The sequence below is a fragment of the Leptodactylus fuscus genome, chromosome 3 (assembly GCF_031893055.1).
Source record: "Leptodactylus fuscus isolate aLepFus1 chromosome 3, aLepFus1.hap2, whole genome shotgun sequence".
Lineage (NCBI taxonomy): Eukaryota > Metazoa > Chordata > Amphibia > Anura > Leptodactylidae > Leptodactylus > Leptodactylus fuscus.
In genome coordinates, this window is record NC_134267.1 from 220,274,123 (window position 1) to 220,346,211 (window position 72,089).

The following is a 72,089-nucleotide window of genomic DNA, read 5'->3' on the forward strand; positions in this document are numbered from 1 at the left end:
GCCTTTATGTGTCTCTAACACTGCTGGCTGCAGCAGGAGCCTCTCCCCCTTTATCCTGCCTTTATATGCCTCTAAACCTGCTGACTTCAGCAGGAGCCTCTCCCCTTTTGTCCTGCGTACAGTAGGACTAAAGGATAATTAAAGGGGATATCCATTTTTTTTCTTATTAATGACCTATCTTCAGGATAGGTCTTCAATAAGAGTCGGGGGGGGGGGGGGGTTCAACACCCAGGACCCCCTCTGATTAGCTGTTTCACAGGTACATGGTATTCACACCAGGCGGTGTAAATTCAGCCTCTTCCCATAGAAGTGCATGGGACAAAGCTTTAATTACATCACCTGTCCACTATGAGACAGGTAGCATGATATGTAAACAGTGAAGAGAGCGTGATGCTTGCATGAGCTGATCAGTAGGGGTTCCAGGTGGCAGACTCTCACTGATCTCTCACTAAATAAATTATATAGATAGATAGATAGATATAGATAGATAGATAGATAGATAGATAGATAGATAGATAGATTGGACTACCCCTTTAATTACCTTTGTGGGGGGAGTCTCCTGCTGCAAATAATAATATATATATATATATATATATATATATATATATATATATATATTAGAGGGAGGACCCGGCTTCGCACAGGTATATTACATTTTATGTTTGTGTAGTGGCCCCATAAGAAATGTCCAATTTTGCACTGGTGTATTTTGTAATGTGGTTTGTGTGTATGTCATAAGCGTCATGTGATTATGTGTATCTCATTTTGGATGTCAGTGAAAAACCTGTGATCAGTTGTTATGGATACCTGGAGTAAAGCTGTATTTAATCCTTCCCCGTGTAGTACTGTGTTTAGACGCAAGTATCTAATCCTTGTTGGTGTGGTACTGTGTGCAGATGCACATATCTAATCCTCCGGCGTGTGGTACTGTGTGCAGATGTGTGTATCTAATCCTCCCCCATGTGGCATTGTGTGAAGAGGCACGTATCTAATCCTCCGGTAAGTGAAACTGTGTGCAGACGTGCATATCTAATCTTACGGCATGTGGTACTATGTGCAGACGTGCGTATCTAATCCTCTGGCGTGTGGTACTGTGTGCAGACAGGTGTATCTAATCCTCTGGCATGTGGTACTGTGTGCAGATGCACGTATCTAATCCTCCCCGTGTGGTACTGTGTGCTGAGATGCGTATCTAATTATCTGGCATGTGGTACTGTGTGCAGAGGCATGTATCTAATCCTCCAAAGTGTGGTACTGTGTTCAGACGCACGTATCTAATCCTCCCCTGTGTGGTATTGTGTGAAGAGGCGCGTATCTAATCCTACGGCATGTGGAACTGTGTGTAGACGCACGTATCTAATCCTACAGCATGTGGTACTGTATGCAGACGTGTGTATCTAATCCTATGGCGTGTACAACTGTGTGAAGATGTGCGTATCTAATCGTCTGGCGTGTGGTACTGTGTGCAGACAGGTGTATCTAATCCTCTGGCATGTGGTACTGTGTGCAGATGCACGTATCTAATCCTCCCCGTGTGGTACTGTGTGCTGAGACGCGTATCTAATTATCTGGCATGTGGTACTGTGTGCAGAGGCATGTATCTAATCCTCCAAAGTGTGGTACTGTGTTCAGACGCACGTATCTAATCCTCCCCTGTGTGGTATTGTGTGAAGAGGCGCGTATCTAATCCTACGGCATGTGGAACTGTGTGAAGACGCACGTATCTAATCCTACAGCATGTGGTACTGTATGCAGACGTGTGTATCTAATCCTATGGCGTGTACAACTGTGTGAAGATGTGCGTATCTAATCGTCTGACATGTGGAACTGTAAGCAGACGCGCGTATCTAATCCTACGGCATGTGGTACTGTGTGCACACGTGCTTATCTAATCCTCTGGTGTGTGCAACTGTGTGCAGATGCGCGTAGCTAATCCTCCCCTGTGTGGTATTGTGTGATGAGGCATGTATCTAATCCTACGGCGAGTGGAACTGTGTGTAGACGCGCGTATCTAATCCTACGGCATGTGGTACTGTGTGCACACGTGCTTATCTAATCCTCTGGTGTATGGAACTGTGTGCAGATGCGCGTAGATAATCCTCCCCTGTGTGGTATTGTGTGAAGAGGCGCGTATCTAATCCTACGGCATGTGGAACTGTGTGTAGATGCACGTATCTAATCCTACGGCATGTGGTACTGTGTGCAGATGTGCATATCTTATGCTCTGGTGTGTGGAACTATGTGCAGATGCGTGTATCCAATCCTTTGGCATGTGGTACTGTGTGCAGATGCATGTATCCAATCCCCCGGCGTGTGGTACTTTGTGCAGACACGTGTATCTAATCCTTCGGCATGTGGAAATGTGTGCAGAAGCGCGTATTTAATCCTCTGGTTTGTGGGACTGTGTGCAGACGCGTGTATCTAATCCTCTGGTGTGTGATACTGTATGCTGATCTGTGTATCTAATCCTCTGATGCATGTATCTCAGTTTGGATATCAGTGTTGTATTGTGTATGTGGAGTGACCATGTGTATTGCAGTTGGAATATGAGTGAAAGACTTGCATGTTTGTATTGGCTAAGGGGGGGGGGGCATTGTGTTTGGAATGCTGTATCTCAGCAACGGTACGTCCGAGCGAGTTGGAGTCTCGTCTTAAACCTTCCCGGATACCTGAAGTATCTCTATACCAAATTTGGTGAAGATCGGTCCAGTCGTTTGGTTCGCATTAGAGCACAGACAGACAGACAGACAGACAGACGGACAGACAGACAGACAGAAATTCATTTTTATAATATAGGGAGATATATAAATTTTAATTGAAATATGAGACAAAATAGGAGCAAAGGAACAGAGAAGATAAAGGAAGGAAGTGCTGGGATATGTTCTAGAATTTTTTCTACATTTTCTGTTTTCTTTTAAGCTGGTCTATGTCTAAAATAAGCACCGAAGGGTCAAGTAACACAAAGAACTAAAAGCTAAACCCGCAGCACTAAAGTGGTTTTCAGTATTATAACAATTCTTTTCTTGCTTGATCTCGCAGGTCTTGACATCTCATCAATCAGAGCCTAACTCGGAGGTCTTACCAAGATACTGTATATAGGCTAATTTTATTATAGAAAGCATTTGCATTGGCTGATGACTGACTGAAATTACTTATTGTGCTAATTTAGGACCTCGTTATCTTGTTTTTATGGCTGCTGACAAGCCTGTGATGCATTTCAGAAATAGCAGCAGTGCAGAGACACATTTTGCATGCTGTCATTAGAACATGTCACTCCGAGTAAATTACAATAGGCTCGTATAAGAATATAGAATGGGACAAAGGAATAGAAGGCCAATGAATAGAAAACAAAACTGTGGCTGCAAATACTGGGAACAGGAGGGGGCATTAGTATAAGACAGGGGTACTCAACTACTTATAGCAAAGATACAATGACCAGGGACAGTCTGAGCTGAACAGTAGCTGAACACGTCCTCAGTCCCATTGTGTGAAATTACGTTCTTTGTTATGTATGTCTGTATCTGAACCCTATAAATTGTATAGTGCTGTGGAATATGTTGGCGCTATATAAATAAAATGTATTATTATTATATTATTATTATAATATTTGTTGTATTTTTCTGATGGTAACATGCACCCCAGGTTTAGACAAGGAGATTTAGGAAAAAATATTTAATTTGAATTTAACCTTCCCTGCTGGTCAAATGGAGTCAATGTCAACTAGTGATGGGGCACTAAGGAGCTTTATACTGTGTGGGGGCACTTATGTGGCATTATACTGTGTGTGTGTGTGTGTGTGTGTGGGGGGAATAAAGAGCTTTCTACTGTGTATGAGAGGAATTAAGGAATTTTATACAGTGGGTGGGGGTACTAATGTAACATTATACTTGGGGGGGTACTACTGTGACATTAAACTGTGTGGGGGTACTAATGTGACATTATACTGTATATGGGGTACTAATGTGCATTATACTGTGTGTGGGGGTACTAATGTGACATTATATTGTTTATAGGGTACTAATGTGCATTATACTTTATATTGGGTACTAATGTTACATACTGTATATGGGGTACTAATGTGACATTATACTGTGTGTGGGGTACTAATGTGCATTAGACTGTGTGTGGGGGTACTAATGTAACATTATACAGTGGGTAGGAGTACTAATGTGACATTATATTGTTTATAGGGTACTAATGTGCATTATACTTTATATTGGGTACTAATGTTACATACTGTATATTGGGTACTAATGTTACATACTGTATATGGGGTACTAATGTGACATTATACTGTGTGTGGGGTACTAATGTAACATTATACAGTGGGTGGGAGTACTAATGTGACATTATATTGTTTATATGGTACTAATGTGCATTATACTGTATATTGAGTACTAATGTTACATACTGTATATGGGGTACTAATGTGACATTATACTGTATATTGGCTACTACTGTGGCATTATACTGTATATTGGGTACTAATGTTACATACTGTATATGGGGTACTAATGTGACATTATACCGTATATGGGGTCAGGGCCGCCCATAGGCCAGTACTACTGCTACTGGCGTCAGGGGCCCGGCCAAATTTAAAAATGGGGGGGGGGGGCCCGGTTTTGGCCCGTCACCGTGTGCCAGCCCCCTGGCGCCGGCAGCAGTCATTGTATGTCCTGTTTCAACTCAGATCTGCGTCCAGAGGACGCAGATCTGAGTTGAACACATACGCGGCTGAAGCGAGGAGCTGACCTGTGTCAGCTCCTCGCTTCGCCGCTGCCGCCTCTCTCGCTGACACAGCCTCTCTCTCTGACACATATGTGGCTGAGCAGGAACCCGGCTCAGCCGCATATGTGTCAGCGAGAGAGGCGGCAGCGGCAAAGTGAGGAGCTGACACAGGTCAGCTCCTCGCTTCAGCCGCATATGTGTCAGCGTCAGCGGCGAAGCGAGGAGCTGACACAGGTGAGCTCCTCGCTTCACCGCTGCCGCCGGATACCCGGCAGTGTAGACGCGATGTGATGACGTCACATCGCGTCTACAACTGTGTGCCAGTAAGAGAGAGAGGCGTGCAGGGAGCAGCGGGGGAACGAAGGAGAAGGTAAGTGTAATGTGGAACGTGAAACTGGGGGCAGATGAAGGAGAGGACGGCATGACACTGGGGGCAGAGATGGAGGGGACTTTAATCTGGGGGTAGAGATGGAGGGACATGACATTGGGGGCAGAGATGGAGGGCACATGAATCTGTGGGCAGAAATGGAGGGGACATGGATCTGGGGGCAGAGATGGAGGGGACATGGATCTGGGGGCAGAGATGGAGGGGACATGAATCTGGGGGCAGAAATGGAGGGGACATGGATCTGGGGGCAGAGATGGAGGGGACATGAATCTGGGGGCAGAAATGGAGGGGACATGAATCTGGGGGCAGAGATGGGGGGACATGAATCTGGGGGCAGAGATGGGGGGACATGAATCTGGGGGCAGAGATGGAGGGACATGAATATGGGGGCAGAGATGGAGAGGACATGAATCTGGGGGTAGCGATGGAGGGGACATGAATCTGGGGGCAGAGATGGAGGGACATGAAGCTGGGGGCAGAGATGGAGGGGACATGAAGCTGGGGGCAGAGATGGAGGGGACATGAATCTGGGGGTAGCGATGGAGGGACATGAATCTGGGGGCAGAGATGTGGGGACATGAATCTGTGGGCAGAAATGGAGGGGGGACATGAATCTGGGGGCAGATGAAGGGTGTATATGAAGCTGGGGGAGAGACGGAGGGGGGACATATAATTTACGGGTGACTGTAGGAGGATTATACAGTGTGCGGGCAAATGGAAAATTAATGAGTGGGCGGAGTCAACATAACAGTGGGTGGGGCTAAATTTCCCACGGCGCGCAAAGCGCACATTTTGTCCCTCTTTTGGTTCTTGTTGGGGCATCGGGTGTGCAGCACTGCGGAGAGGGAACTGGGGCAATAATCTCCCTATCTTATAAAAATGAATTCTTGTCTGTCTGTCTGTCTGTCTGTCTGTCCGTCTGTCTGTCTGTACTCTAATACAAACCAAACGACTGGACCGATCTTCACCAAATTTGGTACAGAGATACCTCAGGTTTCACATGCACACGGTTTCACATGCCAAAGGATTAGATACAGGCGTCTACACACCGTTCCACACTCCAGAGGATTAGATACGTGCATCTGCACACATTTGTACACACCATAGGATTAGATACACGCGTCTGCACACAGTTCCACATTCCAGAGGATTAGATACGCGCATCTGCACACAGTTGTACATGCCATAGGATTAGATACACGCGTCTGCACACAGTACCACATGCAGTAGTATTAGATACGCGCGTCTACACATAGTTCCACACGCCAAAGGATTAGATATGCACGTCTGCACACTGTACCACACGGGGGAGGATTAGATATGCGCGTCTACACACAGTACCACATGCCATAGGATTAGATATGCGCATCTGCACACAGTACCACATGCCGGGGGATTGGATACGCGCGTCTACACACAGTTCCACACGCCGTAAGATTAGATACGTGCCTCTTCACACAATACCATACAAGGGAGGATTAGATACACGTGTCTTCACACAGTTGTGAACCAGAAAAAAAGGACCAATAGGATGGCACTGCTGGATCTGTAAAATATGATTCCTGGTGGGCTGGAGGTAAATCCAAAGGATATAACCTTGAATGTAGAGAGCCGTGGAGGTGCTACACAGCCAGAGACAAGGCAATGTGATAATGTAGAAAAAGTAGAAAAATTGGAAGGGCACTCACCCACATAACGGCTCATCTTCATAAAAAGACTTCTTTATTTAAGTATCACATCTTAAAAACAATTTTTGAAGGGAGGGAGAGACAGCATCAAAATGGCAAGAAGGCAACAGCCGTTTCACGCAACTATGTGCGCTTTCTCAAGCCTCAAATGTAACCCTTCAAAAATTGTTTTTAAGATGTGATACTTAAATAAAGAAGTCTTTTTATGAAGATGAGCCGTTATGTGGGTGAGTGCCCTTCACACAGTTGTACACGCCATAGGATTAGATACACGGGTCTGCACACAGTCCCACACACCAGAGGATTAAATACGCACTTCTGCACACAGTACCACATGCCATAGGATTAGATACGTGCGCCTGCACACGGTTCCACATGCCGAAGCATTAGATACAGGCGTCTACACACAGTTCCACACTCCAGAGGATTAGATACACAGATCAGCACACAGTATCACACGCCAGAAGATTAGATACACGGGTCTCCACACAGTCCCACACACCAGAGGATTAAATACGCATTTCTGCACACAGTTCCACACACTGAAGGATTTGATACATGCGTCTGCACACGGTTCCACATGCCGAAGGATTAGATACAGGCGTCTACACACAGTTCCACACTCCAGAGCATTAGATACGTGCGTCTGCACACATTTGTACACGCCATAGGATTAGATACACGCGTCTGCACAGAGTACCACATGCCGTAGGATTAGATACACGCGTCTACACACAGTTCCACATTCCAGAGGATTAGATACGCGCGTCTGCACACAGTTGTACACGCCATAGGATTAGATACACGCGTCTGCAGACAGTACCACATGCAGTAGGATTAGATACGCGCGTCTACACATAGTTCCACACGCCAAAGGATTAGATACGCGCCTCTTCACACAATACCACACTTTGGAGGATTAGATAGGTGTCTCTGCACACAGTACCACAAGCCAGAGAATTAGATACGCGTCTCAGCACACAGTATCACACAGGGGAGGATTAGATACGCGTGTTTACACACAGTACCACACGGGGTAGGATTAGATACGCGCGTCTACACACAGTACCACATGCCATAGGATTAGATATGCGCATCTGCACACAGTACCACATGCCGGGGGATTGGATACACGCCTCTACACACAGTTCCACACGCCGTAGGATTAGATACGCGCCTCTTCACACAATACCACACAGGGGAGGATTAGATACACGTGTCTTCACACAGTTGTACACGCCATAGGATTAGATACACGCGTCTACACACAGTACCACATGCCTTAGGATTAGATACACGCGTCTGCACACAGTACCACATGCCGTAGGATTAGATAAGCGCGTCTACACACAGTACCACATGCCGTAGGATTAGATACACGTGTCTACACACAGTTCCACATGCCTTAGGATTAGATACGTGCCTCTTCACACAATACCACACAGGGGAGGATTAAATACGTGCGTCTGCACACAGTACCACACGCCAGAGGATAAGATAAGCGCGTCTGCACACAGTACCAAATTCCGTAGGATTAGATACGCACGTCTGCACACAGTACCACATGCCGTAGGATTAGATACCCACGTCTACACACAGTTCCACATGCCATAGGATTAGATACGCGCCTCTTCACACAATACCACACAGGGGAGGATTAGATACGTGCATCTGCACACAGTACCACATGCCAGAATATTAGATACGCGCATCTGCACACAGTACCGCACGCCAGAGTCATTAGATATGCGCGTCTGCACACAGTTTCACTTACTGGAGGATTAGATACGCGCCTCTTCACACAATACCACACGGGGAGGATTAGATATGTGCATCTGCACACAGTACCACACCAACAAGGATTGGATGCCTGCATCTAAACACAGTACTACACGGGGAAGGATTAGATACAGCTTTACTCCAGGTATCCATAACAACTGATCACAGGTTTTTCACTGACATCCAAAATGAGATACACATAATCACATGTCGCTTATGGACATACACACAAACCACATACAAAATACACCAGTGCAAAATTGGACAATTCTTATGGGGCCAGTACACAAACATAAAATGTAATATACCCGTGCGAAGCCGGGTCCTCCCTCTAGTATATAATATATAAGTTTTTAGCTGGAGAACTACAAAGCGCACAATAGCTCCAAAGGTATGTGTGCTTTGTATTAATAATGATGTAGGCTGCTATACTACTAGCATAGCAGCCTGTTTGGGGGTGGGACTTTCACTTTAAAGGAGTGTTCACATTGCGTTTTTGGCCTCCCTTGCCGGGATACGTTGGTAACCAGTCACAATCAGCTCCCCACTTATCCCTGCACGGAGAACTGCAGGCCCCCCGTTTTTTTTTTTAATGGCTAGTTCTTCGTGCAGGGATAAGTTGACAGCTGATTCTGACTGGTTACCAACGTATCCCGGCAAGGGAGGCCAAGAACGCAATGTGAATAAGTCCTGAGAATTTATTAGGAGGGCTCTTATAGATGGTGTTGGCCCCCTATAGGCGCTGTCACACGTAGCAGATTTTACCTGCAAATAGAATCTGATTAAGCCTTGTAATGCTGCTAAATAAAGGGAAATGTAATACAGAATTGGTGTGTCGCAAAATAAGGTAGTTTTAAAATGGCGGGGGAGGGGGGGGCAGACACTTAGGCTGTATGGGGCCCCAAAATTCCTGATGGCAGCCCTGTATGGGGTATTAATGTGACATTATACTGTGTGGGGGGATACTAATGTGGCATTATACTGTATATGGGGTACTATTGTGGCATTATATTGCATATGGGGTAGTAATGTGACATTATACTGTGTGCGGGGTACTAATGTGGCATTATACTGGGGGGGTACTAATGTGACATTATACTGTATATGGAGTACTAATGTGGCATTATACTGTATATGGGGTACTAATGTGGTATTATACTGTGTATAGGGTACTAATGTGGCATTATACTGTATACGGGGTACTAATGTAACATTATACTGTATATGGGGAACTAATGTGGTATTATACTGTGTATAGGGGTACTAATGTGGTATTATACTGTATACGGGGTACTAATGTGGTATTATACTGTGTATAGGGGTACTAATGTGGCATTATACTGTATACGGGGTACTAATGTGGTATTATACTGTGTATAGGGGTACTAATGTGGCATTATACTGTATACGGGGTACTAATGTGGTATTATACTGTGTATAGGGGTACTAATGTGGCATTATACTGTATACGGGGTACTAATGTGGTATTATACTGTGTATAGGGGTACTAATGTGGCATTATACTGTATACGGGGTACTAATGTGGTATTATACTGTGTATAGGGGTACTAATGTGGCATTATAGTGTTTATGGGGTACTAATGCGGCATTATAGTGTATATGGGGTACTAATGTGACATTATACTGTATACGGGGTACTATTCCAGCATTATACTGTGCGGGTCCACTAATTAAATTACATTTCCCATATGAGAGGACGTCAGATTCACTTTTCCATTTCCTTAAAATAGAACTTCTATTGATTATTACTTACTGGTGTGTAAAGTGAGTTTAAAAAAAAAAAAACTGTCAGTGTCACTCAGAATTCCCACTATAAATCTTATCCCGGTGATCCGGGCTCATCTCCGCAGTCACAGATACTATTCTGTCTCTGTATTCAGTTCCTGAGTTGCGATACTGCATGAGCTGCCAAATCCTCTATGGAACTTTCTGAAATGTTTCCTGTATTGTTCACCATCAAATGTCTATTTACTATGTCATGAGCGTTGGGATGTAAGAGGTTGTTCGGTATAATTTTTTTTTTAATAACTCACTTGTCCCCAAATACGCCGGTGCTTCCCAGTCCAGTTGTGCGGCTTCAATGTTTTCTTGGGGCAGAAGTCTCCGCCACATTGTGATGTCTCGGGTCCCTTTCCTTAGGTCACAAAAGTCCTGCATGTCGGATTTTTTGTTTGCAAAAAATAACAGATATGTGACGGATTTGGTGGGGAACGGACACTTAACGGACATTAATGAACGCTAATGGACACCGGATCAAATCCCATTGAAATGAATGAAAATATAAGTTGTGGTTGTGGATACAAGGCAGCCTAAGAGAATTTCAGCCATTTGCTTGGAGTTTTTGATAAAAATTAAGTCTAGATTTTTTTTTTTTTAATACAGGAACTTTAATGATCTTCCAGATTACGGCTGCAGGGCCCTGTCCTCGCCCCAGCCCTGACTGTCTTAAAGAAACAGTACATGCTAAGTGCACCTAACTGCAGCCAATAGTACATGCCCAAAGTTTTACAAGGGTCCTTCCTTCACCTCTCTAGGCCTGAGACACAAGATACATTTGTCTGCTTTGGTGTGTTTGCTTGGTTATCACCTGCCTTGTTTCCCTGACCTCAGTTTTCCTTAGTGAGTGACATTATCCCCATAACCTGGTCTAGAAGTCTCTCACCTCTGCCAAGTCAGTTTTCCCTACGCTGTGCTGAAGAGATCCAACCAGATGGAAACAGCACTGTCCACATCTGGGATACTGACTTGGCAAAATCCCGCATCATAGCAGTATAGGCTTGTTGGAAAGTCGGGCATGATGTTCAAGAGAGCTACCCCTAGAGCAGGGGTGCTCACACTTTTTCAGCATTTGAGCTACTTCCTAAACTGACCAAGGCAAAAGATCTAGTACCCACTTCTTGTGGGCGGGGGTGGGGCGTGTCTGTGGGTGGTGCCGGGGCGGTCCTGTGGGTGGGTGGGGCGTGTCTGTGGGCGGGGTCGGCACGGAGCGTGAGAGCAGGAGACAGCGGCGTTCTATGGCCACCCAGGGATCCCCGCTGTCTGCTTTTTCACAGCGCAGGCTGAGAGTTATCTCTGGACACTGGCAGGCCGGGGCCTTGCACTCGTTCGCAGTCAGGGCTGCGGCAGCCCCACCTACCAGTGTCTGGAGATGACTCTCAGCCTGTGCTGTGAAGAAGCAGCACCCCAGCTCCCTCCATCCCTAAGAGCGGGGAGCGCGTCATCCCCCGGAGCTGCTGCTGCCCGGCCTGCAAGTGTCCGGAGTGCTTGTTCACAGCACAGGCTGAGAGTCGACTCTCAGCCTGCACTGTGAACAAGCAGACACCGGGGATCCCTGGCTGCATCCTACAATCGACCCATACGTCCTTTGTGATTGACCAGTAGATTGCGATCGACGTATTGGACACCCCTGCCCTAGAGGCCAGCAAACAGAAGCACTGCTTCCCTATTTACATCTTGGGAACCAGATTTACATATTCTTCTTTGCTGACCTCTGCCGCAACCTTTGCTCCTTCTATCTTGGCCCCGCCATCTTGGATTTACTGCTTGCCTGTATATTGTATATTTTGATTATTAAGTTCTAGGATTCCCTTTAAATGCTACGATTTATTGCGTATGTGGACTAGAGTACATTACAAAAGTACAATATTGACTGCCAAACTGCGCGGAGCTTAAACTTTTAATAACCCCTTATGGTGGAGAGGATGGAGACGATGAATATTCACGAGTCCTGATTATCATTTGCTGCCTGACTTTGGAGATACACATATAGTATAACAGACATACAGTCCTGCCCCCCTCTAATTTAAATGCACGCCATTTGCATATAGCCAAGACCTTTTCTGCCGTAATGAAGAAGACAAGAAGACAAAAGAATGAAAATAGCCATTAGAAGACTCCACTTGTGCTTGACATTGCAGAAAACCCTCATTAATAGTTAAAGGATGTTATTATTAGCCGCGCCATCCATTTACTTATGTCCACTTCTCATCCTCTCCACTGTTTTTGATTACACAGTTGGACAACTTCACCTTTTTGTCCTTGTTCCGTCGGCAATCTTCATTCTTTAATTGCGTTCCTGTCTGTGTCACTGCTCAATATATTCAGCAATTAGGATTATTATTATTATTATTATTATTATTATTATTTTATTTTTATTTTTTTTTAGATTTCTATAAATGGCGAAATGTTACAATTTTACTCAACATTGAAATGCAAAGAGTAGAATTTTTATTTTATTTTATAAAGCTCCATATGTCATAACCCACCCGGCCCCTGTAATGGACAAAACTGCCTGTAAACTAGAAGGTTTTTTAACAAAGTACGCATTGACCTTTGAAAACCATTTCATATCTACAATAAATAGACTTTAGAAAATGTTTGAATTCTCTTAAAGGGGACGTGTCACCCAGTCTGAAAAGCGTGATGAAGGATAGGCATTGTTACCCTGAGCACTTTGGTGTATTGTTTATCCAAATCTGTTCAGCTATTCCAAAGTTATAAGCCCCTTTAGTGTTGATATTGATTAAGTGGTAACATTGCATAACTTACATCACAGAAAGACCACGTCCCCCAAGACTGCCCTCTTGGCTAATATACTCTATAACCCAAAAAGGGCCTATATCTTTAGAATAGCTGAACAGATTTGGATAAACAAGACACCACAATGCTCAAGGTGAAAGCAACTTTTCAGACCTGGTGGAAGGTCCTTTTTAAAGCAGAATACATACAAAACTATACTCTCATCTATTGGTACAAAAGAAGGAAAAATTCCAGCTCAGGGCGGGTTAACACCAGCGTACGATCTCCATGATGCAGATTTCCGTTTTCTGTCGCCAGAAAATGGAAATTGGCATTCACTGTTCGTCGGTGAGCGCTCGTGAGCATCTTTTGTTCTCCGCAGCAAAACCATTTTTTTTTAGCCGGACCCAAAGTCCTGCATGTCCGACTTTGTGTCCGGTTAAAAAAAAAACGGTTTCCCCACAGAGAGCAGAAGACGCACACGGGCGGACACTTTTCAAACCCATTCAAATGAATGGCTTTGAAAACTGCCTGCCGGTTTCTGTCTCCTGCCCAGTCTCTCGAGTAGGAAATGGAAACCTGCAAAATGGAGATCGGGTGTGAACCCGCCCTCACCGGTAAATGTGGCTTCTACTATTAAGAACAGGATTCATTCTGGCAAACCCAAAAAGAGCAAATAAGGATCATAAATAGACTTGAGAAAACGTTTGAACTCCCTTAGAGAAGACTTGTCACCCAGTATGAAAAGCCTAATGATCGATAGGCGCCGTCACCAAATCTGTTCTGCTATTCTAAAGTTATAAGCCCTTTTAGAGCTAGAGCTGGATCCATGGAGTTTTCTGCTTTCCACTCCATATTATTTATAGGATAGGTGCTGGAAACAGCTCCGCACAGGGCCCCCTCCCCTACTGATAATACTCGTCTATGGACAAGTACTCCTCCCCGCTCACACTGTACAGCGCTATTGGCACTGCTGTGCAGAAAGACGTTCCTGACTGACTTTCAAGAACGTCCTTCTGACTGTGAAGAGCTACGGTACCGGCACCGATAGCTCTTTACCCAGGGCACAGATCGGGAAAGCAGACAGTGCGCTGAATTCAGCGCACTGTCGGCTTTCAGAGCTATATAAAACTGCCTGTGCCCCAAACCCATGAAAATTAGTTAACACCTGAGATTCCTAAATAAATTCAGGCCCCTCAATTACTTTAGACCACAGACCATCCCTAAATTAATATAGACCCCAAACCAGAACCTGTTATTAATGCAAAACACAGATCAGACCCCCAAATTAATCCTGACACCAGATAAGACATACAAATTAATTTACACCCCTCCCCAAATTTCAGATCACAGATTTGAATCCCAAGAAAGGAGCAGCTAAGAATAAGAAGCAGCCATACAACATCTCTTCTTAGCTGCTCCACCATTTTCTGGCCATGGTCATTGCTTCAGCAATCTGAGGCGGCTGATACACAACCTGATGTGAGGCTCACACTAGTGTCTGGGTGACCATTCTTCAAGTCCTTTAGGGGAGTCAAAAAAACAGAAACCCTAGTAGTGGGCAAGATAGCTAGAGAGACAGGGAGAGAGTGAAGGAGAAGTGAGTGATGTGAGTTGGGTTAGTGTGGAAGTTACATAGCAGGAAGCCGAACCCCTGTAAACAAATGCAGGAGATACCAGGAGCTCTGAGAGACACCCAGAAATCACTCAAAACACTGCTAAAGGTATATGGATGCATTTATTAACAAATTAATAGCACTAACAGATATTTAAAAAAACAAACATTTTTGCCTGTAAGACCCCTTTAAGATCATATAAGTAATAACATAACACATAGAGATGAGCGAACACTAAAATGTCTGAGGTTCGGGGGCGGAGTCTGACCGCGCACGGTGTAGGATGCAAGCCTGCTGAGCTCCTCACACGCAGCCCTTTTTCGGACTCCCTGATAGCTGATACGGCTACTACCATGGGCAAAAATGGTAAAGAACGGGGCCCGGATCCCCCCGGGACCCCAAATCAGTCGAAACACTTGGGAGACTTGCACAAATCAGCGAGGAAGAAGGTCGGGTACTCACCTTCTAGGCCTTCCAAGATGGCGCCGGGCACACGCAGAGGATATGAGTCGGAAGAGGATTCGGAGGCAGAGAGTGTGGCGCTCACAGACCAGTCTCAGCAGCAAGAGACCGGACAAGCCACTGTGTCTATGGCGATGCTACAGAAAGCCTTGACTAAGGCTCTTCACCCGGTTATGTCGGAGCTGGCGGCAATCAGGTCAGATTTACAGCATATGGGGCAGCGGGTGTCTCAATTAGAAAACGGGGCCATGGCTCTTACTAACCATGCTACTTCTGTCGCTGCTAGGATGGCCGTGTATAAGGAATATATAGACAGATCATTGGTGCTTGTGGAAGACCAAGAAAACAGAGGGAGGAGGAAAAACTTGAGATTAAAGGGGATACCAGAACAAGATAATAATGAAAACCTAAATGACACGGCATTGGCTATTTTTGCTGAACTTTTAGGCCCTGACAGGGCTAAGGACATTAAGATTGAGAGGATTCATAGAGCACTCCGGCCTAAACCCCAACAGGGGGAGCCTCCACGTGATGTAATTTGCGGCCTACTGATGTATCCGGATGTGGCGGACATTTTAACTGCTGCAAGGAATAAGCCTGTTATAACTTATGCAGAGTCTGAAGTGTCTATTTTTCAGGACATTGCCCCTTCTATTCTGGCTAAACGTAGACTGCTTAAACCATTGCTGGACATCCTAAGAGCGAAAGATATAAAATACGCATGGCTGTACCCCTTCGGTCTGGCTGTTCATTACAAAGGGAGGAGGATTACGGTACACTCCCCATCAGACCTACCCTCTCTCTGGGCTCAACTCCGCATAGAGCCGTTGGACATTCCTTCCTGGCTACCAACACCCCCACTTCCAGATTGGCCGGACTTGCCAGATTGCGACCAGTGGTCTGAGGGGCGTTGCGCCAAGTCACCAAAAATTAAAAAGTTCCTGGCACGTTCGAGGCAAGGAGTCCCGTGAAAGGTTTCTTATTGTTTTTGCCCAAGATTGCACGGTTTATATGTGCCTCAGCGCTATACTAACTTGATTGTATTTCCTAGTTTATGGATGTACAATGCAGTGTATAGTTATTTACAGGTGTTATAGATTTATACACTTCTGTACTTTCTTTTTTTTTTTTTCTTTTTTTCAGCAGTTGTATGTTTTACTTAGTAGCCGTATCTTTTATGCTACTTTCTCCAGCGGTTTGTATCCAGGGAGACTGATAGGGCTGGAATTCCGATCAGACCTATCTCCAAATTGTTCCGTCCCTATCATCTTCTTGTTAGCAACATTATTCCTCTTATAATTGTGTTTATTTTACATTGGATAACACTCGGATGTAGGTGCACTTCGTTTGGGCATCTAGGTCCCTAGTGTTTTTCAGAGATTTTTTTTTTTCCATTGACCCACCTTCCTTCCCCCCCCCCCCCCTCTCCATTCTTAACCGTATATTTCATTTCCTATACCCTATCCCCCCCCCTCCCTCTTTACGGTACTAGAGACGGTGTTACGTTTTATTGAGTAGTGAAGTCCTTGCTTTGGTCTGCATCTGTAGTTATGGCGTCGCTCTCAATCACTTCTCTAAATGTGAACGGTTTTAACTCTCCACAGAAGAGACATGGGATTCTGCGGTTAGTCCAAAAATTGAAGGCGGAAGTGATAATGCTACAGGAGACTCATTTTAAAGCCACTAATTTGCCCAATTTTCCAAAAAAATATTTCGACCAATGGTTCTTTAGTTCACACCCTACGTCTGCGTCCAAAGGGGTGGCGATTGCGTTCCACCGCTCTGTCCCCTTCGCTTGTAAACAGTCACAGATGGACGCAGAGGGTAGATACTTATTTGTTAAGGGGACCTTGGCTACCAGACCCCTCACCTTCGCTTGCCTGTATGCGCCTAACCAAGGCCAGGTGAGCTGGATCAAACAGACGCTTATTGATCTCCAACAATTTGCAGAAGGAGAAATAGTGATGGGAGGAGACTTAAATGTCACCTTAAACCCACTATTAGACACTTCAACCGGGAAATCAGCAGTCTCACAAGTAGCTTTAGCTTCTCTTCTTAAAACCTTCCATGATTGTCATCTGATTGACACTTGGAGATCTTTGCACCCAAATGTCAAGGACTTCACGCATTTTTCTCCTAAATATAACTCGCATCAGCGTTTAGATTATGTGTTTTGCTCTAAATCGCTTCTTACCAATCTTACTGGTTCAGATATAGGCTATGCGACCCTTTCAGATCACGGTCCAGTCTCAATCTCCGTTGTGATACCTGAAATTACGCCAACTGAATGGAACTGGACGCTAAATGAGACGCTTTTGAGTGACGCAGTGTTTTTAGATGAGCTTAGACTTAGGCTTGGGGAGTTCTTCCGTATTAACCAATCTAATGAAGTATCCACGGGCTCTATCTGGGAGGCTCATAAGGCCTATGTCAGAGGTCTATTGATAGCGAGAGGCTCACTGCTTAAGAAGAAAAAGCAGCTTGAAATAGACTCCCTTTTAGCTCAGATCTCTAACTTAGAACGGGCTCATAAACGGACACAGTTAGCCTCTATACAAAAGGATCTAGTGGCGCTTAGGGAGAGATTGCAGCGCATTTTTCAGAAACAACAAGCTAAGAATCAACTTTATCACAAACTTCGTGTGTACTCACATGGAGATAAAGGGGGCAAAACTATGTCGACCCTAGTGAAGAAAGCGAAGGCAAAATCATTTATTTCTTCGATTAAAGATGCCTCAGGGATCACACATTGTAATACACCTGAAATTGCTAGAATCTTTAGAGATTATTACGAAAAACTTTATAATATTGAGAAGGCAGACGCACCCGAAGAGAGGGATAGACAGACACTCCTCTTTCTACAAAAATTGCAACTCCCGACTGTCCCCTCGGAGGATGTAGAGAAATTGCTTGCCCCTGTTACTGTCCCAGAATTGCAAAATGTTTTACAAAGTTTTCCATTAGGGAAAAGCCCGGGGCCGGACGGTCTGACGGCCATGTATTATAAGAAGTTGCAAGATGTTCTTCTTCCCCAGCTGGCTGCACTGTGCAATGCCCTGATATCTGGCAAAAAACTTCCTAAACAGTCTCAAGAGGCCTTTATAACCTTGATAGCTAAGGAAGGCAAAGATCATACGCAGTGCGGAAATTACCGCCCCATTTCCCTCCTGAATCAGGATATTAAGATTTGGGCTAAACTGCTCGCAAATAGATTGAAAGCCATTGTCCCCAAACTCATCCACGAAGAACAAGCAGGTTTTGTCAAAGGAAGGGAGGGCAAAGACAATGCACATAAGTTGTTGCATGCCATAGCGCTGGCTAAATCCTCAGGCAAGTCATTGGTCCTTCTCGGTGTTGACGCCGAGAAGGCCTTTGATAGAGTCAATTGGTCCTTCATGGCAGCCACCCTTAAATCTTTTGGCTTTCCGCCTGTCTTTGTCCAGATGGTCTTTTCGCTTTACACAGAACCACATGCCAGGCTACGGGTTAATGGGACTCTCTCTACTCCTTTCTATATACAAAACGGTACCCGCCAAGGGTGTCCGTTATCGCCCACGTTATTTATTCTTACCCTCGAAACGTTATTACAGGCTGTTAGACTACATCCCGAGATTGTAGGCTTTCGTGTGGGTTCCCGGGCATTGCACAGTGTAGCCTTTGCCGATGACGTTTTGTTTCTGGTCACGGATCCAGCCAAGGAGCTCCCCATACTTACTAAATTGATGGAACAGTATGGGAAGTTATCGAACTACAAACCGAATGTTTCTAAGTCTGAGGTGCTTGTGATCTCTCTTCCGAGCAAAACTAGAAGGGAATTAGAGGCTTCGTCCCCTTACGTCTGGAAAAGAGATCATATCACTTATCTAGGAGTGAAGTTAACCAGCAATCTTCTCAATTTATATAAGGAAAATTTTCTCCCTCTTTTACATGACTTAAAATCCTCTTTGCAAAAAATGGACATCCCTTACTTGTCATGGTTTGGCAGACGTAATTTGTTACAGATGTATATTTTGCCAAAGTTATTGTATAAACTCCAAATGTTGCCGATCGATCTCCCTAACACATACTTGGGCTCACTCAGGTCACTTTTTCTCCGGTTCCTCTGGAGAGGAAAGCCAGCGAGACTGGCTTATGACAAATTGATTTGTAGGAAAAGTGCAGGTGGTATCCAATTTCCTGATGTAACACTGTACTATGAGGCGAACTTATTGTCGAGATGGCTCTCTTTAGCTTCCCCAAGACAAAATTCTATAGTTAGAGAGATGGCAGACTTGCAGCATGGACAAAGTCTCATTTCTCACCTCTGGACCCCAGAGACTCGACATCTTAGAAACCCGACTTGGGATTGTATTTTGAAAGGCCCTTGTAGGATTTGGTTGAAGTGGAGAGATAAATTAGCCCCTCCTCCCTCTAGATTATGTCCCGCTCAGCTTGCACCAAAACTTTTAAAGAACCCCATAGATGGTTACGGTGGCTTCTGGTCGCAACTGAGGCATTTAACTTTGTCAGAACTGTACACTATGGATTTTGAACCCCTCCCATTAGAGCAACTTCAGGAAAGAATGACTCTCTCTAACATAACCCCTCTTCATTACGATCATTTTCGCTGGTGCCTGAAATCGATCCCCATACGAAGAGCCTTCTTTAGACCTCTTACTAAATTGGAACAAATACTTTCGCTACCCTCCAATAAAAGATGGAATCTGGCTCAGTGCAAACAAATTTTACTTGATGTTGCTCAGGTAGAGACCCCGAAGTTTGTTAGAGATTGGGAAAAAGATCTTGAGATTCAATTCACGGAGGAGGAGGTGTCTCATATTTTGAAGCACTCCCATGGGTTTTCCAAGTGCGTCAAGCTACAGGAACTACACTTCAAAGTTCTCTCTAGGTGGTACAGAACCCCAATATGGCTACATGATCGTGGGCTCTCTGACACGGATTTATGCTGGAGATGTAAAACTGAAAAAGGCTCCATGTTACACATCTGGTGGAGCTGTCCAATCATTAGGGATTATTGGGATCAGATCCAATCGGCTATTCAGAGGGTTACAGGCTCTCCTATTGATCTAACTCCAGCAATTGTTTTATTATCCTCCCCCTCAAACGATTTCAGGCACCACCGGAGGAATCTCCAGACACATCTGATCGAACTGGCCAAGTCTTTGATACCCTATTATTGGTTAAATCCATCTGCCCCTCCGATCTCACACTGGAATGAGAAGGTCTCACAAGTTGCTCGTTTCGAGGAACTTTTAAGTTGGTCCACAGGTACACATGAGAATTTCCTGAAAACCTGGAAACCGTGGTTCTTGGACCAAAATACGTCTATACACACAGATTGATATTTGTAACTTCCTAGTACTCGTTCTGTAGAGCCAGCCTATGAATATCTACACCTATGATTGTATTCTTCTACTGTCTGACTGGATGGGAATACCGTCTCCCTGCCTCTTCCCTTTCTTTCCGCCTTCCCTGATTTCCTCATCCTACCCACTCCAACGTACCTGTTCCCTCCCTCTCCCCCCCTCCCTATTTACCTTTTTTTTTTTGGTGGTTTAATCCCACTTACTCTTAAAATGTAATAATTTTATATGTCATTGGACAGTTTATTTCCTTTACTGCCATATTCGGCATAATGTGACACTGGGGCCGCCTGGACGATGGGCCCCTATTTACCTGTTGTCTTTGTCATCAAGATGTTATTTGTAGTTGCTCTTTTCAATTTTTCAATTGTTTGGATGTATGATTATAACGGATGCTCTTTTCACCTTTGTACTTTTAATGTTTCAAACTTTTCAATAAAATGAGAATTTAAAACAAATAAAATGTCTGAGGTTCGAAATCCGATTCGAACAGCCGCACACTGTTCAACTGTTCGAACGGATTTCGAACCCCATTATAGTCTATGGGGGGAAATGCTCGTTTCAGGGGTACGCAAAATTCGATAAAATTATACTTACCATGCGCATGCGCAGTCGGCTCTGCCCAGGCCCAATGACTAGCAGAGTGAATTCCAGCCAGAAGACGCCGCGGGGACGCTGCACGGAGAAGACTTCTAAAGGTAAGAGAAGAACCAGCGTTGATTGGCAGAATGTATAGCATTCTGCCAATCAACGCTGGTTCTGCATCGAACCTTAAACTTCGACCAGCTGTTCGATCGAGTACGAGTATTTTGAATACTGTAGTATTCGATCGAACACCTACTCGATCGAACACTACTCGCTCATCTCTAATAATACACCAATGATAACCATAATTCACCAATGATACAAGACTCCCCGTGAGGTTCAGACTGGTCACATGTAGAAATAATGATACATGGTTACATGGTGTATCATTTCGGAATGAGAAACATCACTGTGTACATAAAAAGAATGCACGGAAACCGCCGAGAGGGGGTGACTAGCGCAGACGTTTATGGGACACATGTTGATAAATTATAAGGCAATATTGGCTATAGTGAAATCATTTCCAGCTCCTGGTTATCCACTTATTTGTATTATCCATGTGTGTACATGGCGGCTGCGCAGGTCTCATATGGTGCTGCATTATCTGCACACTTGTTACATGCCCATATACACGGTACATAGTGTCTGGGGATACAATGATAAGTCTATCTATTTTTATTTTATGTCATTGACTCCGTGTTACCTGTATAGCGATAACCCCTGGGCAGCCAATTATATTGTGCACCTTCAGGGTCTGTTTTTTTTTTTTTTTTTTTTTTTATCCATTAATATTTTATGACCCCCATCCTTACATGTTAGTGCATTTTGCTTTATTGTACTTGCTGCTGCGCTATACAGTCATGTATAAGATAAGATGTAAGATATCACTGTAATGTAAATGTAAAGATATCAGTATACGTGCACAGTGACCACAGATGGATTTATTCATCAGGATATAGATTAATTCACCATTGGGGTATATTTTATTATAATAAATAAGTTTTACTCCCCTGGAAGGCTGGACCATGTAACCAATGAATGGGCTGCAGCTTTTTAAAGCTGATCAGTGGAGGTGCCTGTTGTTGGACCTTATATTGATGACCTATATATATTAATATTTAAGTCCTGGAAAACCCCTTTAAGGCATGTATGGAGCTGTAATATGGTCATGTAAGATAGTGAAATAGCCCTTGTGTTGTGAATGTGCCTGTTTCTGTAAATAAGTTTGTTTTTTCATAATTTGACATTTTGTTGTTTGACCACAAGAGGTCACTGTTGCAAGACCACAAAACAAAGGGAAAAGGCTGTATGCCCCTGGAGTAGTGGTGTGGAGACCCTGTTCAGGGGAGGTGGGCTCAGAAGGAGGAGAGTGTGTGTGTAGCAGCCATTTTGGGCAGTGTGTGCTTTGATCTGAAGTAGAAGGAAGGACGGCAGTGGCATCCTTGTGTGGAGAAGATCCTTGGAGGGCTTGAGTTACAGCAAGTGGAGCTAAAGTAGAGACTTCCAGAGTTTATCCAGACACCATCCTAGGGAGAAGATTGCTGTCAGAGACTTGGCTGAGAAGTGACACCGTCAGTGAGACCGCATGCTGTCCGAGGAGACCCTCTTCCAACTGTTGCAAACAAAGGCTAAAAAGTACCTAACAGAAGTAACCGTGCACGCACCACACTGCAAGTTTGGCGCCAAATTGCTTGGGACTGAGTAAGAGCCTGTAGTTAGATAGTTAGACATAACCAGTATCACAGGCTGCACTACTGGGGAAATATCTACTTGTCTGGTAGCAAGGACTAAGACTGAGAGTTATATCTCTCAGAAAGGGACTTCTAAGGAGGTCTGGGAGCAACAGCCAGTTTAACTTCACACTGTTTGGCTTGCAAGCTAATCAACTCTTATATTTGCTTGGTTGTACTTTGCATGGGGAGAATAGTAGTATTGCAATAAAATTGTAAGTAGAGATGAGCGAACAGTAAAATGTTCGATATTCGATATTTGTTTCGAATAGCCGCTCAATATTCAACTATTCGAATGAATATCAAACCCCATTATAGTCTATGGGGAAAAATGCTTCATTTCAGGGGATCGGACCACAATGGAAACTGCTGTGGGCGGATCTTAGACTCCGCCTCCTCCAGCAGAACCAGCGTTGATTGGCCGAATGCTGTACACTGGCCAATCAACGCTGGTCAATGCATTCCTATGGGAAAAAGTCAGCTCGCACATATTACAAGCTGACAGAGATCCCGACCAGATAGAGCCCCAAAGAGCTGGGTGAGTGACATTCCCCCCTAAATAAAGGTAATCCCTAGCTAACCCTGCCTGTAGATCTGTCCTTGTCTCACAGTCACATAGTTCACAGTCTCAAATTAATCAAATGTTAAACTCACCATTCATCTAAATTGGAGGTCACCTGATTTCAGCCACCTATTCCTTTTTCCGATTTTTTTTCGATGCCTCCGTTGTCGTAGTTCCTGTCCCACCTCCCCTGCGCAGTTATTGGTGCAAAAAATGCACCAGGAAAGGTGGGAGGGGATACGAACGGCCTGATATTTGATCGAATATGTATTCGATCGAACGGTGTTCACTCATCTCTAATTGCAAGCCTTGGTGTTACACCGCCGGTGCCTGTGTCACACTCACTGAATTGTTCCTGTGTATTAGGGTAATAAAAGGTAACAGGCGGCTGTATAGGTGCATTCTGCAGATAGGTAAAAGCTTGGAGTATATTGAAGGCCACATCAGTGGGCACCGCGCCATACAACACCAGGGTCTCAGCTTCCGGGCTGAGTGAATGTAATACCCAGGAGTGTTCTTTTGGGTAAAGGGGGTTACTAAACTAAGTAAAATCTTGCCTTTGCCAAATTGAGTTGGACTCACTTCCTTTGTTTGTGACTGCGCTGTATCCTGGGGAGCCCACCCCAGTACACGACTTACAGTCATGTCATGACTCCCGTGGTACCTTCAGTAGCCTCGAAATCCTTGACTTGACCCGGTCTAAGGATGAACACTCTGCTCTCGCTTCCTAATACATTATATGAAGTGAATCATTTAAAATTGCAAACTTCAGACTCTCGGATTCTCGTCTATTTGGTTGACATTTACGTGTCTTATATTTATCATTGCGTTGTTGCCATGTCCACTTCCAGTCGAGACAATTTATTGGTATGCTTGCAGTAGAGCGCGCTTCCACTCAGTGACACCCAAATAAACATGGCCTGAGCATAGGTTAAAAGCTTTACTCAATAAATAAGACATGAAAGTATTATCAACCAGAAACACTTTCTATAAAATCGACCAACAAGACCGATCATTTCAGGGATGGATTTGGACGACGGACGGAGCAGCCTCTAATACAAAGAAAATGTCTCTGGTCATTACCTAACAATATGAATGTCAATCCTGACGGTATTAACAAAAAAATACCTCTCGCCTGGAATTTTTATGAACCGAAAAGGTAAAAAAAAATAGCAACAATTTGCAGCCGGCTTTTATACAAGGTTCATTGGTGCCCATTACATGGAGATTCTGCTGACTGGGCAAAACATGAAATGTCAGACTGAATTTATAGGTTTTCAGGCAATATATACAATTAAATCTAAGAGGTGGGAATTCACATCGGCACAGCACTTAGCTTACTCACTGGAGCATCTTTTATTATTGGAAGAAATTCTTACAAAACTTTGAAGTTAGCTATTACTTAAGGGACACGGCTTGTTATTCTTAAAGGGACATTACACATTAATATACCCGCTTCTGAATAGGAGTTCAGTATGTACCGCCAGGACTATAGCGTTGACTTTAAGTGTTTGATTCACTCCTTGTCCCTGGTGGATTAAAGGCCAACCCCTTGCCATGTGTATATTAGTGGAGCTTCTTAAATTGTGGGTGGAACTAAAATCTAATAATAATATAATAATAGCGCCAACATATTCCGCAGCGCTGTACATTAGGAATTGGGATAGGCCTGTCTGAAAAGATGCGTCTTTAGTTTGCGCTTGAATCTGTAGAAATTGGGAGTGAATCTGATTGTCCGGGGTAGAGCATTCCAGAGAAGTGGTGCAGCTCAGGAGAAGTCTTGTATACGAGCGTGGGAGGCTCTGATAATAGAGGAGGTAAGTGTTAGGTCATTGAGTGAGTGGAGAGCACGGGTTGGGCGGTACACAGAAATGAGGTAGGATCTGTAATTATTGAAAAGTGGAAGCAATTGGGAACCACAGCAACTCAACCACAAAGTCCAGGCAGACCAGGTAAAGCTACAGAGTGTAGGTGCCGAGTACTGGGGCACATAGTGTATTAAAGTCAGCAACTCTCTGGTGCCAAATCTCCTCTGGCATTAACAACAGTCCATAAACTGAGCTTCATAGAATGGGATTCCTTGCCCAAGCAGCAACATGCAAGCCTTCAAATCATCAAGCATAATGCCAAGCATTTGATGGCATGGTTTAAAGCACAATGCACACTGGACTCTGGAGCAGCGGAAACGTTCTATGGCATGACCAATTGCATTTTTCTATCTGGCAGTCTTCAACTCTGTGGTTGCTTCAGCCATCTTCTCCGGAGTGGCCTGCTGGGGGAGCAGTATATCAACCAGGGACAGAAATAGACTTGACAGGCTGATCAGGAGGGCCAGCTCTGTCCTGGGGAGCCCCTTGGACCCAGTACAGGTGGTGGGTGACAGAAGGATACTGTCTGTGGTGACCTCCATGCGGGAGAACAAATCCCACCCCATGTATGGGACCCTGATGGGACTTAGCAGCGCTGTAAGTGACCGTCTGCTTCACCACAAGTGGGAGAAGGAGCGCTATCGCAGGTCCTTCCTTCCAACCGCGACCAGGCTGTATAATCTACATCAGACCAAGCGAAGACACTCCGCACAGAGAACTAATGATTATGATGTCTTCCTTCTTCCGTTCCTTAGCTGCTATGGACTCCTAGTATATCTTCTCTTCTCAGCATATGTGTGTCTACGTCTGTAATATATTACTGTGTATTATCCTGTATCTGTATTACTATGCTGCTGTAACATGCTGAAATTTACCCACTGTGGGACTATTAAAGGATTATCTTATCTTAATAGATGAGTCTGGGTTTGGTGAATGCCACGCCGGCAACCAGAGACGGTGGCCTCAGGCAGAGCCTCAGGGTGACTAGCACAATATTGAGCAACATTATGGAGCAGAGGATACAATTAGAGTTCATATAAGGACATGCTTTTTGGGACAGGGGGACAGTGCCCACATCCAGGACAGTTGCTGAGATGAGGCCCCCTGCTGCCATAGGGCCCACAGCACTGTTTGTCTTACAGTTGAAGTATCCCTGCTATGTGTCTTTGTTCCTTACATGTGCTTATACTCCTTAAGATACATCTATTACGGCTTCACACTGATACAATGAATCCTATCCTTACAGCGAGTCTTTCTTTCATGACTTTTTAGTACTTTTTTATTTCTGCTGAAGCTTTGTCACTTCGTTGGTAAAGTTTTGTGAAGCCGTTTCAGTACATTTACTAAAGCAGAACTGTAACTTTTTAACTGAACTGGCAGAATTACATTGATATTAAAAACAATGACAAAAAGCAAAGATTTGGCATTTATATGACCCTGGAGATTCTCACGCTGAGAGTAAAGAGCAAAAATGATTTAAGAGCTCGCACCTGCACTCTTCCATGTACGGTACAATACTATACACCTAACATGTCTCTTTACTCGAGGAGAAGCGCTTTAATTAACCGCTCTTAGGAAGATGGAGGCATTTGCCCAGGAAGGAGAAATTAGTTTTGCAAATTAGCTCATTAAACGAGTCCATAAGTGCTCTTTTGTAACACCTGGCACCTTTCACTACTGGATGCAATCATAACATATAGAAAATGCAAATGTCAGCTCTCTAGGCGTATTCACAGAGCTGGCTGGATAATTAAGAGCACCGAGTGTAAAATGATGAGGTCGGGGTATAAGCCGGCGACAAGGGTCTTCGTTACATTATCAGGCTGAGCCGATCACTCAAAAACTCGAAAAACTTCAGTTTATTTTGATTGTCTAGGAAGGTAAGTACAGTGGATTACTGCAATCTACAGGTGATCCACATGATTCCGTTTTAAAGAGGGCTTTGCATGTCTTCATGGAAGTGTGGTTTTACATACAGCTAGAGTTCAATGCAGTTTGCTTTCCTGGTATGTGCCCCATTGGAAGAGATATTGGTGCTGTTAGTTTTGGCACCGATCTCTCCCCACTGTCAGAAGGGCGTTCCTCAAAACTCAATGGCATTGCAGAGTGGTATATCGAAAGCCCCCTCTTACAGTACAGGGCTATGGACGAGTACTGTTGGGAAGGGGGGCTTCACTGGTCACATGCGGAGACAACAATGGACCAGCAGGACTGGACGGTGATGAGAGACACCATAGGACTGAGGAAAGGTGAGTAGGATTTTTCTTTTTTCACTTCCCTCGGCTATTTAAAATATTAAATATTATATAGTTTACCTGGACAACCTCTTCAAGGGGCTCCTAAGATCAAAGCTGCCCAAACCCAATGATTACAGTGGAAATGGCTAACTATAACATGTTTTGAGAGTGTCCTGACGCTCCTCTGACAGATGATGCCAAGGGAAAGACGGCTTGAGTATGTTGAATTTCAATATGACTAGTCCTTTGTATATAGGAAGAATATGCAAATCTGACTTCCATGATGTAATTAGGATGCCAGTGCCTCAAGTATGCACACCAATAGAGGGCGCTGACTGAGAATGTGCAGGACGTAATTAGGAAGACAGAGTCTCAGTCAAGCAAAACCTATAGAGGGCGCTCCCTTTAACATCATGCTGACCTTCCCAGAGGCCTTTGTTTGCAATGATGTTGGGATTTTACCAGATACAGTCTGTCTGCCATGGACAGCCGTTTCGATGTATTTGCATCTCATCAGCATGGCGCAGAGAGGACTGATCTGGCAGAGGTGAGAGGCTTATACAGGGTTGAGGGGATATCATCACTCCATAGGGAGAGACCACCATATAGGTGTGTGGAGTCTTATTAGGCCATGAGCGCTCCACTGTTCAAAGGAACATGGGAAGAATATGAAAATCTGACTTCCATGATGTAATTAGGATGCCAGTGCCTCAAGTATGCACACCAATAGAGGGCACTGACTGAGAATGTGCAAGTCTATCTTCCATGATGTAATTAGGAAGACAGAGTCTCAGTCAAGACAACCAATAGAGGGCGCTCTCTTTAACATCATGCTGACCTTCTCAGAGGCCTTTGTTTGCAATGATGTTGGGATTTTACCAGATACAGTCTCTCAGCCAAGGGCAGCTGTTTCGATGTATTTGCATCTCATCAGCTTGGTGCAGAGAGGACTGATCTGGCAGAGGTGAGAGGCTTAGACAGGGTTGAGGGGATATCGTAACTCCATAGGGAGAGACCACCATTTAGGTGTGTGGAGTCTTATTAAACCATGAGCGCTCCACTGCAAATGAACATGGGGAGAATATGCAAATCTGTCTTCCATGATGTAATTGGGATGCCAGTGCCTCTAGTATGCACACCAATAGAGCCTTAGTCCTTTGTAGTTATGGAGAAAAGCCAAAGACACAAGTTTCGTGGAAATACATGCATGCTCAGTCAATTCGTGAAGAGTAACTGTTGGCTAAATGAGTATTTGACAAGGTAGATGGATGACTTTAGACTTGGCTACAAAATTGTCAGTGCATTTATTACTACAAAGGCAAACCACTGGTTGACCACAGATAGACAAGTACAGTACGAACAACTCCCAACAGAGTATCACAAACTTGTAGTTTTTTTACAAAGTTAGTCTTCTCGTGCCATTACTTATGAGATATTTCGAGCCAAGAGTAAAAGTAAGGAAGGTCACATCTGTATGTTTTATCCCCCGTGCGTGATATTGATTGAACATGTAATACAAATCAAAGATCACAGCTATAATTCCAGTGACATTGCCGACCAATTTCAAAGAGAGTGTCCTCAATGTTATATGCGCACAGAGTTTAATTAGAAAATAATAATGTATGAGCCAAACCAATTGACTGTGATAATACCTTAAAATGACAGAATTTTCGAAACCTCGCATTTCTTTTTGTTTTCTAACTTTGCGTTCATTGAAAGTTAAATAAACATCAAGCGGAAAAATTCTGAAAATGAAAATTATACAATAGAAATGAAACAGAGAACCTTTTCATAATGATTTTTTCGGTATTTGGAAGTGGTAGGTGAATGTTTGAACAATTTTCACGCGTACAAGGTCCACACCGCAAACGTTACGAAGCATGTTTAGCTTTTGCTTATTGATCTTGAAGTGCCATATTCCAATACCGGTCAAGCGATTATTAAAGGGGTTGTCCAGGCAAAAATGGACAACCTGTCTCGGTCCAGTGATGATGTGGCGGAAGCACCAGCGACAAGAGACCGCTAAGACCAGTCAGCAGCCTCGGCGAAGGGATTGCGTTGTCCCTACCTGTGACATCACGGGTCTCTTCCTGAGGCTTACTAAGGCCGCTAATTGGCGATATGAGTCTTGCAGGAATGAATAGAGAAATTGACTTTCTGTCTATACAAGGCACTAAGTCAGTTGGAGAGTCTTATTGTTGGTCACATGACACAGCTGAGGAGCAGAAGAGATTGTGTAAGTCACCAATAAAGTCACCATTGAAGGGGATGTCCAGGATAAATTGATATTTTTGATCTAAGCTAAACACTCCCCACCTACCTTCTAAATTACATCACATACAAAAAATCTATATTTACCTAGGTCGCCCGATTGGTTATGTGACACCCCTGGCACATTTTCCATTGATGTTACGGGGAACTTGTAGTTCTCTTTCCATAAACGGAGTGCCACCTAAATCCTACACCCTACACACCCCATCATACTTACCAGACATCCGGTCCAGACCTTCTGAGCACGGTAAGTCACTTCATCTAGCCAGACAGAACCTCCTCTTCTTAATGTCTGACAGCTGCCCACACCTGCACAATAGGGCTGAAATGCCGGCATGTGCACTCTGACTCTATTGCGCAGGCTTGGGAAGAAGTAGATTTAGTGTACAGACAGTCAGGACTGGAAGACAGGTAAGTATGATGTGGTGGTGGGGGGTTGAGTTAGTTAGGAAAGGCTAGCTAGGAAAACAGGGAGGGGGTGGGAGTTAGAAAGGCAGGGGGAGTGAGTGAGAGAGGGAGGTGGAGTGAGTCAGTTCTGAGTGAAGCCCAAGGCATCATGGTAGCTGTATGAAAATACAGAACAGGAAGATCCTGATGTAAACAAATGCAGAAGATGCCAGGAGCTCACAAAGAAATCCAGAAATCATTCAAATACTGCTAAAGGTATATGGGTACACTTAATAACCTATTACTAGCACTAACAGACCATTTTTGATCTACAGGGTGGGCCAGAAGTTTGGATACCCTCATGTGGGCCATAAGTATGGATATACCTGGATAAATGGAAGTGGATGCTGATATCACCTTAACATTTATGTCATATTAGTACATGGGACTGGGAAAACATTTGAGGCCAGGTAACACCCATGGCGGCCATCTGTAAAGCCACCATTTTGGATGCAAATTTACTTTGTCCAATGGAAAGGGGGTCATGTGCCACATCAAACACATGGAGAATTGCACAAGAAAAACAGATGGTTGCCATGGGCATCACTCGACCTTAAATGTTTCCCTGCCTCCCATGTACTAATATGCCACAAAAGGTAAGGCGATATCAGCAACCACTTCCATTTTATCTGGGGGTATCCATATTTATGGCCCACTCTATATATAAGCTAAGAACAGAAACCTGAGATGATGGCCAACTTTGAAAAAAAAAATTAGTGTTACTTTGTTAAGTCCCGGATTTACATTGGGAGATGTTTTGCTGAGAAACTAGGCTTGAGTCAATCGTGAGATTTCAGGATCGTTTTTAAAATCTGATTTTCGATCATTTTCCAGCCGATCCCGATCGTGAAATTTGCTCGATTGCCAATTGGGATTCGATCTTTCCCGATCCCGATTGTTTAACTATATTTATGATATATACATGAATAGGGTTGAGCCGATTTTGAGATTTGAGGATCATTTTTAAAATCCGACTTTCGATCATTCTCCAGCCGATCCCAATCCCGATTGTGATCGTGAAATTTGCTTGATCGCAGATCGGGATCAGATCTTTCCAGATCCTGATCGCTCAACCCTACAAGAAACATGATTTTTGGACCCCTATATAGAGTAATGACCATTAACTGGTTTATCATTCAAACACTGGGCCATGAAAGGTAATAAGAATTCCCAAGACCACTCGGTGGACCCTTGTTAGAGGTCTATGTTCCACTTCCATAACTCCGATGACATCACCCATCTCACTATCTTTTTTTCTTTTTACGTTACTGCAATATTTTCTCATCCATTTTCTCTACCGCCGCCTGTAAGAGAAATAAGACTTTAAGAGCTTGTTTAGTAAAGTGTTCATTACCACTCATGGGAGTTCTTCAGTTAAAAAAAGTGAAGAATGAATAGATTACAAATAAATTACATGCTCTTAATATTCATTAAACCTCTTATCCCGCTACAGCAAGTGGCAGTCTTTCTATTACACACAATACCAAGGGATGAAATGTGCGTGCCATAAAGGTTGCCAAGTCAGTAGAGACAAATTTTAACATTGGTTAATTGTATGCTTTCCAACAGAGAAATGGCATATTTTCTCATTCCGCATTCTGTGTCTCTTAAGTAGCCAAGAGCCCCGGCAATCGATGAGATAATGGCACAAAAAAAAAAGTCATAAAGAAACATTTAAGTTTAAAAATAAGAATAGTTCAGTTTCGGCTGTCAAAGTTAATATTCTGTAAATGCTTTGTGAAAACCGTCGACGAATTCTCAGTTTAATGAGATATTTATGTGATGCTGAGAGACATACAACACCAGCGAACCTTCTGCAGAAAGACGCAATTCTTCGTACTTGGTAAAGTAGGCAATTAAGTTCAATTTATGCAAAGTAGGCAATAATACGAGACTAAAAAAATATGGAGTCTCTATTTTACAAAACAGGCACTTTACGTAAGTGGTTTGTATGGGGGGAAAAAAAAAGAAAGAATACAAAGAACATATTTTGCTCGGAATTTTAGAAATTTCGAAAATTCTCTACCCGCTTTGGTTGGAAATAATGTTTCCAGTTGTAGAAAAGGAATCGGGTTATGTAGAATAGTTTTGTGTGTGGGATGTTATTCGACAGGTCATTTCCAAAAATTTATGGGATCCAAACAAAAGTATATAAGAGGGTTCCCATCGAACGTGCTATGTGTTTATAATACTTTATACTTAAAGGAATGGGTTTTAAAGGGATTCAATCATTAAAAAGCAATTTTTTGTCCCTAACACGTAGGAATTGCCTTAAGAAAGGTTGTTCTTCTCCTACCTTTAGATGTCTTCTCCGCGCCATCATTCAGTAGAAATTCTGGTTTTCTTCTGTATGCAAATGAGTTCACTCGCAGCACGGGGGGCGGTCCCCAGCGCTCAAACAGCACTGGGGGCGTCCCCAATGCTGCGAGAGAACTCTCCAGTGCCGCTTCTTTCTTCGCCTGGAATGAACTCTCCCTGCATCTTCTTCCAGTGCTGGTGTCAAACTTCTGGGCATGCGCAGGCGACTGTGCATGCCTGCGGCCATTTTCTTGTGGCCGCTTGCTCCAGCTTACTGTGTAGGCGACCACAAGAAAATGGCTGCTTACACCAGTTTACTGTGTAAGCGGCCACAGGAAAAAGCGGCTCTGCATGAGGCCCAACGGCAGAGTTGACTACGTGTTATGTCAGGTTCACACCAGCGCCCGATCTCAGTTTTCAGGTTTCCATGTTCTTCTGACAGAAGAAGGAAACCTGGCAGACCGTGTCCGGCTGTGAACGCCTGTGAGGGTTTTGTGCTCTCCGCGGCGAAACCGTTTTTTTTTTCAACCGGACACAAAGTCCTGCATGTCGGACTTTGTGTCCGGTTAAAAAAAAAAACGGTTTCGCCACGGAGCGCAGACAACGCTCACAGGCGCTCATGGCCAGACACTTTGCAATCCCATTCAGTTGAATGGGTTTGAAAAGTGACTGCAGGTTTCTGTCTCCTGTCCAGTTTTTCGGGCAGGAAATGGAAACCTGCAAAACGGAGATTGGGCGCTGGTGTGAACCCACCCTTAGGGGAAAAAAAAATGATTTTTAATGATTGAATCCCTTTAAAGCTCACTGCCAGGAAGTCATCCCCAGTCCAGTTTCTCGGGGCTGAGGACGGAAACCTGACGGATAGGAACACCGGGAGTAACCACCCCTGAAATGTCCCACTATTCCAGTGTTGTACTGCAGTCCATCACAGGCCATGTAGGCACGAATGGCACACAACCACAGGTCGATGATAAATCTATGATCACTGATGGTCCAGAATTGTGATCCAAACAACCTTCTGTTCCATCCGTTCCTTCCGTTTTTAGTACCGATAGAGATAGCCATGTACAGAGCTCCATCAGTCCGATAGACACTGAATCCAGAGACAGCATGCATACATAATTGGAATGTATCTGACTGTCTCCTGAAATGGGGACATCCTAGAGATACATGGGTCCCCTAGTGATTTTACATCCATCACCCATGTTGTGGATAGGAGATGAAGGTTTCGATGTTTGTCAGTTTCGGCTTCTATATGATGCTGTGTTCGGGGAGAGTACGTGCGCTCATGAGACCTTACATCATTTTTATTAACAAAGCCTTCTAATATTAATAGGAGCGAGCTGTCTATTATTCTGCTGCATTATGTCTCTCGGTGACATCGGAGTATATTTTCTATTAGATTGTGCTTTATTAGACATGAGATTGGAGCTGTTAATGAAGATATCACGTCGGCATTGTGCGCTTAATGTCGTTCTTGAAAATGTCCAGAAATAATTAAAAGTAATGCTTCAGCAAAGACAAGCGATAATGAATCCATCTCATTGTGACACAAATAAACCGCACTTGCTTTGTCTGCAGTTCTGTACATTTACAGGAATACATAATGCATCTTCATGTTAATTCAATGTTTTATAAGCAGTGTATTGTTAGACACTATATAATATGGAGGAGTGGTCCCGACCCTTCTTACATTGAGAGATACATTCAGCGATGACAGACGGTTGTGAACAGTAGTGGTGTAACTACGAATGGCGGGGGCCTCATGGAGAAATTTTTACACGGCTTCCCCCTCGACTGACCCCCCTTCCCCTGGAAGACCCCAACCGACCCCCCCTCTCATTTCTGCCTGCACTTTTATGCCCCATAGCGGCCCCTGCACACAGTATTATGCCCCATAGTGGCCCCTGCACACAGTATTATGTCCCATAGTGGCCCCTGCACACAGTATTATGCCCCATAGTGGCCCCTGCACACAGTATTATGCCCCATAGTGGCCCCTGCACACAGTATTATGTCCCTTAGTGGCCCCTGCACACAGTATTATCCCCCATAGTGGCCCCTGCACACAGTATTATCCCCCATAGTGGCCCCTGCACACAGTATTATGTCCCATAGTGGCCCCTGCACACAGTATTATGTCCCATAGTGGCCCCTGCACACAGTATTATGTCCCATAGTGGCCCCTGCACACAGTATTATCCCCCATAGTGGCCCCTGCACACAGTATTATCCCCCATAGTGGCCCCTGCACACAGTATTATGTCCCATAGTGGCCCCTGTACACAGTATTATACCCCATAGTGGCCCCTGTACACAGTATTATACCCCATAGTGGCCCCTGCACACAGTATTATGCCCCATAGTGGCCCCTGCATACCGTATTATGTCCCATAGTGGCCCCTGCACACAGTATTATGTCCCATAGTGGACCACCCATGAACAATTATTATACTCTGGAGTCTATTCAGACCCAGGGGGATACAAACATAAAAAGCACTGTTACTTACCTCTCCCTGTCTCCAGCGCACTCCTTGCTGATGTCGGCCATCTTCAATGAGAGGTCACTTGAGCAGAGGCTTGCGTCGCGATGCATAAGAATGCATGCCCGGTTCACTTGATGTCTGTGACATCATCAAGTAGGCCTTAAGCCTGCCAGAGCCAGGAGAGGTAAGTAATAGTGTTTTTTATGTTCCCTCGCCTTCCCTGGGCTACGATCCTTATACTCTGGGGTCTGAAAAGACCTCCCGAGTATAATGATTGTGTTTGTGGGGAACTTGGGCTTGCGGTCTCCCTTACTGTTTCCAGTTCTTGCTGACAGCGGCCTCCGCAGATGGGGATACACCGGCGGCTGTGAGCAGGAACCAGGATTGTTAAGTAAGTAGGACCCATTACCTGCTGGAGTTACCTTAATATCCTGGGCCCTGTGGCAGCTGCTACTGCTGCCACCCCAGTAGTTATGCCGCTGGTGAATTACATTCTATGTACAGAGAAGCCATATAATCAGTATAAAACAGGAAATAACTCTCTGTTTGCTATGTTTAATCACCCTTTCTGGGCCTCCACTTATTATACTTTAGGTTCTGAAGAGACCCTATAGTATAAAAGTGCTGTGTGGGTGCCGAACCCCAAAAGTTGCCAGCTCTAGTCGAACCCAAAACTTTTGAAAAATTCAGATCAAATCTGGCTTGATCAGAATTGCCTCCTTCATCCCTACTATGCATCATTGTGTGGGATCAATCTATGCCAGAGGGAGCCTAGTCTTTGAGAGAGGGGGCATGGGGAGAAGTCTTTGCGACAGGACCACGACCCCGTTAGAGGGAACATAAGAAGGACACATAAGAATCGATATGTAACTGAGAAAGTCAGCCTGGTCCAGACAGGAGATTAAGTTACCACGCGTTTTGGATTTTTTTTTTTTTTTTGCATATATATACTTCTAAGATATTTTTTGCTTCTTGTTTTGTTCTTGAGCACTGTGCTACAGGACTGCTTATGCTCCATGTGAGAAAACAATTAGAGGCAGGATTGCGTGTGTGAGCGGAGAATAATTGTCTGATAGTTTATGATTAATTAAAGATTGTCATTATCAAGAATGGGAAAGAGAAATGCCTTTGTGAAGACGTCTATAGGATTCTTAAGTATCTCTTGGCTGCACAAATCAGGTGCTACTCTAATACATTGTGATATTTGAATGAGCAAATGGATTATCACAGTTCATTGGAATTAATTAATATCACATGCATATTTAGTTTGCTATTAAATGATAATTTACATAAATTATATTTTCTCATTAAGTTTAATATGCGTGCAGTTCAAGCTGGAACCCACTCCATAAATTAGTTATTTTATGCTAAAAAAAATTTGATAATTTAGGAAAACATATCATGGTTCACCATTAAAAGTTTTAATGTCTTTTTAAAAGGTATTAAACATTGCTAATAGGTTTTCCCAAAATTGCTAACGATACGAGATAGAACAGGGCTCGGATTTGAGTCTATTTTGAAAAATAATTTTTTCCTTGGGATTTCGGATGTTGTACTTGCAGATGTCTGGAAATAATAATAATTGCGGATGATGATGAAAATGATGAGCGATAGTAAAGCCAAGAGGATAGCGAGCTGTCATGTTGTACAGAGCTGGAGTATATAGTTTGAGGAAAAGGACAACTTGTATAACTTGTATTCATTTCAATTTCTCGTCATTCTGACCTTAGGAGTCCAGTGGGCGGTCCTAATCAGTGATCGGGATCAGGACCTTGGTGCAAAAGTTTAGTTTGGCTCCCCATCCTCCTTACAACTTCCTTTATGCCTCCTGTAACTTTCAGCTGCATTATTATATTTCTTAAGAGACCCATTGATACAGGAATAACAGCCGAGGGTTCCCTTTAAACTCATCCACAAGTTATTTGTGATTCCAAAAGTTAATAGAGACCTTTGTGGCCCCTGCAAGGTAACAGCTTCCCCAGCAAAGCAATAGTACCTAACTTGCACCCCTGCATGGTAGCAGTAGCCCCTTTGTGCCCATAATAGTTCTTCCCAATGGAGTAACTAGGAAAGGCAGGGCCCCAAGGCGAACATTTGATATGGGGCCCCCACTGACCCGCTATTTCTCCCGCACAAACAGCATTCCTGCACACAGTATTATGCCCCATAGTGGCCCCTGCACACACTATTATGCCCCATAGTGGCCTCTGCACACAGTATTATGCCCATTGTGGCCCCTGCACACAGTATTATGCCCTATAGTGGCCCCTGCACACAGTATTATGCCCCATAGTGGTCCCTACACACAGTATTATGCCCCATAGTGGCCCCTGCACACAGTATTATCCCCCATAGTGGCCCCTGCACACACTATTATGCCCCATAGTGGCCCCTGCACACAGTATTATCCCCCATAGTGGCCCTGCACACAGTATTATGCCCCATAGTGGCCCCTGCACACAGTATTATCCCCCATAGTGGCCCCTGCACACAGTATTATCCCCCATAGTGGCCCCTGCACACAGTATTATCCCCCATAGTGGCCCCTGCACACAGTATTATCCCCCATAGTGGCCCCTGCACACACTATTATGCCCCATAGTGGCCCCTGCACACAGTATTATGCCCTATAGTGGCCCCTGCACACAGTATTATGCCCCATAGTGGTCCCTACACACAGTATTATGCCCCATAGTGGCCCCTGCACACAGTATTATCCCCCATAGTGGCCCCTGCACACACTATTATGCCCCATAGTGGCCCCTGCACACAGTATTATCCCCCATAGTGGCCCTGCACACAGTATTATGTCGCTTAGTGGCCCCTGCACACAGTATTATGCCCTATAGTGGCCCCTGCACACAGTATTATGCCCCATAGTGGTCCCTACACACAGTATTATGCCCCATAGTGGCCCCTGCACACAGTATTATCCCCCATAGTGGCCCCTGCACACACTATTATGCCCCATAGTGGCCCCTGCACACAGTATTATCCCCCATAGTGGCCCTGCACACAGTATTATGCCCCATAGTGGCCCCTGCACACAGTATTATCCCCCATAGTGGCCCCTGCACACAGTATTATCCCCCATAGTGGCCCCTGCACACAGTATTATCCCCCATAGTGGCCCCTGCACACAGTATTATCCCCCATAGTGGCCCCTGCACACACTATTATGCCCCATAGTGGCCCCTGCACACAGTATTATCCCCCATAGTGGCCCCTGCACACAGTATTACCCCCCATAGTAGCCCCTGCACACAGTATTATGCCCCATAGTGGTCCCTACACACAGTATTATGCCCCATAGTGGCCCCTGCACACAGTATTATCCCCCATAGTGGCCCCTGCACACACTATTATGCCCCATAGTGGCCCCTGCACACAGTATTATCCCCCATAGTGGCCCTGCACACAGTATTATGCCCCATAGTGGCCCCTGCACACAGTATTATCCCCCATAGTGGCCCCTGCACACAGTATTATCCCCCATAGTGGCCCCTGCACACAGTATTATCCCCCATAGTGGCCCCTGCACACAGTATTATCCCCCATAGTGGCCCCTGCACACAGTATTACCCCCCATAGTAGCCCCTGCACACAGTATTATGCCCCATAGTGGCCCCTGCACACAGTATTATGCCCCATAGTGGCCCCTGCACACAGTATTATGCCCCATAGTGGCCTCTGCACACAGTATTATGCCCCATTGTGGCCCCAGCACACACTATTCTGCCCTATAGTGGCCCCTGCACACAGTAGTATGCCCCATTGTGGCCTCTGCACACAGTATTATGCCCCATAGTGGCCCCAACACACAGTATTATGCCCCATTGTGGCCTCTGCATACACTATTATTCCCCTTTGTGGACACCCATGAACAATTATTATAATAAAACGCTGTTAGTTACCTCTCTGTGGCTCCGCCGCATTCTCCACAGATCTCTTCACTGTTAGGTCAGACATCACCTGACCCAGGCCAGTGTTACAATGCATAATGAGGTTGGCCTGGGCCACATCACATCTGTGACATCACCACACAGGCCAGAAGCCTGCCAGAGCGCAGAAGAGTTAAGTGAGAGTGTTTTTGTGTTCCCTCACCTCCCCTGAGCTTCCGATCATTATACTTTAGGGTCTGAAAAGAGTATAATGATAGCAGTGTTTGTGGGGTTCACGGGCCCGCAGCCTCACTTAGAAGCAAGTGGCCGTGAGCAGGAGTGAGACACAATAAGTAAATCGGATACCTTCTGAGGTTACTTCAGCCAATAACAGCCTATTAAAAAAAAAAAAGAAAAACACATCAGGTTTTTCCCCTTAATGTCCTGGGCCCTGTGGCAGCAATTACCGCTGCTACCCCGGGAGTTACGCCCCTGCTTGTGCCCCTCTGACACTTGCCAATTCCATAGGAGTTTTCTTTACAGCACTTATCTTATTTACACCAAAGACAGAATTACAATAGAAGATAACACCTCTATAGATAACACCACTGACTCATGCTCATTATATTACTATTGACGATAGATGATGTAACAGATTATCTATCCCCCCTCCCTGCACAGAAAACTAAGTCTATAGACCTCAATGATCGGCTCTCGTTTGTTGCTACCTATGGCCATGAGCCTGCTGTAAAGAATATTACTAAATTCTGTTAATACGGCAGAGAATAAGCCCAGGCAAGATGGCTGCCCCCATAATAATGTAAAGCAAATACAATAAAAAATATACAATTGATATCTGAATGCACCCTTTAAGCTCCAAGGGTTTATTTACTGTCCATGAAAAACATAGATAGCACATATTTATAACTCATGGAAGTGTGAATAAGGCTTTAAAGGGGCTCTATCAGCAAAATCATGCAGATAGAGCCCTACATATGCGTGCATAGCCTTTAAAAAGGCTATTCAGGCACCGTAAAAGTTAAATTAAACTACCCCCCCCCCCCCCCCGTTTTAAAATAATAACTTAAAAAAGAATGTTCTCTACTTACGGAACGTGCACCCTGGGCGGGCATTCAGGGTGTGTCTTCATCTTCTTCCCCGCCTCTTCTTCCTCTGACGTCTTCGGGTCCCGTCCTCCTCCGGCGCTTGCTCGCGGACACTGATAAAAAAAAATAGCCCGGGCGCATGCGCAGTAGCATGCGGCTTCTACTACGGCTACTAGTGAGAGTCCTGGTTACTCCGCCCACACAGGATGATTGACAGCCGTCTACGTACCCACTGATACAGGGAGAGCTGTCAATCAATCCCCTAGGGCCACAGCATAAATCTAAGAGACAACTTCCCTATACTCTATACAAGAAGATCGATAAAAAAAATGGAACATTCAAATTCTCCCAAGAAGTATCTTTACTTTTTTTTATCTTAGGGTGGGATCACACCTGCGGCCGGTCTCCGCTTTCAGGTTTCCGTCTTCTGCCCAAGAAAGTGGACAGGAGATGGAAACCCGGCAGTCACTTTTCAAACCCATTCATTTTACTGGGTTTGCAAAGTGTCCGCCCGTGAGCGCCCGTGAGCGTTTTGTGGTCTCCGCGGCAAAACAGTTGGTTTTTTTTTTTTTTTTTTTTAACTGGATACAAAGTCGGACATGCAGGACTTTGTGTCCGATTAAAAAAAAACTGTTTTGAGGCAGAGACCACAAAACGCTCACAGGCACTCACAGGCGAACACTGTCTGTTGGGTTTCCATCTCCTGTCGGCAGAAGACGGAAACCTGAAAGCGGAGAACGGGGCGCAGATGTGATCCTGCCCTTTCATATATCGCCAACATATTCCACAGTGCTTAACAGACATTGTAAATCACTGTTCCATATAGGGTTCACAATCTTCTTTTTTTTTTTTTGCTTCTTTTTTTTAAAATTTTTATTAGTTTTTTATGGCTTTTATTATTATTATTATTATTATTATTATTATTTATTTATTTATTTATATAGCACCATTAATTCCATGGTGCTTTACATTATTATATTAATTTCATGGTGCTGTACATTATTATATTAATTCCATGGTGCTTTACATTTGGGGGTTACATACAATACACAGAATATACAGGTAGATATAATACTAACAATGACTGACTGGCACAGTGGGGTAGAGGGCCCTGCCCGCGAGGGCTTACAATCTATGAGGGAAGGGGGGAGAGACAGAAGGAGAGGGGGAGACAGTACAGATGGCAGTGCGGTGATAGTGTTATTGGAGGTTGTAGGCCATCCTGAATAGGGGAGTCTTCAGGGCCTTCTTGAAGCCTGTGATTGTGGGGGTCAGTCTTATGTGTCTTGGTAAGGAGTTCCAGAGTATGGGGGATGCACGGGAGAAATCTCGGAAACGGTTGTGTGAGGAGCGGATGAGGGCAGAGCGGAGTAGGAGGTCATTGGAGGATCTGAGGTTACGTGTGGTCAGGTAACTATTATTTAATAATAGTTGCAATAATTGCATTTTATTATTATTATTATTATTATTATTATTATTATTATTATTATTTTTACTGTTTTCCTGCTTAGGGAATGTTCATACAGAGTATTTGCAGGCTGATTTTAAGGTTTTCAGGCAGATTCTGCTTTGAAAAACTCATTGAAATCAATGGGAGTTGGAATAAAACATAACGCAGTTTTCATGTTTTTTCCTGTGGCTTTTGCAAAAAGTTTCAGGTCTATATAGTATGCAGGTCCAAAAACTGAGTTAGGGTTTTTGTATAGTAAAATTTCCAGATCCATACAGTGTGCTGGAGCAAAATAAAAACCTGCCAAAGGCTAAGGCCCCATGAAAAGTCCTTCAGCAAGAAAGCGCTGCGGGAAAAACCACGGCGGCAACGCAATGCAGTTTTTCCCACAGCGCTTTAGACAGAAAGTTTGCAGAGTTTTCCTTTGCGAACAGTTTGTTTCAATTCTACCAATGGGGAACCATCCGGCATTTCTGTAGGTATAATTGACATGCTGTGTATTGCAAAAACGCGTTGGCTTTGGGAATCACGGCATGTTGGCAACGTGGCCTTTACCATAAAGTGAACATGGGATTCGCTAGAATCCCATCCACTTTGCCCTTACTGTAAAATGCTGCCATTTTTGACTCGGCGTAAGCGAGTCAAATCCGATTTTCGATAATTTTTTAGCCGATCCCGATCATGAAATTTGCTCGATTGCCGATTGGGATCCGATCTTTTTCGAACCCGATCGCTCAACCCTACTGTTGACGTCCCATGAAGAGCCGACCTAAAACCGCAGTTTTCCACTGAAGATTTTTTGCCTCCATTATACCTATAGGGAAGCCACCACCATTTCCTTAGGTATAATGGACATGCTACGATTTCCAAAAGCGCAAAGTTTTTGGAATTTGCAGCATTTCCACTGCGGGTATTTTTCTGCAATGTGTGGATGGGATTCGCTAAAATGTAAACCGCTACGGTTTGTACTACGTAAAGCCCCGGTTTAAAGGGATTCTACCATTAAAAAACTATTTTTTCTAGGTAACACATCAGAATAGCCTTTAGAAAAGCTATTCGTCTCCTACCTTTGGAAGTGATCTCCGCCGCGCCGTTCGTTCGAAATACCGGTTTGTACCGGTATGCTAATTAGTTCTCTCGCAGCGATGGGGGCGTCCCCAAGTGCAGGAGATGCGATGGGGGCGTCCCCATTGCTGCTTGAAAGCCAACTCCAGCGCTGCTTCTATCTTCTTCTGCATCCTCCCCTTCTTTCTTCGGCTTGACGTCGGACGCCTGCGCAGTACGCTCTGTTCGGCAAACTTCGCCGAACGTACTGCGCATGCCCGAGGCCATAGTGCCGACACCGCAAGTTCCCCGAACAGAGCGTACTGCGCAGGCGTCCGACGTCAAGCCGAAGAAGGAAGGGGAGGAAGCAGAAGAAGACAAGAGGCGGCGCTGGAATCGGCTTTCGAGCAGCAATGGGGACGCCCCTATCGCATCTCCTGCACTGGGGGACGCCCCCATCGCTGCGAGAGAACTAATTAGCATACCAGTACAAACCGGTATTTCGAACGATCGACACGACGGAGATCACTTCCAAAGGTAGGAGACGAATAGCCTTTCTAAAGGCTATTCTCACGTGTTACCTAGAAAAAAAAAATTTTTAATGGTAGAATCCCTTTAAAGTATTTTCATTGACATCTCTATGTGTTCATAATATACTCCGAATATTGTCATGTCCCTGCCCCTTTAACATCTATAAGCCATAAACATCTGGGATAGCGGCCCATTCGCAGTTCTATTGAGTGCCGCGGTTATTAGTCATTATGTTTTCCCACAAAACTATGGCAGAAAAATCTCTAAATACCGCCATAAATCCATCCGGGCCGGCGACTCTGTTATTATTCAGTGGAGGGACTTTTTTTTAGTATGATACGTAGTATGCTAGAGGCTCCCCAAATGCCGGCACTTGGAGCTTTCTCCACCGGCAATCTTTACTTGAAAATGTTCTTTCTTCTCCTTCCATTTCAATTATTTCTTCTGATTGCTTTCTATCTGAATTCCATCACAAGTAGATTTCTCTCCGAATTGAAAATATCCCTTTACTCAGCTTGTACAATGTGAAATACCCATTTTCATTTCCCTTAACTATCTTTCCAGAAGTATTGCCGAATTAAACTTCCAAAATGTTTTATCATAGAAATATTTGTCTTTTAAATTCTGACCTTGGGTGACGGCGTCGATGGCGTCGGACCTGAGAAGTGGATTGCAAATGATTTCCCGAAGTCTTGTTCTATTACTATAAGCATATTGTTATAGACGGGATGGAAAGATAAGGAGGGGTAAATAACATGTATCTTAAAGTGAACCTGTTACCCCCTGTCTAAAGGTTTAGATATATGGGAGGAGCCCCAAAAAAGCATAAAGTGCGGTATCTGAGAGGAGGTTTAGAAGGGGGAATCTATCTATCTATCTATCTATCTATCTATCTATCTATGTCATATCTATCTATCTGTCTATCTATCTATCTATCTATCTATCTATCTATTATCAAATTCATATCTATCTATCTATCTATCTATCTAATATCTATCTATCTATCTATCTATCTATCTATCTCCTATCTATCTATCTATCTATCTATCTATCTATCTATCTATCTATCTCCTATCTATCTATCTATCTATCTATCTATCTCCTATCTATCTATCTATCTATCTATCTATCTATCTATCTATCTATCTATCTATCTATCTGTTTATGGTCTGATATAATATGGAGTTGAAGTTCGGATGTGACATGTCAGCATTACAGTCAATGTCGGTGAATGGGGGGGCTATACTCTCCTGCAGTGCTTTAAAGACATTGTCCCATATAGGGCTTCCAATCTACATCCCTTATCAACATTACCTAATAAGCTACAGAAACATTACTTTATAAATCGTCACTCAAAATTCTATTCTAAGTTTGTGATAAAGGTTAAACAAGGAGTTTGAGTTGGAAGAAGGGAGGGCTACTTGTATGTATGTATACTATATAGAATCCTGTGGGAGAAGGGCCACACGGTGGCTCAGTGGTTAGCACTGCAGCCTTGCAGCGCTGGAGTCCTGGTGTTCAAATCCCGCCAAGGGCATAAAACCATCTGCCAGGAGTTTGTATGTTCTCCCCGTGTTTGCATGGATTTCCATCCCATATTCCAAAAAAAAACATACTGATAGGAAAAAAATGTACATTGTGAGCTCTATGTGGGGCTCACAATCTACATTAAAAAAAAAAAAAAAAAAAAAAAAAAAAGAATCCTGTGGGAGAAATTCTCCATAGGTTCAGCTCTCCTTTAAAGCTCTTCCTGCACAGTGACAACATAATGACATCATAGAGTAAAACTACCGAAGATATCACACAGTAAGCTGTCAATGTTCCAGCAGCCTCCACCCTGGCATGAACCCATCATATATAGTACGTTACAATGACAGCAAAATGGAATATACCAGTATGGATCCTGTGCTTTCTTGTAATAATTCCCGGATCCTATGGACGTCTGGAGGTTGCTGATGTAGACAATGAAGATATTCCAAGTGCTGAGATGTCACACCCATCTTCTACCACCAAACATTTCTCTGAAGACTTCAACAACAAAGTCAAGACTGGTTCCTTCCATACCTCAACCGTAAAACTAACCCACCCCGATATGACCAGGCCGAGCAGTTCCACCGAGAAGACAACAAAGCCCATATCCAACCCCAAGTGCAATTCAACATTTTGTTCTTGCGAATGTGGTAACGTGCAATCCTTTAGCCTTCTCTACTTGTGGTTGGCTCAGCTGTCCGTTGTCTTTATTTCTGAGATACTTCACCTTATTGGACAACTTATGTATGTTACCTACATGAAGTCGATGAAGAAATCCGATCATAACAACATGAACCAACGACTGTTTGATCCAGGATTTTATCCTTGAGATGGGTCCAGCTTCTAAGACAACCTTGAGATGTTTTGCTACAATAAAGACGGCCTTGGAGAGCAAAACGAATCCAGATTTGATTGTTTTTATACATTAATTTATTCCTGATCCTTACGTTAATGTCGTAGATGGAAAAACAGCTCGAGCCCTTAGAATGCTGTATTACAGAATTTGTGTAAAAACCTGAAGTAAAATCTGCATTGTTCATCGTGTTTCTGACTTGTTGCAGGTCTTACCCTGTGGATTGCAAAGAGTAAAATCTGCAGGAAATATCTGCAACATAAATTGAAATTCTGAGGATTTAAGATCAATTTTGATTTGGCATCTTGTCCACTTTGTTGTGATTGTAGTAAACTTCAGATGTTCTACAATTTGGAATACTTTGGGTAGATCATGGGTTTCACACCGATTCACCCATGTTTAATTGGGACATATGTCACATATAGTAAGGGCGTTCACACGGAATCCGTCTCAAAATCCGCCTGAAAAAAATGCCTCCCATTCTTCTCAATGGGAGCCGCTAGCATTTTTTCTTTCCTCTAACGTTTATTTCAGCTAGCAGGAAAAAAGCAGCATAACCTATCTTCGGGGATGTTCACACTGAGTTTTTTGCAGGCAGATTTTGACACAGAATCCACCTCAAAATCTACCTGAAAAACTGCCTCCCATTTATTTCAATGGAATCTACTGTATATGGAATCTATGTGGAATAAATTGACAAATATGAAATAGATGATAGATAGATGATAGATAGATAGATAGATAGATAGATAGATAGATAGATAGATAGATAGATAGATAGATAGATAGATAGATATAGAGAGATAGATAGATAGATAGATAGATAGATAGATAGATAGATAGATATAGAGAGATAGATAGATAGATAGATAGATAGATAGATGATAGATAGATATGATAATAGATAGATAGATAGATAGATAGATAGATGATAGATAGATAGATAGATAGATAGATAGATAGATAGATAGATAGATATGATAATAGATAGATAGATAGATAGATTATGAGATAGATAGATAGATAGATAGATAGATAGATGATAGATAGATGATAGATAGATAGATAGATAGATAGATAGATAGATATGATAATAGATAGATAGATAGATAGATAGATAGATAGGAGATAGATAGATAGATAGATAGATAGATAGATGATAGATAGATAGATGATAGATAGATAGATAGATAGATAGATAGATATGATAATAGATAGATAGATAGATAGATAGATAGATAGATAGATAGATAGGAGATAGATAGATAGATGATAGATAGATAGATAGATAGATAGATAGATAGATAGATAGATAGATATGATAATAGATAGATAGATAGATAGATAGATAGGAGATAGATAGATAGATAGTGCTGTGTGCACTCACTCCGGAGTGGAACCCCTCTCTCAGCTATGGGTGTGGTCAGAGTCCTTTTTAATCCTGTTTTGGGCTGCTCTATAGCGCCCTCTAGGTTCACACCCTTACATATCCCCCCCTCCCCTCCCCTCCCCTCCCCTCCCCTCAGCTCAGCACTACTGGGGTGAGCGACAATGGGACAAGACATATCATGACGACGTCCCTCTTCATTCAAGTAATTTTGCCCAGTGTCTCTCCAGATGTCCCGATCTGGTGGTCTCGTTTTCCAAATTCCGGTCACTTGACATTTTCAGTTTCTCAGCACTTTCATTTTTTTTGTAAGTGAATTTAACTTCAGCAATGACGTCTAACCATCTTTTACGTCTGTATGCAAATGAGAACTGCTCAATCTCTGCATTGGAATCTCTATCACAGCTACTTCCGTCTGTTAGTGACATAGCAACATTGTATCTCAGCCTCTTCTTCTTGCTATTAGTATCAGGCTGAAACGCACTTTTTACCTCTTCTCTTTTTGAGTTGACAGCATTACTTCCTGGTTTCCAAATGTCTCCAGACACTTTATCTGTTGAGACACCATACCCATGGTTAATCTTCTTATGGACTCTTGTTCCACACTTTTGAAGACGCTTCATTTTATTTACTATTTCACAGCTCTTGTAGCACAGACTGCCTGTCTGTCTCTAACTGGTCCAAGGTCCACCTACGCCTGCAGGTCACAATCCGTACTCTCTCTTTGGAGTTGGGCTCCTTCTGGAATCCAGTCCTTCTTGGGACAGACCGCCTGTCTGTCTCCAACTGGTCCACAGTGTACCTGCTCCTGCATACCACTAACAGCACTGTCTTGCTGTGTGCACTCCCTCTGGAGTGGAGCCCCTCTCTCAGCTATGGGTGTGGTCAGAGTCCTTTTTAAGGGCTCATTCACACTACGTAATTGCCAGCTTATTCTGAACGTAAAACACGTTCAGAATAAGCGGCGTATAAAGCAGCTCCATTCATTTCTATGGGAGCCGGCATGCGAGCGCTCCCCATAGAAATGAATGGGCTGCTTCTTTCACTGCAAGCAGTCCCATTGAAGTGAATGGGAAGTGCCAGCGTGTACGGCAAGCTCTGCTCATGCCGAGCCGTACACAAGAGCACATCCCATTCACTTCAATGGGACTGCTCGGAGTGAAAGAAGCATCCCATTCATTTCTATGGGGAGCGCTCGTATGCCGGCTCCCATAGAAATGAATGGAACTGCTTTATACGCCGCTTATTCTGAACGTGTTTAACGTGGACCCTAATGCAAAATTTAGTAGTCTCATTATAATGGGAAGCTAATTGTTATGGGCCCCCTAAGGTTCCTGGGCATGGATGTGACAGAACCCTCTGTATCCCCCTCAAGTTACACCCGTGGAACCAGCTGGGTCTGAGTGATGAGACACTTTCCTTTGCAGAGGTGATAAGTTGCAATTCTGGGGCAACCTCTTTAAAAACATGGAGGAAGAGGGACATCTGTGCTCAATGTATTGATTTTATTGATGTTTTTAATCTTATTTTTTGCAGGATGGACGACATTTTGAAGAGACGGAAATGGTATCATGTGAGCCAGAAGAGGGTGTATATATACTGTATACACTTGTATCCATGGTTTTGAGGCCAAAACATTGGTTATTTTTGCCTGGTGAAAAGAAATAGCATTAGAGGACTTACATTGAGGTCATGGTGAATACGTCTCCAAGTTCCACAACCTGAAGATCTTACATCTTCCACAAGTAGCGCCTTCCAAAAAAACCAAAACACTACATAGTGACTGATCTATTTGGTCTCGAATCATGGAAATATTCTAGGATTTCGGTAACGCTTTAGAAGCCAATATCGACCGGTCGGGAGCTTGTGCGATGGTGCAGAGGTTGCACCTTTGAGATCCCATTGTATCATGATTCATTTGTCAAACGAATCACCAGATGTCACATCTAATAGAGCTGTTTTTGACACATACAATACTCAGGGCTAACAAAGGTAATCTTGATTGATGACTTTTCTATGGCGACAATGTCAGTCTATAGCCTTATCTTACGCTTATTATAAACCTGACTACATCAAAACAGTCAACAGACGAAAATGTGACTCCGAAAACCAGTGTCCTTACCTCTTTTGGTGTCATTGGCTAAGCCCCATTGGAAGGATCATAAAACATTTTCACTTTACTTTGGTCTGAACAACAGCGCCGTGTCAGTTCTCGAAGACTAATCTGCCAGGCATCAATACACACATAATTGAAACGGAAAGTCTGCATGCCTTGCGAGAGTTCAGAAAGATAAGAGAAATGGTCTCTGGAAGACCCGTGAAGAACAATCAATCTTTTTAGATGAACTGTTTAATAAGAAGTATACATTAAATTGTGATTAGAGGGATAGGGAAAGGAACCGGCTCATTGTTGGCAAGTGTGTAAAGATTCGGTAACAGATATGGAGCCCAAGATAATGGAGATAGGGCCGGATAAAGCATCGTATCAACGGAATATTCCGCTTTATCTCTACTGACATGCCGGGAGTTGCTTGCTTTTGTTGACTTTGTTCCAATAAAGAAGATAGGATGATAGACTGTGCGATACCAGGGTGAGAGCTGACATCCAGGAATGTCCACCGAAGATGGTTTTAACCCCTTTAGGACTGAGACAATTTTCGTTTTCGCGTTTCCATTTTTCCCTCCCCGCATCCCGAGAGCCATTATTTTTTACTTGCTTATTGTTGGTGAAACAAATTGTAATTTACTTTGGCTCTACTCATACAATGTACTGGGAAGCTGGAAAAAAAATTCAGAATGAGGTGGAATTGGAAAAAAAACACACTCGCGCTGAATTCTTTTGGGTTTAATTTTTACGGAATTCACTATGTGGTAAAAATGGCATGATACCGGTATTCTGTGGGTCAGTATGATCACAGCGATACCAAATGGATATACTATTTTTAGGCTGAGGCCTCACATTGCGGAACGCATCTTTTTTTGTTGCAGATTGTGTTGCGTTTTTTTGAGCAGATATATATGAAGTACTTCTACTTCTACCTTATGCTCAATCCACTCCTGGATTTGGTTCAAAAAAATGCAACAAAATCTACAGCAAAAAAAGCTGCGTTTACGCAACGTGGGGCCTTAACTTAAATTTTTTGATGCCTTTTATACATAGTGTCCTATCAGCTTTTCTACTGCTAATTGTCTCATTATGGATGCAGAGCATATAGCATTTCATCCAGAAACAGGGAGCATGTACAATAAGGAGAATCCTGCTCCCTCCCATATCCATTACTGCCAGGATTTTTTTTTACATGTGATTCTTTTACATGTGAAAAGCTCAAGAGACTATAAGATGAGAGATCCAGGTACACTGGACTGCAAATCCAGGCTATAATAATAATCCTGCTTACTGTCTGTGACTAATCTCCCATCAGCAATAACACAAGCAACCAGAAGTAGTAGTAGTAGAAGTACATAGATGACATTTTAGAGATATTTTAGAATAGTCTCTGTCGAGTGTGGAGAGATGTGTGAGGAAAACAGCCCCTCCTCACCACTCACTGTGAATCTGTCTCAGTCGGAAGTAATTTCCCTAGCAAATGAGAAAAAGGGAGTCACCTAGTGACAGAAACCCTAGACAGGTTTTCAGACAGAAAACAGCAATATTTTTGAATAAAATGCATTAAGTTTTGGTTCATAAGAGTATTCTACACTATGTTTTATAGATAGGTTCCTAGGAGCCCTAAGAGTATTCTACACTATGTTTTATAGATAGGTTCCTAGGAGCCCTGAGAGTATTCTACACTATGTTTTATAGATAGGTTCCTAGGAGCCCTGACAGTATTCTACACTATGTTTTATAGATAGGTTCCTAGGAGCCCTGACAGTGTTCTACACTATGTTTTATAGATAGGTTCCTAGGAGCCCTGACAGTATTCTACACTATGTTTTATAGATAGGTTCCTAGGAGCCCTGAGAGTATTCTACACTATGTTTTATAGATAGGTTCCTAGGAGCCCTAAGAGTATTCTACACTATGTTTTATAGATAGGTTACTAGGAGCCCTGAGAGTATTCTACACTATGTTTTATAGATAGGTTCCTAGGAGCCCTAAGAGTATTCTACACTATGTTTTATAGATAGGTTCCAAGGAGCCCTGACAGTATTCTACACTATGTTTTATAGATAGGTCCCTAGGAGCCCTAAGAGTGTTCTACACTATGTTTTATAGATAGGTTCCTAGGAGCCCTAACAGTATTCTACACTATGTTTTATAGATAGGTTCCTAGGAGCCCTGACAGTATTCTACACTATGTTTTATAGATAGGCCCCTAGGAGCCCTGACAGTGTTCTACACTATGTTTTATAGATAGGTTCCTAGGAGCACTGACAGTATATTACACTATGTTTTATAGATAGGTTCCTAGGAGCCCTGACAGTGTTCTACACTATGTTTTATAGATAGGTTCCTAGGAGTCCTGACAGTGTTCTACACTATGTTTTATAGATAGGTTCCTAGGAGTCCTAAGAGTATTCTACACTATGTTTTATAGATAGGTTCCTAGGAGCCCTGACAGTGTTATACACTATGTTTTATAGATAGGTTCCTAGGAGTCCTGACAGTGTTAAACACTATGTTTTATAGATAGGATCCTAGGAGCCCTGACAGTGTTCTACACTATGTTTTATAGATAGGTCCCTAGGAGCCCTAAGAGTGTTCTACAATATGTTTTATAGATAGGTCCCTAGGAGCCCTGACAGTGTTCTACACTATGTTTTATAGATAGGTTCCTAGGAGCCCTGACAGTGTTCTACACTATGTTTTATAGATAGGTTCCTAGGTGTCCTGACAGTATTCTACACTATGTTTTATAGATAGGTCCCTAGGAGCCCTAAGAGTGTTCTACAATATGTTTTATAGATAGGTCCCTAGGAGCCCTGACAGTGTTCTACACTATGTTTTATAGATAGGTTCCTAGGAGCCCTGACAGTGTTCTACACTATGTTTTATAGATAGGTTCCTAGGAGCCCTGACAGTGTTCTACACTATGTTTTATAGATAGGTTCCTAGGAGCCCTAAGAGTGTTCTACACTATGTTTTATAGATAGGTTCCTAGGAGCCCTGACAGTGTTCTACACTATGTTTTATAGATAGGTTCCTAGGAGCCCTGACAGTGTTCTACACTATGTTTTATAGATAGGTTCCTAGGAGCCCTAAGAGTGTTCTACACTATGTTTTATAGATAGGTCCCTAGGAGCCCTGACAGTGTTCTACACTATGTTTTATAGATAGGTTCCTAGGAGTCCTAAGAGTATTCTACACTATGTTTTATAGATAGGTCCCTAGGAGCCCTGACAGTATTCTACACTATGTTTTATAGATAGGCTCCTAGGAGCCCTGACAGTATTCTACACTATGTTTTATAGATAGGTTCCTGGGAGTCCTGACAGTGTTCTACACTATGTTTTATAGATAGGTTCCTAGGAGCCCTGACAGTATTCTACACTATGTTTTATAGATAGGTCCCTAGGAGCCCTATGAGTGTTCTACACTATGTTTTAAGCCAATTTAAAGTGTGGCTCCTACCAAACTTGTTCATCCCGAAACGAACAAAGAACCTGATCTGCCAAACCTGTGAAACAAAATGAATCTTCAGAGGTTTGCCCATCTCTAGTCATAACACTTGGTATGTCCATGTTGCTGCTGAAGCCAGGTACAAGGAGCTGTTCTGTGATAACATCCGTCTGAAGGAGAAAGATATGAATCACCAGATGAGGGGACCAGAAAAGATAATGGATGGTGAGTATAAATGGTTTTTATTTTTGTCACCTCCCTTGGGCTTCCAGCTTTGGAAGAAATCCCTTCCAAACAAATTCGAACCGAACCAAACTAAGGGATTGCTTTGTACGAACACAGGACGTGACAAATCTTCTTGGGTTCGCCCATCTTTAACAATAGTATAAGCCGATGAGAACTGTAACTATGTATCCCTATAGAAATACTGTATGTCTATGGTGAATATAAGTTAAAAAGTATCACATTGTTGTTAACAATAAATACAACACGTCCTCTTGTATGGCCGGCATAAAGAAAATAAACAATGGGCAATTTCTTATCTTGGACGACAAGCTGAGCCTGCTGGTGAATGTGCGGAGAGAGTCAGAACAACTGGAAAAAGAACTGTTACCGATGCTGAAACATGTGGCTGTCCGCCCTTCTCTGTGTTACTGCTATTCTTTAATAAACTAGTGGAATACAGGTTGGCCATTGAATACATTGCTGCATACTTACCTCTCCATGTTACTCGCGGTCTGAATAGTGACCATATAAAATTTGTGTATTATTTTTTCCCAATTTTCCTGATCTCTGCTCACTTCATTCATTGAGCTCTAGCTCATCGCTACATTTAATCTATTTATAGCAGCCAATTCCTCTTACTTTCCAAAACCAACATTGACATGATCACACACAGAAGCCTTGTACAGACATTGTACTATATGCATTATTTCTAGATTTACGTCAAGATTTTCCTTTATTATTTACCCAGTAATGTTACGTCTCTTTCTTTGTGTATGGTTGTAAGTAGACTTCTGTGTGTCATTAAACTAAGAACATATTTAGTAAAAGAAGGTTACTTAGAAGCAATAAAGCTTAGAGCATAACTAAATGAGAAGGATTTGGCAACCTGCCTTAAAGAAATGGCTCCTAGGTGTGTAATCTCTGAGATAAAAAAAAGTTTTCTTAAAGTTGAGGATCAAACAAATAGTGGATAGCCATTGAAACTAATAAGGAGAGATACACACACATTGTGGCCACATTGAGCTGTTGCCCTCTTTAGAGGTGGTTACATTTTGGCATTGGGGACTTCTTCCCCAGAAGACAGGCTGTCAATCACAGGGCAAGACCAAATTTAACTACTTCATGAACAGAGGCAGACAAGGGCAGAAGACGGGTGTGGTGCAAATTCAATTAAAGAACCAGAGCCGTGTTCACACAGTGCAACCAAAAACTCTAAGCAAGGAACTAAACTGCACACGCCTCCTGCACCGCCGCATGCGAGCAGAGGGTGGCGCAGTGACCTGAACAGACAGAGATGTTACAATAATATTTTCACTTCCAAAATTCCTTAATAGGGTTGAGCCGTTCTTGAGATTTCAAGATCAATTTTAAAATCCGAATTCCAACCATTTTCCTGCCGATCTCGATTGTGAAATTTGCTCGATCGCCGATCGGCATCTGATCTTTCCCGATCGCTCAACCTTAGTCAATGCTTCTCTATGGGAAAAGTCACTTTTAGGGTTGAGCCGATCTTGAGATTTCAAAATCCGATTTCTGATCATTTTTCAGCCTGATCCCGATCGTGATCGTGAAATTTGCTCGATCGCCGATCAGGATTCAATCTTTTCTGATTCCGATCGTTCAACCCTATTCCTTAAGTTTTAGGTTTTGGTGATGCCCAAAATTTTTGGTAAATTCAAGTTGAATTAATTTCCCAATGAAATCGTTGACTCATCTTTAGCCTTCATATCATCCTTTATGATTAGAGTTCCTTCTTAGTATCTCATCCTTGTATTTCAATGTCCTTAATTTTCTCGAGAGATGACATAAAGTTCCTTTTGCTTCCAAGACGTACAGCCGTTCTTATGTCTATCTGGTTACACACTTTCGCTCTCGGCTCGGGGAACGTCACAGTTCAGTAATTCACATTTCAGAAGAACATTTGCACGATACGGTTTTGTCCCATTTTTCGAAATGAACAAATAACATTTTTCCTAACGTAACCTAGATTTGGCACCTTTCTGTTTTCACAATTACCTCTCCTCTTTATGTAGTCACTTCACTGTAATTTTATAACCTCGTACACCACGGACGACGCATCTTTTTCCCTTCTAACAATTACCTTACTAACCATTATATGTAAAAGGCCACTTTTCTTCCTGTGTTTTTCCCATCTTGATCATAGGGCAACGCATTTTCTAAAAGTTCTCTACAATTATTGATGTTTTCTTTCTTTCCTCAATGGTATTTTTATACATTTTATCTTTTTTTTTTTTTTTTTTTTTCATTTTAACCAGTCGTATAGTTGTTTATTCAAAAACAGTCAGCTCTGATTGGTCAGTGTCTCACATCTACCATCCAAAATTAATATTCCAGAAATTTGATAAATTTACTGCATCCCTTAAAGAGGAACCCCAGCAAGTTCAAAGCCCACTGATTTTAGTGTAGTTGAAACTGTTTTCCTCTAGCCCCCACCCTTCCTGAGCAAACAGTTCCTGTTATTTTCAGTACAATAATATTCTCTGCTGTCAAGTGGGCAGTCCTTGGCTGGGGCAATAAGACAGGGACCACCTACTTGTAAGTATAGAGAATAATGTCCTGAAAATAATAGAAATGATTTCTCAGGAACAAAAGGAGCTAGAGAAAAAATTTCAACTGTGCCAGAATCAGTGAAGATTTGGAGGAGTTGGTGCAGATGGTGAAAGATCCTCTTTAAGTCACATTTCACCAGCATTATTTATGAGTACTATTAACCTATACATACAGTATACAATAGCACGAATTGACTTGTACTGACCTCCATTCAAGCCAAATATTCCAAATTGTAACAAAATTGAACAATTTGGAATTCATCCCAAATGAACTAAAACGGCCACCATCAGTAAATTATTACACCCTGGGGTCTCCTAGATGCCACCAAAGATACAGAGCACTAGACGTCAGCATGAGCATAACCTATATTTCGACGATCCAAGGCCATCACAATATTGGTCATGTGACTAGTCCCCATGTGAACATAGAGGAAGGCTATGATCACTCGATTGAAATTGACCAATTCATCCGAGGCAAGATGTTCATTTCTCCTGCTTACAACACATCAGCTTTAAGAAGTGACTGCTCATTTCCCATCCCTTGACTGGTGTAATTGCTTGGAGGAAATGAATGTTATTTATGTCAGCTACACCTCCCATTAAAGGTCCACGAATTAATCCAGGATATTTAGGGGACCTCAGTTATAAGGAGAGGTTAGACATTAAATGTGATGAACATATGGACAACCATACTAACTACGTAACCCTTTCTTGACATTCGCCACAATATCACGCCAGAAGTTGGAAATTTACACATAACGGCTGCCCAGGCAGGCCTGGAATAATAATAAAAAATATTTTAAAAAAATGTAAAATAAATAAATAATTAAACATAATACAAAAATGAACAACTTATGCATCCCCACATCCAAAAACACCCAGTCCACAAACATATCATCCTTATTTTGACTGGGTTATCTTCTCATACATGTAATGTCCCTACCTGATAACCTGTCCACAATAAGGAAATCGTGGCTAGGTATCTGACAAGTCCCAGACCCTAGAAAGTTCCTGCAAAGATGGCCACATTCGATTAAGACCACTAAAATGGTTAGGGGGCTTTCACATCTGCGCTTGTTGTCCACTTTATGCATTCCACCCTTCTGCCCGGGCGAAACTGAACAGGGAATGGAAACCCCGTGGTCACTTTTCAAACCCATTCACTTGAATGGGTTTGCAATGGTGACTGGCCATGTGCGTTTTCTGCCTGTCCGCAAGGAAACCTTTTTTTAGCCAGACACAAAGTCGGACATGCAGGACTTTGTTTCCGGCTAAAAAAAAAACGGTTTCCCCTGGAGTGATTCCCTGAACTCTTGCACATTGTAAATAGCCACCATGTTTCCTGCCCCTTTTATTGGGCACTGCTACTTTTGTGCCCTGGAGTCCCTCATGTCTTATGCTGGGCCCTTGAGAAGGACACTTATAAGCCGAGGTGCCTCAAGGAACTCTTATTAGATATCTTCACCCCTTTTTCCTTTTTGGTTCTGCTGCACCTGAGTTGGACACTCACGTACCCGTGCCTCAGGTCGCAGGTCTTCGCCCATGTTCCCCTATCCTGTTATATGTTTTAAATAGCAATGGTAACAGTTTATTAGCAATCACAAAGGGATATCTGTCATGCACTGTTTTTCTTGTCCGCTGTAGCACCTTTCTTAGTCTGGGCCAGGTTCGCTGTGGACGACTCAGGTTAAAATAGAGGGGTGTGCAGCATCCTGGAGTAGCTGCTATTTCTGTGTTTGTCTATTGTGCCTCCAGGTTATGTTCATATATCCCGTCTTATATGTTTTATGTTAAATGTCAATACTATGCAGCTTTCCTTGTTATTTTTCCCCCTTGCAGTTTAAAACCAGTGTCTTAGTTCAGCCCTGGCCAATCACAGGCAAGTGAGCGAGGTCGTTGAAGACTATAGTCTTTCCTGTGACTGTTACCGGCCAGTCTAGTGTGAGCAGCCACCCTGTACAGTTTATGCTGAGCAGTGCAGAGGGTAGACACAGCATGGGCTCTAACGGCCTCCAATACAGCCTCTAGGAGGACTTCTTCATGCCCCAGGCTCATCCAGAGACAGAAAATTCAATTGTGCATCTCTGAGAGACATTTGCCAGCCATGCCAGGAAGAGCAATGGAGTATCCTGACAGGAGTAATTCATTCAGGTCTAGTCTCCAGGTAACTAGATCTCCTTGCCCTGCCATAAGCCCCAATATCTTCCATTGGGCGTGGCACGAGAGGAGGAGGAGTGGAGGATTAATATTATAGAGCCTATACCACCCCTGGGCAGCCTCCTATGACCAAGGCAGAGGGATTGAACTGAAACTACTACCCCCATCTGCAAGCTGCTGGTTGTACCGATTGTTCTAGTTGATAAACGGTTATTTGGTTTTTCACTGCAACCAGGACTCCTGAGTCATGCCTGCAATACCATCAGGGCCCTTCTGAACACCATCACACCGGCTCAGCTGTTTCCTTCAACCAACCTCCTGAGTTGGTGCAGTGCTAAGAAGCCCTTAAGGATCCCTGATGTTGGTAATAGTAGATAAGGAACCTCACTCTCAGATGTGCAGTTATTAAAGTTTAATCAATTATTAATCAATTAATCAATAATTAATATAGGTGTATATAGGTATCATATTTCCAAAAGGCTGTATACACTCACTGGCCACTTTATTAGGTACACCTGTCCAACTGCTCGTTAACACTTAATTTCTAATCAGCCAATCACATGGCGGCAACTCAGTGCATTTAGGCATGTAGACATGGTCAAGACAATCTCCTGCAGTTCAAACCGAGCATCAGTATGGGGAAGAAAGGTGATTTGAGTGCCTTTGAACGTGGCATGGTTGTTGGTGTCAGAAGGGCTGGTCTGAGTATTTCAGAAACTGCTGATCTACTGGGATTTTCACGCACAACCATCTCTAGGGTTTACAGAGAATGGTCCGAAAAAGAAAAAACATCCAGTGAGCGGCAGTTCTGTGGGCGGAAATGCGTTGTTGATGCCAGAGGTCAGAGGAGAATGGCCAGACTGGTTCGAGCTGATAGAAAGGCAACAGTGACTCAAATAGCCACTCGTTACAACCAAGGTAGCCAGAAGAGCAACTCTGAACGCCGCACAGTACGTCGAACTTTGAGGCAGATGGGCTACAGCAGCAGAAGACCACACCGGGTGCCACTCCTTTCAGCTAAGAACAGGAAACTGAGGCTACAATTTGCACAAGCTCATCGAAATTGGACAATTGAAGATTGGAAAAACGTTGCCTGGTCTGATGAGTCTCGATTTCTGCTGCGACATTCGGATGGTAGGGTCAGAATTTGGGTCAACAACATGAAAGCATGGATCCATCCTGCCTTGTATCAACGGTTCAGGCTGGTGGTGGTGGTGTCATGGTGTGGGGAATATTTTCTTGGCACTCTTTGGGCCCCTTGGTACCAATTGAGCATCGTTGCAACACCAAAGCCTACCTGAGTATTGTTGCTGACCATGTCCATCCCTTTATGACCACAATGTACCCAACATCTGATGGCTACTTTCAGCAGGATAATGCAATGCCATGTCATAAAGCTGGAATCATCTCAGACTGGTTTCTTGAACATGACAATGAGTTCACTGTACTCCAATGGCCTCCACAGTCACCAGATCTCAATCCAATAGAGGAGCATCTTTGGGATGTGGTGGAACGGGAGATTCGCATCATGGATGTGCAGCCGACAAATCTGCGGCAACTGTGTGATGCCATCATGTCAATATGGACCAAAATCTCTGAGGAATGCTTCCAGCACCTTGTTGAATCTATGCCACGAAGAATTGAGGCAGTTCTGAAGGCAAAAGGGGGTCCAACCCGTTACTAGCATGGTGTACCTAATAAAGTGGCCGGTGAGTGTATATACATCAGCATAAATTTGAGCAAATATCTAAGTAATATATGTAGAGGTATAAATGTTTTTGATCAACACAACTTCATCAGACTCTGAAACTTTTGTAGCCAAGATAAGTACAAAGAAGTGGGGCGATAAGGTGGCCACAATTAGAAAGTGCTTACTTATCACTTTCCTATCATAGACCCCCGCCCTTTAATTGAACGCTATGGTAAAGAGGACAAGAAGAGAGTAGGGAAGGAAGCCGCTGTCCATTAAGACCTGCCCCTGCAGAGTCCTCCAGAATAATAGGAGAGAGCAGCAGGGATAACAGCCGTCCAGTAAGTGGATAAACAGCTGACACCCCTGGAGTTCAATTCCAACAGCCAAGTCCTGGTCCACCGAATGTCAGACCCTTGGAGCTTCGAGCAGTTCTCCTTTATACCCCTACCCTGAATATATATCCAATTAATATATGTAGTGGTGTAAACGTTTTTGGTCAACAGACCTTCATCAGACTCTGAAAATTTTGTAGCCAATAGATGTCAAGGTGGACGCAAGTAGGCTTTCCTATCATGGAGAATTCTAATTTCCACCACATTGGCTCCCCACTTCTTTTGACTTCTTTTGGCTGATGATGAAGTTGAGATCAGGGCTCTGTGGGGGCCGTATCATCACTTCCAGGACTCCTCCTCCAAAGGGCAACGTTCACACCAAATATTGATGGGATTTACATTTCACTTCCTTGACAACAATAAACCACTTTTATTTCTGAAAGCATTCTTGCTTTGTAGCGTTTTTGCACTTGGGTCTAAAACTTTTTCAAGGTACTGAAGGACAGTATAGATTCAAGACCATAGGATCTCTATTGTGCTTCTTTCCTGGACACAACCTCTTCAGTCTCCGTGCTCTCTTCTCTATACTACAATGGGATGGACTAGATGAGACGGTGGTAGGGTTGAGCCAATCTTGACTTTTCAGGATCGATTTTAAAATCCGATTTCTGATCATTTTTCATTCGAACCCGATCTCGATCCCAATTCCGATCCCAATGCAAGTCAATGGGATTTTTTTTATTAATCGGAGATTGGATTTTAAAAGCAATCCTATTCACTATACAGCATGGAATCTAACAATTGTTAGAATCTACGCTGTGTAGTGAATCACTAGAGTAGCCAGAGGATTTTTTTTTTAATCCTCTGGCTACTTATTCCCCCCTGGTTTCCACTTCCCTCCAGAGATGGCTGGTCCGGTGCCCGGTGCCTTCCTTCTTCTTTGCCTTGCTGCCGCTCCACGCTGCTCTTCTCGTCTCGCTGCCCCCCCCCCCGCCAGGTTAGGAGAGTGTGGGCGGGTTAGGAGAGTGTGGGCGGGTACTGGGAGGGGAGACGTCACGTCTCCCCACCCTGTACATGCCCACAATCTCCTAAGCCACAAGCCCCGCCTACCTAGCGCTTTAAACACTGGGACGTGGGAGGTGGGGCGGCGAGGCAAGAAGAAGGAGGGCACCGGAGCAGCCATCTCTAGAGGTAAGTAGCTGCTAGAGATGTTTAGTTTAGCCTCCCATTCGAATGAATGGAGGCAGCCGGCGCGCAGGGGGTTAAGGCTGTGTGCCGGCTTCTTCCATTCATTCCTATGGAACAGCAGTGGAGCCTTCACACTGAGTATACAGTATATACTCAGTGTGAAGGCTAAACAAAGCATTGTGGGAAAAGATCACCAATCTCGATCCCACATAAAAAGATCGTGTTCGGAATTCCAATGGCGATCGTGAAATTTTCTCGATCGCCGATCGGAATCTGATCTTTTCCGAACACGATCGCTCAACCCTAGACGGTGGTTTTGGTACTTTCTTTTACCATATAGATAATTCCGGGCACCGGTTTAATGGCTCTGTTTATTTTTCCAGAAGCCGCGTTAGATATTATATGGCGGCAATGAAGAGGGTTTTTAAGCAGATTATTAAATGTATTTAATGAGCTCTCTCGCTCGCTCTCAGTAGGTTAAATGTGCCTCTGCTTAATATGCATAGAAAGTAAGAATCTTGGCTAAATGGATCTGATTGTGCTGGCCACATCAGTATTTTAATCTAAAGTTCAATTGCCGCCTAATTTACATTTCTGAACAATCTGAAACTATTTTCTAACAAATGAGGGTCACTAACATTTTATTCACAGTTGGAAAAACTGTTCGGAAACACACAGACTGATTGCTTTCATTAAGTTTAATTAGATTCTATCACACTTGTGAAGGGAAATGCAGTGGGGTTTCGTCTCTCCAAGTTCTGGGCCCTGAACTGACATGCATTGGTAAACAGGAAAACAATACTGATGTAGATACTATATTGTCCCTCAATTTGTCACTAAATTTTATCTCTCAAAGTAACCGGCAAAAAAATAAACTCTGTGAAGTTGCGCTCGGCAATTACATTAGTCCCATTGCAGTGCTGCATTTTAATTGGTGAACTCGTTTCAAGAGAGTAGAGAAGAAGCCAACTTTAACTTGACTTACGTTATTGTTATCACGGCGCAGCAAGTTATCCGATTCAAGTTAACTACTTTTTTTTTTAAACTCGTTTTATTGAAGGAGATGCAACAAAATAAACAGGATAATGAAGAAAAACATGTACAGAACAGGAAAAAGGGTAAAACATAGAAACAGAACAACACAGAGAAACAATCAAGGAACTGCCACGTCACCATCCCACCCCCGCCCCGCCACCACGAGCAGAGAAAATTGCAAAAGCAAAAGGCATTACAGTGTCAGCAAGTATACAATTTTACCAACAAGCAAAGGATCCACCAGGCAGACATCACGCCTCAGGGTATATAAGCGCCTAACGCCGAGCGCATGGAGGGAGCAGAATATTGGGTGACGAGGGAGGCGCACCAAGCTCCCCAGACCTTAGTAAATTTCTGGGCTACCCCCTACCTTTGTATATAAGTTGGTTAAAGGGGAGGATCAAATTAACCAGTTTGCGCCATTGAGACACCGACGGAGACCGAGGGGCAATAGCCTTCCTGGCGTAGAATAGACTCGGATCTGGACGTGATGGTGCCAAGCCTCAGGACGCCCAAGTTAACTACTTTAGTTTCTTTTCTAACGTGAGTTTATAACAAATTGGAGTCCTTACAAATTTTACAAAAAATTATGTTCACCCAATCCTGAAATCTTTGGGACTTGCCAAAAAAGAATCACTTACAAAAATGTGTATTCTAGGGTCTCTTCAGAACCCAGAGTATAATAAGTGTAGATGCAAAGATGGTGCATCAGCTATGACACTCACCTTCCGTAATATCTCCTGGGCTGTCTCTTGGCACCTGACATTCCCTTGGGGAATCATCCTCCGGCCTCCTGATAGATGTCATAAACCCTGAAAGACCACTGAGGCCTCTGATCAAGCCTTGGTGGTTACATGGGGTTGGACAACTTCATTACGTCACCCAAGAGGCTGAAAGAGGACAAAAATGACCAAAGAGGACCAATGGTAGTGCCAAATGCCACAAGTCAGGCCAGATGTATAAGTGTTTAATATGTTACTGTACCTCTCAAGGGCCTACACCAGGGGTGTAGCAAAACTACAATTCCCAGCATGCATACTTGCTCTGCTTTTTTTGGAACACCCATGGAAGTGAATGGAGCATGATGGGAGTTGTAGTTTCACAGCAGCTGCAGAGCCGAAGGTTCTCTATCCCTGGCCTACACGTATTATATTCTGGGGCCTGATGAGTATAATTTTACTTCCGGTTTGGACCAAAGACGTTGAGCCTGAAACTAAATATGCAGATGAACTTCGTAAATATTCCTGAATTGAGTCTTGCAAGGTTTGTCCAATTCTATTCCCCATATTCCCTAAACCATAATCTTTTATTTTTCCATTCCCGTCATATGAGGGCTCATTTGTTGAACTTCATAAGGGCACCATTTTATATTCCCCACAATGTCCTGGGAAGCTGGAAAAAAATTTGAAGTGGAGAAAAAATGGAATTGCAACATTTTTATATAGGTTTTGTTTTTAAAGAATTCACTGTGCTGTAACCTATGTAACACATTACCAATGTTCACAGAGCCAGTGGCGTAACCAGGAATGGCAGGGCCCCGTGGCGAACTTTTGAGATGGGGCCCCCCTTTCTGACTGACACCATATACCTCGACCGACCGACCCCTCGCCAAATTCCTGCGCACTCTATTATGCCTCTTTGTGGCCCCTGCACACAGTATTATACCCCATAGTGGCCCCAGTACACAGTATTATGCCCCATAGTGGCCCCTGCACACAGTATTATGTCCCCATAGTGGCCCCTGCACACAGTATTATGCCCCATAGTGGCCCCTGTACACAGCATTATGTTCCATAGTAGCCCCTGTACACAGCATTATGTTCCATAGTAGCCCCTGCACATACTATTATTCCCCATTGTGGCCCCTGCACACGGTATTATGCCCCATAATGAACACCCATGAACAATTATTATACTCTGGGGTCTTTTCAGACCACAGAGTATAATAATCGGAGACCCGGGGGGATACAAACATAAAAAAAACACTGTTACTTACCTATCTCCGGCTCCGCAGCAGTCTTCGGCGGTGTCGGCCATCTTTAATGACGTACTGAAGTCACATGACCCAGGACGTAGGCCCCGGTCATGTGACATCAGGGACATCACACAACTAGGCCCGAAGCCTGCCAGGAGCGTGCAAAGGTAAGTAACATGTTTTTTATGTTCCTTTACCTATCTGGGGCCTCTGATCATTATACTTGGGGGTCTGAAAAAGAAAAGATAAAAAACGCAGGGGTAGCGGGCCCTGTGGCAGCAGCTACCCCTGTTACCCTGGTAGTTACGCCCCTGCACGGAGCAATCCCAAGTACTTAAGTGTATGTAGATTCGCCAAAGTCCACCATATGGCATTAATACTTTTCGATTTTTTTAGTGGGATTTTTGGATGCGGGGTAGGCTAATTTATTGATTTTGATGTTGGTGTTCACTTTGGTTTATTTATTATTATATGTACTCTAGGGAAAGAGGGTGATTTAAGAAATTTTTTTAAAAATGTTTGCACTTTTTTTTTAGAAAGTTTTAAAACAGCAGAGACCCGGCGCTAATGCCTGTGATCAGTGCCTGATCGCAGGCATTAACCCCTATTTTACTGGTGGCGTGCCAGTGCTGCCATTTTGCTGGGGATCGTCGGCAGCGGGAGCAAGCTCCAGGGTTGGCATTCCATCACTACGTATATCAGCCAGAAGCCTTGTGAAGACTCCCAGGCCTGTTTTTCATTACCGTGTTTCCCCGAAAATAAGACAGTGTCTTATATTAAATTGTCACTCTAAATATAGGACCTGTCTTATTTTCGGGGGGTGTCTTATTACAACTGGCAGTCAAGCCGGCACTTCCTTAGTGGAGCGTCAGCATGACTGCTGGTTGTAGGTAGTGTAGTGTAGGGGAGGGGGGAAGGTATCCTACTTACCTTTCCCTTCTTCCTAGCAGCGCTGGTGCTGCTGTTCGTCCCGGAAGTGGTGGGCGGGGTTTAGCGGAGCTTTCGTGGGCGGGGCTTAGCGAGCTCCACTTCACTGACACAGCAGCCGTACTCTGTGCTCCGTGTGCACAGGAAAGCCGGCTGCTGCCTCTTCTGTATGGCAGCTGCTGTCTCTGCCTCTGGGATGAGCTGGGAGAGCTCATCCTACAACAGCAGAGGCAGCAGCCGGCTTTGCTGTGCACACGGAGCACAGAGCATGGCTGCTGTGTCAGTGAAGTGGAGCTCGCTAAGCCCCGCCCACAAAGCTCCGCTAAGCCACGACCCCCGAAACCCCGCACACCACTGCCAGGCATGCCTTATTTTCGGGGGATGCCTTATATTAGGCAATTTAACAGAAACCCCTGCATGCCTTACTTTCAGGGGGTGTCCTAATTTCGGGGAAACACGGTAGCTTCTATTGCAGGCTACTCAATGTAGCCTACAATAGAAGAGCCGTTTTTTGTTTTTTTTTTGCAATGCATTGTAATGCATTGCAATAGTGATCAGACCCCCCTGGGGATCAAAACCCTTAGGGGGTCTAATAAATGAAAAATAAAGAATAAAAAATATTAAAAGTTCAAATCACCCCCTTTCCCTAGAACACATATAAAAGTACTTAAATACTGTGAAACACCTACACATTAGGTATCCCTGTGTCCGAAAACGTCTGCTCTACAAATCTATAAAAATATTTTATATAATTTACATCACATGAAGGAGAAAATGATACTTTAAAACTCTTTCTAAGGCTAAACGCCATGTTGCAAAAACAGTGTTCTTGCCGCTGTGGAAGTGCCGTAGTCTTGAGAGTGTGTTTTACAGTACCTGCAAAGTGAATGAGATTCTGGATAATCCCAGCCACACATTGCAAAAAAGAATCTGCAGTGGAAAAACTACGTTTTCAAAGATGCCGGAGTTTTTGAAAATCGCAACATGTCAATTATATCTGCTGAAATGTTGACGTTTTCCCTACAGATATAAAATGGGCAGAAAGTCTGCAGAGGAAAAGTCAGTGAAAATGTATTGAATAAAGGATGTGGGAAAAAAAACATGCATTTTCATTGCATTTTTTTGCTCTGTTCCCGTATGTGGTGCCTTAGCCTAAAACAGTTGAAGAAACAAGCATACCTGAAAAGTGAACGGGTTAACACCTTCAATAGATTGGCTTTGTCAACACTGTGGGGGAACGAAGGGTATTAGTGCATGAAATTTTGAAGGTATAAAATAACTCTACCAGCAATATCACAGATAGCAACTTATATACAGTCCAGTCACATTAATGTGACCACCTGTCAAAATCCAGAATAACCACCTTTGGCAGAGCGGACCGCTGCGAGACGTGCAGGAGGAGAGGGGATGTTGTGATGATGGTCACTGGGATGTTGAGCCATGCCGACTCCAGTACCGTGGCCAGCTGTGCTAGGTTACGTGGTTGAGCATCCATAGTGCCAACAACCCGATCTAGGTGGTCCCACAGATTCCCGATTGGGTTTAAGTCTGGGGAATTTGCTGGCCAAGGGACTACGGTAAACTCATCCTGGTGCTCCTCCAACTTTGCACGTACACTTCGAGTCTTATGACACGTCGCATTGTCCTGCTGGTAGATGCCATCATCCTGAGGAAAAACATTTCACATGTAGGGGTAAACATGGTCCGCAAGGATAGATGCATACTTGTGTTGATCCATTGTGCCTTCCACAATGATGAGTGCACCCAGATGGCTGATGACACGTGCCTTCTGCGATTGGTTATTTAACGTTGGTGTCAAAAGTAGGCGGTGGTCACATTAATATGGCTGGACTATGTATAAGGAACTGTAGAGATCAAGGAAATGTATACATTCCTTGTAACATCATTTGATTAGAAACTACGTCTATAATTTCACCAAAGTAATTTTTTTTCCTTATTTTTAAGCCAATTTTAAGTCCAACAAAGGAACAATTTTGTAACTAGCTGCTTGCAGACTTTGGATACGCCACGTGATATATTTCTAAACCTAATTACAGTACAATCTAAGAAAGCAATTGTGCATAATAAAATAAACATATTTCAATAGAAAAAAAAATAATTCAAAGGTTAAAATGCAAATCATAATATAAGTACATCCAAATCAAGAAACGGGAAAATACAATATTCATAGGAGTCTGCGGAGATCACATTATTACTCAAATTTGCATCAGGGAATGCGGCAATGTCCTCGGCATACCAATGGTTCTGGATTATTAATGCTTTGTTTATTCCTTTTGTTATGTGTGAATATAAAGTATTTAGCGCAGAAAACATCATTTTAATGTCTTTCGCAACTAAGCACCAATATAATCTTTAATGATCTGGAAATAAAAAAAAACAGCAGGGTGTTTATAGCACAACAAATTTTAAAATGAAAACATTAAAGTTTTATATCCGGTGATCCTCGATAATATTTCGAATATTTAGGTTTCCTTTCTTCTTACGGTGAAGAGACGAAAATTATAAATTTGGGGCCATATAAAGTTAAAGGTAATATCGAAGAAGAGCGATAAACAATAGTCTGAACAAAGAAACATGATATTTGTTCACATAGGCAGTGTCGGTCGGGTTAGAATTTTTGAAAAAAAAAATATTAATATTTCATGGAGCTGGAAAGTGTCCCAAACCACAGCGGTAAACAGTCTTGGAGTTCCCATGGGGGGAGACAAAAAGTCAAATAAAAACTAGTACAAAAAAATAATTGCCCATAATAGCCAAGTCACTTGGAAATTTACCGCTGGTTGGTTATTCATGACATCTGTATCATGTAGATGACCTTGACGTAGAGAGGAAGCCAGCTTCAACCTGAATCTGATAACTTGCTACACCGTGAAAACTCACAAGAAAAAGCGTTGAACTTAAGGAGGAAAAGTCGGATTAGTAACTGTTTGCTTAACGTGCAAAAAGTCATGTTAAACGTGGCTGTATGTGTAATAAGTAAGGTTGGGCGATCGTGTTCGGAAAAGATCGGATTCCGATCGGCGATCGAGAAAATTTCACAATCGCGATCGGAATTCCAAACACGATCTTTTCATGTGGGATCAAGATCGGTGATCTTTTCCCACAATACTTTGCTTAGCCTTCACATTGAGTATACGCTGTATACTCAGTGTGAAGGCTCCGCTGCAGTTCCATAGAAATGAATGGAAGCAGCCGGCACACAGCCTTAACCCCCTGCGTGCCAGCTGCCTCCATTCCTTCGAATGGGAGGCTAAACTAAACATCTCTAGCAGCTACTTACCTCTAGAGATGGCTGCTCCGGTGCCCTCCTTCTTCTTGCCTCGCTGCCCCGCCTCCCAGGTTAGTGTTTAAAGTGCTAGGTAGGCGGGGCTTGTGGCTTAGGAGAGTGTGGGTGGGTACAGGGCGGGGAGATGTGACGTCTCCCCTCCCAGTAGCCGCCCACACTCTCCTAATCTGGGAGGCAGGGGGCAGCGAGGCGAGAAGAGCAACATGGAGTGGCAGCGTGGCAAAGAATAAGGAAGGCACCGGGCACCGGATCAGCCATCTCTGGAGGTAAGTGGACACCAGGGGGGACTAAGTAGCCAGAGGATTAAAAAAAAAAAATCCGCTGACTACTTAGTGATTCACTACACAGCGTGGATTCTAACAATTGTTAGATTCCATGCTGTATAGTGAATAGGATTGCTTTTAAAATCCGATCTCCGATTAATAAAAAAAATCCCATTGACTTGCATTGGGATCGGAATTGGGATCGAGATCGGGTTCGAATGAAAAATGATCGGAAATCGGATTTTAAAATCGATCCTGAAAAGTCAAGATCGGCTCAACTCTAGTAATAAGGTGTCAATAGACTTCTACGAGACTTCTGGATATATCTCTGATTTCATACATAGGCTTATTCTCCTGTATGAATCACACATATATAAAAAATGTCACATTTTTTTTTAGCCCTGTGTTGGAATGAAGGCCGGGGCCCCACAAGACGAAAACATCGCAGGAAAAATCAAGGCATTTTACAGTAATGTCAAAGTGGATGGGATTCTAGCGTGTTCCATGCCCACTTTGTGGTAAAAACCGCGGTGCAGACACGCCACGATTTCCAAATCCGGATTTTTGGAAATCGCAACATGTAAATGATACCTACGCAAACACCGGCAGTTTCCCCATGGGTATAATTGTAACAGAAAGTCTGAAGAGGAAAACTCCATCAACATTCTGTCTTTGGGTATGTTCACACAGCTGAAAATGAAGAGGAAATTCCTCTTCATTTTCCGCCACTGGCATTTTGGCACAGGCTAGCCGCGAGGTGTGCTGATGCAATGCATTGCAGCATCTCTCTCCTGAGATGGTGTCTCGAGCTGCGGACCCCGCTGCCGAAACAGTCATGGAATCTGCGGCAAGATCGAGGAGGACACTTCTTTTTTTCCGAGAGGCGGATTCCAGGAGGAATCTGCTTTGGATTCAGGGGCGGAATCTGCCCCCAAATCCATGGCAATTTCTTCCATATGAACTGACCGTAAAGTGCTGCGGCATGAATTGTGATGTGTTGCTTCTGCAGTTCTTCCCACAGCTCTTTATTGCTATGGGACGTCCTGTGGGGCCTTAACCTAGAAGAATGTTTTGTGAAAACTTAAAAACTCACCAGGGCGAGGTAAAATTAAAAGGAATGATACTCACCTAGCCCCATCCATGGATTTACTGTGCTCTACAGATGGCACTGTTACCCAACATGTGGTCGCTGAGGCCAATGATTGGTTGAAGTTGTCACCTGACCTTCTGACTTCTGGACCAGGCAGTCTGCAGATAAGAGTGACAGGAGATCGTCCTACACAAACTGAGGGCCAGGAGTAGGTCAGTATAATTTTTATTTTATTTTATCCCACTCCTGACCCCAATTGAATTATTAAATTATCCCAGAAGACCCATTAACCTCAACTAGAATTGGTGCTTCTGGGGACAAAACATCTCCAACAGTGTTCTTTCAAATCTTGGTTTAGCCGTATACTGAGTTTAGCATTGGGTATATATGTATGAGTGATTAAAAACAGAATTTAAAGATACCGTATTTTTCGGACTATAAGACGCACAAAATTTAGGGGGAAAAGAAGGGTGCGTCTTATAGTCCGAATGTGGCCACCCGACATCCGCTGTAATAGAGAGGCGGATGCCGGCGAGGGATAGACGCCGGCACAGGTGCCTGGGCCTGAAACATCGCTGCGCTCCTCTGCCCTGCATGAAGCCAGCAGCGGGAGGAGTGATACTGCTATTCCCGGCGGGGGGACAGAAGAGCGGAATGTTAGCATCGTTCCTGCCGCTGCTGGCTTCATGCAGGGCAGAGGAGCGCAGCGATATCTCAGGCCCCGGCACCAGTGCCGGCGTCTATCCCTCGCCGGCATCCGCCTCTCTAGCACAGCGGATACCAGGTCTGTATTGGCGGCCCCTTCTCCACCAGGGCCGGTCCCCACCAGCCCCGTACCTGTAAAGTTGCAGGCCGGCTCCTGCGCGGCGATATCGCAGGAGCCGACCTGTTCGGGTGACAGCCGGGAGCCTACTGAGGCTCCCAGGCCTGTCACTGCTATATTAGTATTGCGGCTAGTCTATGACCAGCCATAATAGTAATATACAGAATGTCCCATAGACGGCAATACAGTTGTATTGCCATCTATGGGACTTGCAATCAAATGTCTGCAGGTTCAAGCCACCTGGGGGGGGGAAATAAAATAGTAAAAAAAAAAAAAAAAAAAAAAAAAAAAGCTTTAAAAATATATAATAAAAAAAATGAAATAAGTAAAAGTTCTAAATCACCTCCTTTCTGTCAAACGCATACACATTAGGTATTCCTGTGTCCGAAAATGCCCGATCTACTAAAAAAAAAAAAAAACACTGTATGCGGCCCCGTACAGCTGCAGGGTCACCTGTCAATGTGGCCTTGCAGCTGTTGCAAAACTACAGCTCACATATATTAAATATTTTACCATTTTTTGCTTCAAAATTTTTTTTCCCTATTTTCCTCCTCTAAAACCTAGGTGCATCTTATAGTCCAGTGCGTCTTATCGTCCGAAAAATACGGTATACCATGTTGGATTTACTTTAATGGGACAGATTGGGTCCAAAAGAATCTTTGGAGTCCATTTGACTTGCCTTCCATCAGTGTTGTATTGGACAATATAGTCAACTATTTTGTTTTTTCCGGGACAAAGAGTTAACCCCAGTAGAAAGTCAATTCAGCAAAGGCTGAAATTGAATCCTATGAACTTTATCTGCCCCATAAAGGGAATGAATTGCAGAATACCTTTGGAGCACCAAAATATATACTCTAATAAGTCTAATACAGGACTGAAACTAGATGTGAATGAACCCTAGATGAGATTAGTTCCATACAGGCCACCAATGACTTTGTAGTGATGGGCTGCTAGATATCAATGGGACTCTGTAGGTTGTGCTCGGGACAAATATATGCTACTGTGAACTGTTTAATATGTTTTACTGGGTCCTGTACCCAGAATTAACAATAAGGAAGACTCATCATGGGGGAACTCATGTCCTGTAGAGCATCTGCAAAATTACATAGAATTGTATTCATACATTAGGTAGGTTATCGTAATACCATCAGGGGTGAGAGGGCAGTATGGTTATATGTAGAGATGAGCGAGTAGTGTTCGATCGAGTAGGTGTTCGATCGAATACTACGGTATTCGAAATACTCGTACTCGATCGAACACTACTAGCTGTTCGAAGTTTAAAGTTCGATGCGGAACCAGTGTTGATTGGCAGAATGCTCTACATTCTGCCAATCAACGCTGTTCTTCTCTTATCTTTAGAAGTCTTCTCCGTGCAGCGTCCCCGCAGCGTCTTCCGGCTGGAATTCACTCTGCCTAGGCATCCGGCCTAGGCAGAGCCGACTGCGCATGCGCGGGCATGCCCTCGCATGCGCAGTCGGCTCTGCCTAGGCCCCGATGCCTAGGCAGAGTGAATTCCAGCCGGAAGATGCCGCAGGGGCCCTGTGCCGGGAGAAGACTTCAAGGAGAATCCAGCCCGACCGTCACTCGTGGACTTGGTAAGTATAATTTTATCGAATTTTGCATACCCCTGAAATGAGCATTTCCCCCCATAGAGTATAATGGGGTTCGAAATCCGTTCGAACGGTCGAACAGTGTGCGGCTGTTCAAATCAGATTTCGAACCTCGGACATTTTAGTGTTTGCTCATCTCTAGTTATGTAGACAGCGTTGCATGGTCCTGCACCTTTTTGAGAGCAGGTGAGGTTAGTATATAGAAAAATTTTTGAGTAGGGAAAAAGATGCATCGATGCCAATGTGCTACGAGTGCTAGAGTTAGGATTGGTTATCTAAAACCCTTGCAGGAGAAAAACTTCCCCTAAAGCCCTTTGTAATTATTTTATTTAGCCTGGAATGGAACTGTAATGCAGAATAAAAAATGAATCTTTGGAAATCGTAGAAGCCGCCATACAAGGTACTGTCAAAAGATCGATACCAATTCCCCTGCTGACAGACTCCCTTTAAGGTATTGTCTACTATTAGGCCGGGTTCACACGGAGTTACATGCCGCGAGATT